Source organism: Protopterus annectens, chromosome 5.part1 (assembly GCF_019279795.1).
Source record: "Protopterus annectens isolate FY-2018-M chromosome 5.part1, PAN1.0, whole genome shotgun sequence".
NCBI classification, from domain to species: domain Eukaryota; kingdom Metazoa; phylum Chordata; order Ceratodontiformes; family Protopteridae; genus Protopterus; species Protopterus annectens.
This window is the reverse complement of record NC_056736.1, coordinates 167,544,317-167,616,405: the sequence shown is the minus strand read 5'-3', so window position 1 is coordinate 167,616,405 and position 72,089 is coordinate 167,544,317.

The following is a 72,089-nucleotide window of genomic DNA, read 5'->3' as shown; positions in this document are numbered from 1 at the left end:
TATCTGTGGGGTCACTGGAATAGGTATGCATAGGCCTACTGGCTGTATTTAATAGAACTACTGGGGATGGCTGAATGTCAACATCAGTTTCAGATTCAACCTCTGCATCTTGACTGTGCCTCTGTTTGTCCACCATCATCATCAGAGTCTGACGATACTCTGACACTGGATAGTAAGAGTCCTATACTTCCACTGTCAGGATCATGTGTGATAATAAGCAGCAAATACAGGAATTAAATTAATACCTACACTAATATTTATTTTTATGATGTTATGATAACAAACTAAGGCTGGTGCCACTATCACAGATGGTAGAGCAATACACACATTCATGACACACACCTCACACATATGGATAAATGCACATTTCTGACAAATGTTCAATAATCAAATAAAAATGTTTGCCGTACCAAGTACAGATGAATCCACACTTGCTAGGGAGGATGGTCCTGGAAGAACTGAATCAAGGTAAGGATGTAATAATCACAACTGCAGTAACAAAAGGGGACATTGTATACACAATTTTTGGCTATATGTCCAATAACACTACTTTTAACTGAAACTTGGCTGACATGTCCACCAAAAGCCCATGTGTAATGAACAAAAATGTATCATTAAGTTATATCAATTTGTCAATAGGTTCATCCCAAAAAAATAAAAAACACATGAACTATTACTTACAGTATTTTACTATACAAGCAAATCTTACAAATTGACATATGTATGCTTACCTGGAAACTCCTCCTGGGGTATACTTGTCCTCCCAAAAACATCAGCAACAACATCAATCAAATGTTGTTGTACAGCTTCCACTGAGCTCTCTTGATCTCTGACAGTGGACAGGAACTCTTCATTTAGTGTCAGTGGTGGCTCTGTAGCAGCCCCCCCCCCCGCCATAGCCAGCTGTTCACAGGCAACTGCAGATGCTCTCCTCCAGGCTGATGAAATACCAGTGGGCCTATGACTAACCTGATCTTAAGCCCTGCTGCACCCCCTATGGCATTTACATCACTGACTATCTGTTTCCAAATCTGCATCCTGCCAGCCATATCTCCACCTCCTTTCTCATGCAGAAGGGCACCATGGCACCTGAATGCTTGCACTATTACATCATTTTCTGAATCATTGAAAGGGGGTTTACATGTATTTGTATGCCTGGGTGCCATAATCCTATGTGACATAAAACAGAGAAGGATACAACATATAAATATCACATAATGAAATTCCTGCTTATATATATATATATATATATATATATATATATATATATATATATATATATATACACACACACACACACACACACACACACACACACACACACACACACACACACACACACACACACACACACACACACACACTGTATTTTCAATATTAACCACTGAAGACACACAGTTCAGTTATTAAAATTTAAGGTTATGTGGTTGTACCATATCATACTCACACACAAACCAATATTTGCTCCAAAACAAGGAATACCAATGGAGGAATGTATTGTTTACTGTAGAAAGAACACATTTACAAAAGAAAAGTCAATTTTATATGACTACCAGTCATCTCTCACTGTGCCCAGCACTCCCCTGGAGTCTCAATAGGCCATCTTAGAAGCATAATGCCTTTGTGTCATTGACAATATAGTACACTGCATTTCCCTGAAATAACATAAGAAGAGTGTAAGACAACCAGTTGTAACAATAACACTTGCGATGAAAATTAATAAGGGCTGTCTATCTGAGAAAGTAAAATGCCTGCCAGAACTGCCTATGCCAGTAGTGAACCATAAGAAGTGCCTACAGATAAAGTTCCATTTTCTAATGTATATATATATATATATATATATATATATATATATATATATATATATATATATATATATAATTTTTTTTATCTTTGTCACCTTAACACATTTAGCATGTACTTGAAAATACAATCATACCTTAGCAAGATCAGAAGCCTTCTGTGCAGATTAATAAAAATGAATAACAATGCTATATGTTCTCCACATACACAACTCTCCTCACCTCCAAGTTCCCTAGCTACATGGGTACATTTTTATTGTGTAGAATCATTCAGGCCTCTGAGCATGGTGAAGATACAAGTGAGGTGAGAACTCATTAGAATTGCTGAATTCCCAAATGTTTGACTTTGTGTAGCAAGAGTAAACATAAGGGGAAATTCAATAAAGCTTACACAAAGTTTTTTCCTGTGTGCACATCGCTGTGTGATGCACACATGAGCGCAAACAATTTTAGATTCAATAAACTCCATGCAGCAGTGTGCAGTCACATGCATGCACCCACAACTAGGGAATCTTTCATGCAATTCATTGGCTTATGTAGCTAAATTCTATGTAGATTAACCAGTTGGCATGATCCAGCAAGCTGTAATGCATCTGTGTAGTCTCTGTGTCCGTGTTAGTAGTGTAGGCAGAAATTTTCCATGTACAGGAAGCTACACTGAAAGAAGGGGATGTAAAAGTCCACAAATATGGGCATAATTCCCCTGAAAAGGTAAGATCACATACATAAATGTTCAAATCATACACTGTGGATGTCTGAAAACAGCAGGAATTAAGTGAAATTAATACTTTTTAAAAAATTTCTGCATGTTTGCACTATGCGCCACATTGCACAAATATGCTTCACACAAAAATAAAATCAGAATTTGTAAAAGAACACATAATATATTCTAGACAAATGTACTGTAAGACTTTGTGTTGGGTCTGTACAATCATGCTTTTGTGCTGTTACCCAGCTTACATGGCTATGAACCATGTAATTTCCAGGCTGTCAGCACAACTATTATGCAAATGAGGGGTAAATGCCGTGGATGTATTGAATCACTAAAGGGAGCAACCATATACACATATCCACTTTGTGTAGGCCTATATGGTTTTTATATTCCCACTGGATGTGGATAACATCAGGGGGGTGTGTCATGTCACCTTTAGGATATCTTGTGCTTAGTTGCATGTTTGTGCAGTGTTCCGCTTATGGCAAATGGTTTGGGCATAGCATAGCTTGTTCAAACAATCAGACCACCCACGTCTCAGTCATGAGGTAGCCAGCTATAAATGGAAACCAGATATATTTAATTAATAATATACAGATCTGAAGTAGTTACTTCATTTGTTCTGCAACCTGTGGGTCTCGGATCCGACCTCGGATCTGACCGGCAGCTTTCCAAGCTTCAAGATCCGAGCTCCTAGCTCCTCCCCTCTACCCACAATCCCCTGTCACCACCACACTACCTCAGATCGTTTTTGCCGCGGCTTGAATCACAAGCATCTTGAGAAGAGCTCCTGAGCTTAGTAGCAGGGAAGTGAATTTTTTTCAAGAAATTTTCTTAAAACTTTAACAAGTTAAAAAGAAGAGTGTTGAGAGTGTTTCTCTGCCCTTTTTTATTTTTGGGATTGCGTTTTATTCAGTTAACCCTCCCCTAGGTGTTTGGGCGTGTGAGTGTGTGTGTCAGGAAAATGGCCGAAGGCCATAAAGCTATTTTTTCAAAGTGCACTGGGTGTGGCCATAAGCTTTCCCCAGCTGATGGCCACACTCATTGCGTTATATGCCTGGGGGTTGCCCATTTACTGCCAGGTTTGCGCAGCCTTCAACCCCTGGGCTGTGAGGGACAGGAGGAACAGGCTTATTCTGGCGGGATGGCTTCCCCTGGTGGAGGCCTCTTCCTCCTCTCCCTCCAAGGTGCAGGCTGCCCAGGTAGCTTCAGCACCCCTGATTCCCCTCGACTCAGGCTGGGACTCAACCTCCCACTACTGCCTTGAGTACGAGGGAAGTTCAGTCTTCTCCTTCTAGGGAAAAGCACAGGGAGAAGCACAGACACAAGAGGCGAGCTGAGCCTCATCCCTCGGCTCCGCCTTCGAAGACTGTTAAATCGCCTCCGAGGGTGTCCGGACCTTCTCCTTTTCGGCTCCGATCTCCTTCCTTCTCGCCGGAGCCAGAGGTGGAGCTCCTATCACCCTCGAGGTCGTCGAGGCGGCCTTCCAGGCCTGCCTCTACTACCTCCTCTAGATCTACTAGGTCTCTCTCCGACGCCGATATGGACAGGATGATGCGGTGGTTTTTGCAGACCCAAATGCAGATGGGGGTGCTCCTGCCTCCCCCCCACGGGGGGGGGGGAGTGCAGCTTCAATATTTGCCCTGATTTCTCCTTCTTCAACCCGGATCCGTGTTTTGGAGTCTTCGGATCCAGGCCCTTTCGGAGCCGGGGTTTTGTCGGTGCCGGTGGCCCAAGCCTTCTCGATGCCGACCATACCCTCGAGTATCTCGGATCCGAGCTCTCGGGGCCGTGGGCTGGGCATCGGATCTGTGGGAGCGGGTGCATCTTCGGCACCGCCTATGTCAGAGAGCACCTCCCTTTCGGATCCGATGGCTTCGGCACCGATCCCGATCCCTATCTCAGAGCCGAGGAGACTGCTCTCGGGGCCAGAAGAGAGTAGTTCTCCCTCGGCGTTCGAGGTAGTGGAGAGGGTACTGTCGAGGTCTTCCAGGTGCCCGACTCGGGCTTTGGATCCTTCTGCTCCCTCACTGCATACGGGTCTATCTTCCATCATCCTTCCACCAGGACAGCCTGCTCAGACCCTCCAGTTGGTTCCCACGGAGGAACAAGAGACCGTTGACGAGCCTTCTTCTGATAGTCCCACAGAGGAGGTGCCTCGTAAACGGCCATGTAAAAGGAGGCACATGAACTCCCCCGAGTCCGTCACCACAGATACGGACTTAGAGGAAAGGGAAGGTTCCCCAAGGTCACCCCCGAGGATGTCTCCTTTGGAGACATCATGGAAATGTTGCGTATTGGGGGGGGGGTCTGCCCAAAAACCTTCCTCGGATGAGTCCGTATTTCTGGAGGTGTTTGAAGCGGGCCCATCTACCTCCTGGGTGTCCCCACCGGCAGATCCCCTGGTAGATCTCCTGACTACCAGGGCTTGGCAGGAACCCGACACCATGGAGCCTATCCCACGCTGGCCGGATAAAATCCTTAGCCCCCCTTCAGATAGGCAGGCTTGGGCCAAAGGGTCTCCATTTGATGCCATGTTGGTGGCTGCTGCCACTAAGAGACAACTCTCCCAGGAGAGCTCCACGGTCCACCCGCCGGACAAGGAGTCCCGGGCGCTGGACCGTATAGGGAAGCGGACCTTTGCTTCAGCAACCTTCTCTGTGAGGGTGCTGAATTATATGGCGCATGTCATCAGGCTGCAATGGGATTTGATCAAGGAATACACTGCAGCTCCACCAGAGTCCATGTCGGTCGAGGACAAAACCGTGTTCTCGACTCGTATGGCCATTCTCAAGTCCATTTCAAATACGTCCATGCAGCTACTGTCTTATGCTACGGAGGGAGCCGCAAGGACCAGCGGGGCAGGTGTTGTCTTGCGACGCCACGCCTGGCTCCACCTTTGTAATTTCGTGGAACCTTTCAAGGCGTCCTTCGCAAACGCACCCTTTGACGGCTCTTCGCTTTTTGGCAAGACCGTACGCGATACACTAGTCCAAAGCGAGAAGGATGGGAAGACGCTGTGTGCGGTCAGAGTCCGCTTCTCGAGCCCCCAATGTTCCTTCTCAAGGAATCAGAGGGGGCAAAAGAAGCTGTGGTTCCGCAAGTCTCAGCAATCCTATCCAACTTTGGACTCCGCGCCCTCCAGAGGCAGAGGAGGGCAGGGTGGATGCCAGCCCAGAGGCAGAGGGGGACCGCGTAACTTCGAGTCTAGGGAGCCTTTCTCCGAGAGACCCGCGCAGCAGCCCTGAGGGCTTACCCAACTGTCCAGCTCTGGAGGCAGTCGGGGGGCATTTAACGAAGCACCTGCCAATGTGGGAGTCCATCACGAACGATCGATGGGTGCTCCGAATTATATCCAGAGGCTACAAAATTCCCTTCCTATTTCGCCCTCCCTCAGGTGGTCGCCTCCCCGATGTCCCACCCAATCAAAGAGAGGCGGCGACTGTAGAGATTTCAAATTTGTTAGGAAAAAGAGCCATCCAGCGGGTCCCCCCAGACCAATCCGGATCGGGCTACTACTCAAGGTTCTTTTTAGTGCCAAAAAAGACGGGGGACCTCAGGCCCATTCTAGACTTGTCCGCCCTGAACATGTTTGTCCCCAAAGAAAAGTTCCGGATGGTCACTCTACAATCTATTCTCCCCTTAATGCAGGAGAATGACTGGATGTGCTCTATAGACCTCAAGGACGCGTACTACCACATTCTAATGGACAGACGGTCCAGGAAGTTCCTCCGCTTCCGGCTAGGGGCCAGTCATTACCAGTTCAGGGTCCTTCCGTTCGTACTCACCTCAGCCCCCAGGGTGTTCACCAAAGTCATGGCAGTGGTTGCGGCCCACCTGAGGTTTCAGGGCATAAGGGTCTTTCCGTACCTAGACGACTGGCTCCTCACAGCAACCAACAGGCATCAACTTTGTACTGTGAGGGACTATGTTCTGTCTCTTGCCGACAGCTTGGGCATTTCAGTCAACATACCGAAGTTTTTTCTTCATCCTGTGCAAGCATTAGATTTCATAGGAGCCAGGCTAGATTCCCGATCTTCTCGGGCCTTCTTGACCTCGGACAGGCTGTCCAGCCTCTCACTCCAAGTTTTGGCTCTTCTTCGCACCAAAGCTCCGCCGGCAGAGTTAGTTCTGAGAGCACTAGGCTCGATGGCAGCAGCTATCGGCCTCTCTCTCCATGCTCGCCTAAGGATGCGTATATTACAGTGGACACTCCAAGTTCAATGGTCACTGTTACTCCACCCATTGAACACTCTCATCCCCCTGAGCAGGGTTTGCAGGGAATCCCTCCTTTGGTGGCTTCACTCCCCAGAACTCAGGCAAGGGAGACCCTTTGTGATTCCCCCTCCCCAGGCCACGTTAACCATGGATGCTTCTCGCCTAGGGTGGGGGGGGGGCATTGTTTGGGCAGAAACGTCCAAGGTACGTGGACCTTGTCGGAGACCGCCTTGCACATAAATGTTCTGGAGATGAGAGCGGTGCTTCTAGCGTTGCAGGCTCTCCAAGACCTTCTACCTCTAGGAACGATTGCAATACAGACAGACAATATGTCAGTGGTCTGGTATGTAAACAAACAAGGGGGAACCAGATCCTACCCTCTTTGTCGAGAAGCCATGAGAGTTTGGGAATGGGCGATATCCACCAACCGCTTTCTGATAGCAATGCACATTCTGGGACGATCCAACATTCTGGCAGACAAATTGAGTCGAGTAATTCTCAGTCCTTACGAGTGGTCTCTCAATCCGAAAGTTGCGAAGGAAATTTTCCACAAGTGGGGTTGGCCTTGCTGCGATCTTTTTGCTACCCCCCCAAAACACAAAATGCAGCGAGTTCTTCGCATTTCTTCCCTCAGAAGGGGAGAGCCCCAGAGACGCTCTGATTCATGCTTGGCCTCCCGGTCTACTCTGTGCTTACCCCCTGCTTCCGCTCATGGTGAAGCTCATTCAGAAAGCCGCACGGTTGGGGAGCAAAATTATCCTCATAGCCCCATTCTGGCCTCGTCAAATCTGGTTTCCATACCTGTGGTCTCACAGTCTCTCCTCCCCTTTAATCCTGGATCCCATTCCACATCTGATATCGCACCCAACGGGGTGCCCAACACCGAACCTGGTAAACCTCAAGCTCGCAGCTTGGTTGATCCAGTTCCACTAATGGCAAGGACTCCTGGTATCTCGTCACCAGTGAAAACTATTCTGGTAGCGGCTCATAAACCGTCCACCAGGAAAATCTATAATAGCAAGTGGAAATGATTTTCTATCTGGGCTAACAGCCAGGGTCTCAACCCTTTTACTGTTCCGATTCCTACAGTCTTGGATTTTTTGTCCATGATATTTGAACAAGGGGCCAGTGCATCAACGGTAAAAGTACAGTTGGCAGCAATATCCCATTTTCATGTGGGAGATGGATTAGGATCTCTAGCGTCTACAAAATTGTGTAAGACATTCTTGCGTGGCGTTTTCCTTCTCAAGCCACCAGTGAAATCCGTGACTCCCCCTTGGGACTTAACCTTTGTTCTGCAAGCCTTAACGAATCCTCCTTTTGAACCTGCAGCTTCTGTACCCCTTAATTTTCTGTCCTGGAAAACAGCATTCTTGGTAGCCATAACTTCTGCTAAAAGGGTTTCAGAGCTCCAAGCTTTGTGCATGAAACCTCCCTATCTTATTTTTCACAATGACAGAGTGTCTCTCAGGACTAACCCGTCTTTTTTACCAAAAGTGGCATCTGTGGCAAATATCAATCAGACTATCAATCTGCCAGTGTTTTTCAAAAATTTTCAAAATAAGGGAGAATACATGTTGCATACACTAGATGTACATAGACAGTTGCGTTTTTACCTGCACAGGACCAAAGACGTTCGTAAGGCTGATCAACTGTTTGTGTCATTTGCTCCGTCATCCATGGGAAAACCTATATCCAAAGTGACACTGGCTAATTGGATTTGTCAATGTATTTCTCAGGCTTATAAGGCATCGGGCAAAACAACCCCATTTAAAATTCGTGCACATTCCACAAGGTCCATTGCAACTTCTGCAGCCTTCTGGTCCAGGATGCCGTTGGACGACATATGTTCAGCAGCCACTTGGTCTTCTGCTCATACGTTTATTTCTCATTATAAGCTGGACATGATATCTAGAAGGAGGGCGTCCTTTGGCTCCGCGGTGCTTCAGAATATCCTTCCATAGACCACCCAGGTTTCTTTGTTTAGGTAGCTGGGGACTCTGTCCCACAGGTTGCAGAACAAATGAAGTAACTACTTCAGATTTAGAAGTTATGTACTCACCATAACGTTCCATCTGAGTAGGTACTTCATTTGTCTGCAACCATCCCCCCCTGCCATCCCCCTAACCTGGATCGGGTTTCTAGGATCTTTTATGATTCTTGAGAATATCTGAACCTGTTTATTACAGGTTTTTCAGGTGATACAGCAAAACCGATCTGAGGTAGTGTGGTGGTGACAGGGGATTGTGGGTAGAGGGGAGGAGCTAGGAGCTCAGATCTTGAAGCTTGGAAAGCTGCCGGTCGGATCTGAGGTCGGATCCGAGACCCACAGGTTGCAGACAAATAAAGTACCTACTCAGATGGAACGTTATGGTGAGTACATAACTTCTAATTTTATATAGCTATGCTGTGTGGTGCTGCACACAGTGCCACGTCATGAACTAAAGTAGGGCCTTTAAATCATGTCAGTTAAGCAGGTAAACTGCATCATAATTAGATAATCCCACATGGTGGACCTACTTCAGAACTGTATAGAGTATGCATACTCCCTACATTCTGATTTTCCCGGTGGTGCAGCAGTAGTGTTGCCTCACAGCAAGAGGATCTCCTGTTCGATTCTCGGCTGGAGTGCCTTCTGTGTGGAGTCTGCATGTCCTCCCCATGGTTGGGTGGGCATTTGAAAGACATGCGTAAATGGACGTGCCTTAATTGAAGGTTGGACGTCGAACTGGCACCTCGGCGTTCATGAAAATCTACTGCCAATCATTAGCGGACCGGAGTTCACTGTGGCGCCCCCTAACTGGAAAAAGCCAAAAGACAAATAACAACAACTCTGAGACACTGGAGTAAGGACTTGGAAATTTTAACTAAGATAATAGGGGCTGCTGCAGCTATTCTACATCTGCATGTGCTAGATGCTGAAGTAAATGCTGTTGGTACTGCTGACAATAGGCCTAGGCTGAGAAGAGTGTTCAGGGCCAGGGTAACCTTCCAGGGGCTACAAGAGATGGAGATTGTAGAGCGCTACAGGGTGGACAGGGACATATTACAAGAACTCAGTGAGCTCTGCCACCCTCAACACAGAGCCAGAGCTAACAGAGGGGAACCCATGGAAACTAAGGTATGTGTAACTCTTAGGATACTAGCTACAGGTACTTTTCAAAGACCAGCTGGGGACATAATGGGGGTGTCACAGGCATCTGCATCCAGGATACTCCACCAATTCCTGGATGCTATGCTCCCACATGCCAGGGAGCACATATATTTTCCCATTTCCCCTAAGGTGAGGGCCAGCAATATGTAACACTTCTACTTTGTAGCACACTTCCCTGAAGTACTAGGTGCCATAGACTGCTGCCAAGTCATGTACAATGCCCAGGGGATTATCATGAATGTGTGTGCTGGCAATTATCATGACTCCTATATATGGCACACATCACAGCTGTACTAGATGTTTGCTAGGGGGGACATCCCACAGGGCCATTTACTCGGGGATGCTGGCTACACTCTGGAATGGTGGATGATGACATCCATCAGAAATGCACACACACCCATGGAAGAACGCCATAATGAGGCACATGCACAAACTGGGAACATCACAGAGTGTGTTTCAGCTTCTGAAGTCATGGTTCTGGAGCCTTGATGTATCTGGTGAAGCCCTGCAGTATTCTCCACCTACATGTGCACAAATATTCACAGTATGTGCTATATTGCACAATTTGATCATGTGAAAACAACTGCAGCAGGATCAGCAAAAAGAAGGGATACACAGCCCCCCACAAGTGTCTAGGTCACCACAGCCACACGAGGACTCAGAGGAGGAACTCCCTGTTGATGTCCCTGTAAGCAGATGTAGGTGTACTCTGTATGCCCTCGCTTTGGCAAAGAGACAATGCATAGCACATTCACTGACAACCTAGGGACTCACACCTTACTCCTACTCACACACATATATTAATATTGATGCCAGCCAACTCACACATCCTGTACATATCCATGTATTGGCTGTATACTTCTTGCATCAGACAAAGTTAGCCTTGAACTACAGTTGTGTCAACTGCTGCATTTGCAAGGTAAGTCCATAACCTACACAGTATTCTAATGGACTATTATGATACGTCACTGTAGCTATGGACCTGGTAGATTATACAAGTAACTATAGTGGGCTATTTGGACAGAAATTACATCCAAATGGGACTACAAACACCCATTCCACTATCATGTGTCCATTTGTAATCAGTAGGCCTCATGCATGGAATTTTCATGCAGTCCTACTGGAACAGATTACTAGTACCTCATTCAAGGGAGATGTTAGACAGTGATGTTACATGATAGTCAGACTAGTGTGTATCCTAGCAGAACATGGGGTTTGTTCTCCCACCCCTCAAAACAGCAGTGTCCCATAGTAGCTGCCATAACAGTAACTCATTTTTGCTATATGAGCATTTGACACAATTAGTATGCCACACAGTCTCAGGACAGTAATATTGAATCTGATCTTACATTGTATGTGTTAGATAACTGAGGAATAGCAATGTACATATTTATGCGGGTGATTATGTGATGAATGATCCACTTTCTGTCAAGCAGCTTATGTGGCTCAAAGGACTAAGGCAGTCAGCATGTGTGATGGTGTCTAGGGCTCTAATCCTGAGGTATGCAGATATTTTGGATGTGAACTAGTAATAAGTTGTGTTTACAAACTGTGACTCTGTGTGTGGTATACTGTTATTAACCTCTTTCATATCTTAATTACACATTTGTGCCCTGTGCCACATGTCTAAGACCTATTTAAAAAGTCTTAGCCAATTTGTGAGAAGTGTAGCAGTGCAGAAACAGGGACAGAGGTCACGCCATGTAGCAAACAAAATCCTGGCCTGGAGTACAGCTAGGCATGGGCTGGAGTTAGTTTATGGAACAGTATGTTTCTAATGTAGGTGATGCACCTCCCACTTGTGCACTGCATAGCAGCACACAAACAATCCAAAAATGCCACTGCACATGCTTGTATACTTAGTTAAGCAGAGCACAAATCTGTTGCTCCTCCCAGAAAAAAATGTGTGTGTGTGTGTGTGTGTGTGTGTGTGTGTGTGTGTGTGTGTGTGTATATATATATATATATATATATTATGTTGTACATATATACGTGTGTGTGTGTGTGTGTGTGTGTGTGTGTGTGTGTGTGTGTGTGTGTGTGTGTGTGTGTATCTGTGTGTGTGAGTGAGTGTGCGTGTATGTGTGTATTGTTCTACATACCCAAATCATGAAGAATAAAGCTGCAATGTGCCATATATTATGTTGGACAAAGGACCGAAAGGAAGGGCTCAACATTAGATAATGCACTTACAAAATGTGGAAGTCCATAGAATAACATGAGCTGCATTTGGTGTACTATTGGGATATCTGAAGTACTGATTTCTGGCAGTCTTCTTTCACATCATGTGCAAATGATGCCACATTTGACAGCAAACCACAATTTAGTGTGAAACACACATAAATATGAGTCAAACCTGTATACTTGGCTGCAAACATCTGGACAGTGGAGAGTCTTACCATGTCTCCCTAAGACAGCATGTGGAAACCTTGAAAATGTATAGCACAGTGTACAAATATGTACATATATTGTGAAATCACATGTTTGTATGTATGCCAGCAACAGCACCCATATACATCAACAACTGAACAAGTTGTGTAATATACAATGTTGTCTGCTCACTCATGGATAGGGCAAATTGATTTTGCCCATCCAAATGCAAACAGACACATATGCCCAAAACTGGTACTGTTGTCACATAGCTAGGCTACAAAACAGTTATCTGACTGTTAGCCTACTAGGCGCAGATGACAGTAAGAAACAATGTGACTCTGTAGGCCTCCCAAGCTGTTCAATGCAGGGCTTGGTTAGGTCCTCTAGGATTAATTCAGTACTGTGATCTGTAGTCTATAAAACTAGATAGGTAGGGGGTTGAATCTCACTCCAGTTCACTTGGTGTGTATGTGTGTGTAATATATCCCCAGTGAACAAGTGTAAATCCCACACTGACTTACCCAGTGGTATGTGTTTGCACTTTTTTGGCCCCTGCACTTGATGCAGGCCTCCAAACTCTTGTCCTCCAAAAGGCCTGCTGGTGTCATTGACCATAAGATTACCTAAAGCCATGCTAGTGTCAGACTTGAGCTGTGATGTGTGTGTGTTAAGTACAGTGTTCTGTAGTCTGTAAACTTAGATAAGTAGGTGCTCTAATCTCACTGCAGTCAACTGTGTTTGTTACTCTGTGAAGGAGAGTATACATATGAATCCCACACTGACTTACCCAATGGTATGTGTTTGCACTCTTTTGGGCCTTGCAGGTGATGCAGGCTTCCAAACTCTTGTCTTCCACAAGGCCTGCTGATGTTATCTACCATAAGATTACCTAAAGCCAGGTTAATGTCAGAATTGAGCTGTGGCATGTATGTTAAATACGGTACTATATAGTGTGTAAAACTAGAGAGGAAGAGGTTTCTAATCTCACTTTAACCACTTGTTGTGTATGTGTGTACATCTCCTGACAGGACAAGTGTGAATTCTAAGCTGGCATGATTTTGCACTGTTCTGGATCTTGCACTTGATGCAGGCCTCCAAACTGTTGTCTTCCACATGGCCTGCTGATGTCATCTACTATAAGATTAACTAATGTCATGTTAATGTCAAACTTGTGTCATGGTATGCGTAATATGTTCTGCGTTCTGTAGACTGTAAACTTGGGGAGGTAGGGGTTCTGCTATTAATGTAGCCAACTTGGTGTGTGCTGTGCAGTATTCTATAAACATAGATAGGTAGGGGTACTATTCTCACTATTGCTAACTTGGTGTGTGTGGATGTTAGTCAGAGCATTTTACATCAGCCTATAGGATGCTGTCTACTTCTCTTTAACAGACACTACTAATGCCAGTAGCAATAGATTATTGCTTATGTATACGTCAAAGCAGGCCATGGTTAGGTAGTGGCGTGACAGATGCTTACTTGTAAGATATTATTAACTTCATGGTGTCATTCTAAGGTACAACCATACCTGACAGTGTGGGGTAACAAGGTGGATTGAGTATGCTGCTTTGCCAGGCATATGGTACCTGCCTGAACCATAATCTTGTTATTAGGCAGGGTCGTAAGAGCATGCTTACAGATGTGACAATGTACAGCTCCAGCAAAGTAAAGGTCATGCTGCTACACCCTTGGGGTTCACAGCATAAAACACACTCTCTGTAGGCACTCTTTGCTGTGAAGCTATGGATGTATGTACATGCACAGAAAACTTTGAGGTAAGTACTTTGGCCATGCTGGAGGGAAAAGGAACATCTCCCAAAGATGGACACTCCTCTCCACTAGGCCTCAAATCCATGTCAAGCAGATCACCTCCATTGCCCTGTTGAAGGGCAGGCTGCATGAATTGCTGTGAAACTGTTATCTAACATGGATAACTGCCACTGTGGACCTCACTAGACCAACCTTGGGCATCCATGTCACCTGACATTGAACATTATATCATGATGCAGTAGCTATGCTCCTTATCACCATCAGGTCACTACCTTAGTCACATCCTATGAACTTTGGAACCCAAAGCATAATACATGCAAAACTGAACTGATTGGTCTGGCTGCTATTCAAGGCATCTACACGGAAAAGACTACAACAAGCTTACAGACCCTTGCATCATCTGGGACAACAGTGTGGATCAACAAACAGGCTGTGGCCTGCTTCTTATCTTGGGATTGTGCTAACATTTTGTTTCTGGTGAGAGGAAAAAGAAAAGGAGCATTGTATCTCAGTACAGTGAGGCCATGGAGAGACCAGCAGTTATAGTGGTCAGGCATTCATGCGACTCCCCTCTTTTCAGTATTCTTGACAAGGTGATTCTTTGTTTTCAGTAAGCACTGCTTGATTTGTTTCTAACTTCAGAATAACTGCCTAAATACTTCATCCTTTACTTTTCAGGGTCTATGTATTAGTTTTTCCTCAAGTGTTTGGCAGTGCTCTGTACAGACTCAAGACAACTTGAGTGACATTATTCCTGGGAAAGCATGATGGAATTTACTTCAATACTGAATTGCACACAGGACAACTAGCCTGCAGTGGCAAACACTGTCCCCATAGTTGCAAAATGGATTCTCTTGACATTGATTAATATTCTCAGTACACCTGTTTAATCAATAAAAAAGGCTATGTTGCCATGGATATGAACTTTTCCTCTGTGACTGTTACCACCTTGATGGACATGGGCATCCTGAGTCAATGTAGAAATTGCCTCATGTTTATGGACAACCAGTTCATTCTCAAACAAATGGATAATGTATGTGAGAGATGTAGTTACACAATGTCACTGGAAGCAAAGCACTCACATGAAAGTACTCCTAATGTCAATAATGTAGTCAGTAGTGCACACTCCGCACCCATCACACACAGTTAAAACCATACATATACTGATGCACTGAAATGTAACCTTCATAAATCACAAATACCTCATAGATGAAGTACAGATAATAAATACTCTCAGCAGCCCCAAATGCACTCTGTAAAAATAACACCCATATCAACACATAGAACATAGAGCTACATCTCATGGAGGCTCAACCTATAAGCCCATAAGGCAAGCCACCACACAATCCAACATTTTAATCATTGGAGACTCCATTATGAGACACACTAATGTCTCTCTCACCAAGCTGAGTAAGGAGAAAGGGACTGTCAGTTGCTTATAAGGGGTTAGGCTCCACCACATTATGCATGCGCTCATGTCACTGGACCAGAAGTAGCACAAACTCAACATGTCAGGAATGCAGCTATATTAACAGCCTTGAATACATGCTCTCTCACACACCAGTCAGTACATATGACAATAAGCAGGCTGTCAGCATGCACACCTCACCTCCCACTCCACCCAAACCCACAGCACACATTCCTATATATGTAGTGGTCCTCAACAGAAACATAAATAAACACCAGAGACTTCCCAAACACAAGCATGCTACATATAATACTTCCACTGCAGAACACAACACACATAATAGCTCTCGCACCAGTGTCTCACCCGTGACACCCTTAAGGCAAAACACAAAACAAAACATATTAGTCATAGGTGATTCTATTGTGAGCAACACAGATGCCCCTCTCACCAGGCTGGATAGGGAAAAGTCATGGTCAGCTGTCTGTCAGGTGCCAGGATCCACCATATCACACATGCCTCACATCTCAAAAATAGGCTCTGCTGTGACTCTGTCATAGTCCATGTTGGTGTGAATGACTTGAGACATACCTCTCTGGACTATATGAAGAAAGACATGACTGAGTTCTTGGACTATGTGTCTCAGGCAGGTTTGTCCCTAGCCTTAAGCAGCATTTTACCTTCACCTAGGATGATGCCTCAATACAAACAGAAAATGAATGATTGACTTCAATAATTAGCTCAATTCCTGTGTCATTCTAAGGGGATACAGTATCTGTCAGCCTGGGATGACATGACTGCCAGACCTCGATGTTTTGCCAGAGAGATGGTCTTCATCTGTCATTCTTGGGATTTCTGCTACTGGCCATGGCTCTTGCCACCCCATAGTGCCTTTTTTAGGATTGACTCAGTGAGAAAATTCTCAATGTGAAACTCCTTATAAAAACAGCCAAACCTCGATGTTTTGCCAGAGATGGTCTTCATCTGTCATTCCTGGGATTTCAGCTACTGGCCATGGCTTTTGCCACCCCATAGTGTGCCTTTTTTAGGCAGTGTCTCAATGAGAAAATTCCCAATGTGAAACTCCATACAAAAACAACCTCAATGGTATGCTGCTAAACACTAGGAGTCTTAACATGAAACTGAACTCATTGGAAGCAGTCCTCACCTTGGAAGATTTAGACATTTGTGCAGTCATGGAGATCTGGTTCAAGGCTGTGGATAGCACCCAAACCATACCAGGATACACCTGCTTCCACACATTCAGACACAAATTGAAGGCGTGAAAACTAAAGGAGGTGGTATATCGATATTCATTAAAGATAAATACACCTCCAGATTAGTTAAACAGTAGGATATCCTGGAGATACTTCAGGTGCAATTAACTGTTGGTAAGTCATCTATTCAAGTCATTGCCAGCTACAGGATCCCCTCCATGAATTACGACACTCACTCTGCCTATTTGGATCTACTTGAGTCTATCAAGATACATCCAAACACCCTGGTTTGGGCAACTTTAATTACCCATCCATTGACTGGGTGAATTACTAGTGCCCTAACTCCCTTGCCCATAGGTTCCTTGACTTCGTTAACTCCAATGCACTGTACCAAGTGGTTGACACCCCCACAAATGCCAACATCCTGGATCTGGTGTTTACCATATCGGGACCACTGTAGCACCCCCCACTGTGAGGTCTTCCCTAGTGAAATGTGAAAACAAATCAGTTTCATTCAAAGTAACTAACACACTGACCCCTCCCAGCAGCAAATAAACTAAAACTCTTCCCCAAAGCAAATTATTACCTCTTATGGGATGGTATAAATAACTGTACTGCCCCTCCCCCCTCAGGTAGAACTGGCAACTACACCAGTGCTTTATACAAACACCTGTGTAACTGGATTGTCTCAGCCGTACCTGATAGGTCTAAAACAAGCTCTTCAAGGAAGAGCAAACCTGCCTGGTGGACAACTGCCATTAACATGCTTTACAATAAGAGGAAGAAATTGCTGTCTAAGAGTAAAAGGGAGTGAGCCCTAAACTAGAAACACTCCTTCCTCAGCTTAAACAAGCAAATAAGACTTCTTGTGAAATCCTCCAAAGCAAACTATGGATTCAAAATAGCTTCCTCAATTAAGGATGACCATAAGGCATTCTTTAGTTACATCCGTAACCTAAAAGGAAGAGCCCAGACTTGTGCCAAACTGGTAGTTCATGATACCACATATACTGAGCCTGTGGACATAGCTAACCTGTTAGCTGATAGCTGACAGGTTCTGTGAAAATGTCACTTCCCTGTCCCCGCCACACATATCCATGACATCCCTAACACCTGTCCCTACCTTGTATCTCTAAACAGCAGGTCATAAACACCCTCTCTAAGGGCAAAAACATAGCATCTATGGGACCTGATATCCCAGGGTGCTTCCTACATGGGCTCCAACAAGAATTAGCAACATCATTGGGTACTCTTTTCAATCATAGTCTAAGCACTGGCTTCATCCCAACTGAAAGGAATACAACCACCATTATTCCCTTGCACAAAAGTGGTGCTTCCACAGACCCTGGGAACTATAGACCAATTAGCCTGACTAGCCTTATCTGCAAGGCCATGGAGCAAATCATCACGAACCTTATCAACAAATATATAAGTAAGATCCAAACACTTGCCCCTACTCAGTTTGGATTTGTCAAAGGGAGATTATGCCTGTTAAACCTTGTGGACTTCTTCAAGACAGTCACCAAGGCTCTTGATGAGGGGAAATATGTGCATACAGCCTACCTAGACATAGCCAAGGTGTTTGACACTATCCTCCACTCAGGCATCATTGATAAACTCACCCTGCTAGGTATCAATCCTTATATTGTTAGATTGTTCACTAAGTGGCTCACTGATATAACCTATACAGTCAAAATAGGTTAATCTACCTACAACAGCTGACCTGTAACCAGTGATGTTCGAGAGGGATCTGTCCTGAGACCTCTACTGTTTGGAATCTATTTCTCCAAAGTACAAGCTAAAACTAAAGGTCTGTGGCTGACAAAGTTTGCCGATGACTGCAAACTGGGAGTGGTCATAGAATCTCCAAACTATGTCAACATCATTCAAGAGGGTCTTACACAAACAAATGATTGCTGCCAAAGTTATGTCCTTAAACTCAATGCAAAAAAAATTATACTCCCTCTCAGTAAACGGTATGTTTCTGCTAACTACCACATCAGTAACAAAACCCTAAGTACACACTCACTGGTGACAGACCTGGGCACACAAGTTGACAGCGCCATTACCTTTGATCACCATGTCTCCACAGTGGTAAGAAGGGCATTCTATATTGCTCATCTCCTAAGTTAGGGAATTGCAGCCAGAAAAAAAGTTATAACCTCTTTGTACCCTCCCCTCATCAGGCCAGTAATGGAGTACAATTCCCCTTTGGTATGCACCTTTCCAATCACCTGCAGCAATTGGGGAGACCACAAAGGTCCCTCACAAGGATAATTCAAGGTCTTCATCATCTGTCTTATGTGGATCATCTAAAATCACTGCCACTTTATTCTGTTTCATACAGACTACTCAGAGGTGATCTATGCCTTGCATATAAGGCAATCTTTGACCCTGCTTTATTGGAAATGCTGCATATCTACAAATCAAATGGTACACGGGTTACTCACTCTAAAGACCTTAACCTGGTATGTGACATTAATAGAACATGCTGGAGGGACATAGTTGTCTTCTAGAGGTTACCACACTTTTGGAATGGACTCTCACTTCATGTCAAACAGTGCACCTCACTGGTTCCCTTTAAACGCAATGTGGACAATTGGATGTGTAACCTTAAATTCACCCCAGGAGTCCCACCTGTGTCCCTCTTGGACAGGGGCAATTAGTGCTGATCATGGAAATAAGGGTAGAACTTGACTAGGCTTGTAACGGCCATTAGCCTAGTAACTTCTTCTGATCCTATATGACTCAGTCATAGTCCATGTGGGAGTACATGACCTGAGACACTCCTCCCTAGACTATACCTACAGAAACATCTTTGAGCTCTCAGAATATGTGTCCCAGGTTGGTGTGAGCCTAGAATTGAGCAGCATTTCACCTTCTCCAAGGATGATGCCACAATACAAACAAAGATCATTGACATTAATAATTGGCTTGGTTTCTGGTGTCACTCTAAGTGGGTGCAATATTTGTCAGCATGGAAGGAGATATTCAACAGACCATGCTGCTTTGGTAGGGATGGTCTGCACCTCTCCCTTCTAGACTTTTGAATATTAGCTAAAACTGTCTTCCTCCATAGTGCCTTTTGTAGGCAATGCCAATCTGAAACTACTTCCAACACAGCAAGTCAAAAACAAGAAAATCTGAAGGTATTACTGCTAAATGCTAGAAGTCTAAACAAAAAAACTCACCCTTAGAAGATTTCTTCACCCTAGAGAATGCTAATATCTGTGCAGTCACTGGCACATTGCTTAAAGACGGGAAGAGCACACCAACAGTGCAAGGTTATTATGCCTTCCACACATTTAGACCAGCTACTTCACAAGCAGGGACTAACGGTGGAGGTGCCTCTACGTACATCAAAACTAAATATACCTCAAGGCTGGTCAAGCAGGACAATGCACTGAAGCTGCTCCATGTTCAAATCACCATAGGCAAAGTGCAAAACTACTTCCATACAAGCTATAGGCCCACAAATATGACCCAAGAAACCCATACCATATATTTAAACTTATTAGAAACACTAGCCATCCAACCCAGTACCATATTAATGGGTGACTTTATTTACCCCACTAGTAACTGGGAATCCTATATGACACCAAACATATAAGCACAGAGATTCCTGGATTTTGTAAACATAAACTCCCTGGATCAGATAGCCAATACACCAACCAGGGGTGCAATCATACTGATCTGGTCCTCAACAATATGGGAGAGTCACGCACACCCTCTAATGTAATGTCTTCCCTGGTAAGGTCCGAACACAAAATGGTCTCCTTTGAAGTAAAAATAAAACATGGACCCCCAGCTAAACATGGAATATTCAAGAACTACTGAAAGGCTAACCTCCAGCTATTATGTGACAACCTGGCAAAATGTCAAGCCCCCATAAACATTGATCACACTGCTGCCTATGCAGAAGTGTTCACAGAAACCTTGTACAAGCATGTTAATAGCTGTATAGAGGCAGCTGTACCCACCAGGGAGAAGTATAGTACTAACCCAAAATCAAGCCACCCTGGTGGAATCACAGAATCAATAGGCTGTATAACTTAGGAGGTGCAGCACATAGCAAGATAAAAGCACTCTCATCAAACTAAACAAAAAAATCAGAGGATAAATAAAGTCTACCAAAACCAAAATTTAGGTAAGTTTGGGCTCCCAGGCCAATGACAACCACAAAGCATACTTTAGGTATGTCCATAACCTCAAAGGCAATACACAATTGTGTGCTCATCTCATTGTAAATGGAACCACCCATAATGAGCTAGAAGATATAGCAAACCTCCTGTCTGATAAATTCAGCCCAAACATTACCCCTCGCTTCCCCTCAATCTTCCCTCAGGAAATGCCATCAAATATACATTCCCCTACTATCACTAGGGAACAGGCCCTTAATGCTCTCTCTAAGACCAAGTACACTGCATCAATGGGCCCAGACAATATCCCAGGATGCCTTCTAGCATGAAACATGACCTATCAGGGCCTCTGAAATTGCTGTTTAACTGTAGCCATCAAACAAGCTTTGTGCCTCATGAATGGAGAGCAGTAACAGTCATCCCTCTGCACAAAGGTGGGCCATCTACAAATCCTGTAAACTACAGACCCAGAAGTTTCCCTAGTCTTATATGTAAAACCTTGGAAAGAATCATCATGAAAATGATCAATAGAGATGTAGTACACCTCTAGACACTGGACCAAACCTAGTTTGGTTTTGTCAAGGGCAGATCATGCATACCCAATCTGGTGGACCTCTATGAGAAGGTTACTAAAACAATGGATGAGGGGGAAATGGTTCACACTGTCTACCTTGACCTGATAAGGCATTTGACACTATACCCCCATCAGGCATTGTTGACAAACTCAAGAAGTTAGGTACAAACTAATATGTCACCCGCTGGATAGCCAACTGGTTCACAGACAGGACCCAGGAAGTAAGCATTGGAAAGTCCACTTCTACAAAGAGGCCAGTCACAAGTGGAGTCCTTCACAAATCAGTCCTCATTCCAGTCATTTTTGGTGTTTGCTTCTCTGAAGTCAAGGCCACTGTCAGCGGTCTCTGGCTGACTAAATTTGCAGATGATTGCAAATTAGGAGCTATCATTGAAACCCACACTGACATAAGTGTTGTCCAGAAGGGGCTGAGACAGACATGGACTTACACTAAATGCCAAGAAATGCACAATACTATCCTTTGGGAATTCATCCACCTCTGGAAACTGTCATATTGACAGTATTACCTCTAACAGTTGACCCAGTAGTCAGGGATTTGGGGACACACATAGATAGTAATCTAGCCTTTGACTGCCATGTGTCTACAGTACTGAGGAAATCATTCTATGTTGTTCAACTTATAGACAAAGGTATGGCATGTAAGTCCATGGAAGTCATTGTTCCACTGTAATCGGCATTCATCAGACCTGTCATTGAGTTCAATGCCCCATTTGATATGTACCTAACCAGGCATATCCGACAACTGGAACATCCACAGAGATTCCTCACTAAACCAATACAGGGCATAAGTAAAATGTCCTATGCAGACAGCATAAGGCCCTATCCCTGTATTCTGTCTCCTACAGGCTTTTGAGGAGAGATGGATGCCTGGCATACAGGACATTGTCAGACCCTTCTCTGGACCTCCTGCATATCCACAAAGCAAACAGCACCAGAATTACCTGTTCTACAGACCTACACCTTGCCTTTGGTATAAACAGGACATGCTGGAGAGGCAGGTGTGTATCTCATAGACTACACCCTCTGTGGAACAGGCTCCCCATTCATGTGAAGCAGAGTTCTGCCCTAATGCAAGTCAACTGCAAGTTAGACAATTGGATGGGGAACAGGACATTCATCCCTGGTTTGGGACCTATGTCTCTAATGGACACAGACAAACTTTAAATGGTTCATCTCCCAGGCCACTGCTTGTAAATGTTTCATCTTCCAAACCCCTGCTTACACTTATCAAGGGTATCAGACCTTGTCAGATATTTAGGATGCATGGCTAGGCTTAAAGAAGCCCTTGTGTTCATTAGCCTAGTAAACACCTATTAACCTATGAACCCATGAACCTGTACTGTATTACCCTTCTGATGACATTTGTCTTCTGTGCTGATATTCAATCCTGTGCTCTGATGTTGACGGGTTGATTGTAGCTGTTTAGCCATAGGTGTGTACTACACAATCCTGAAAGTGAAACATAAACATTTCCATGAGACACATTCAATTGTGTGACTCTGCAGCCCTTACAACAGCATATATTGTAACGTACACAAATTATTATGCTATCCACAGTATAAATGGCAAAGTACAATATCTGTAAATGATTAGTACAAGCAGCATGTCAAGAGCACCAATGGATGAAAGGAATTCATACTAATGTAGATAGTCACCCTGTACATCAGACACATAGCTTTATTTCCCTGAATCCATGAGAAAGATGATAGGGATGTGGCACCGTTATCATCACTAGCACAGGGTGTTGTGTGGGGGTGCAGGAGGCCTAGGCTGACCCACTAGATTGGCAAGTGTGTGTGGGACTCAGGAAGGGAACCAGGCAAGATGTACCATGGAAATGTTGCGCGTGTCTATAGGCGCCCTCAGTGTGACAGTGGTTTGTGAGTGTCTGCATGTACACAGTCAAAGTCAGTGCTAGCCCTACATGTCTGTATGTTGGACACCTGTGAGCCATGCATGGTAGACCTGACAGTTCATTGTCTCCACCCCTGAACATGAGAACTGGCTCTGCCAGGAGTTGCACTGGCTCCTCCATACCCAAGATCAGATGCTGTGCTACTATCTGAGCGTGATTGATGTCTGCTGGGCATTCACAGGAATGCCCAGGACCAAGAGCCCATGGTCTGCTACAGCTTGGTGGGGCAGCACACTCCCCTGTGGAGTGCTGGATGTACTGCCACTATGGGAGTGTGATTGCACACAGCCACATTGACTTTCAGCAGATGTAGTTGCTGACCTACGCCCATGAGGACGACCCTCAACTCCACTCAGAAGTTCCATCGCAGACAATGTGTGTTCCAAGTCAGACAGCATGAGATCTGTCTCAGACCTACCTCTTTCCACTGTGACATTCAACCAGTCCTGGGTATCAGCAACATGGTGGTGGTAGTCATGGATGTCAGACTGTGCTGCATCCTTAACCCTGAACATTCATTGGGTGTTCCTTTCTGAACTTACCTGTGCCTCCATGATGGCCCTAAACATACACTGAGTGACATGTGATGAGATACTTGCAACAGGTGGTTGAGGGACAGCAGGCCTTCTAGAAGCACCCCTATAAACCCACCTGTGTGGAACCTTGCCAACAGTTTGGCTATGGCCAGTGTCGTCAGTCACACTGAAGCTTCAGTAGCCACACTTCCCTGTTCAATGTCCCCGCCCTCCAACTGTTTAATATCTGTGGCCTCAGGGGAGTGGTTATGCATAGGCATACTGGCTGTGTACAGTGATAATGAGGGTGGACAAGGGATGTCAACCTTTGCGTCTGATTCAGCCTCTGCAACCCCCAGTTGTACCTCAATTTGGCCACCATCATCATCAGAGCCTGAAGAGACACTGACATCAGGTTGTGAAGGGGACAAAGACCAATCTCCCTGGTTACTTGTGATAAAAAGGAAAAAGTAGTACATTAATACCTGCACTACTATGCTCTGCAGTACTATGGTGCAATATATGTTAATCTGTATACACTTCTGTCACTATTAAAGATTTGTATACCTCCCATCCTCACAGAGTAGGACATGTGGACGTTATTTTCTAACCCCAATCTGTAATTATTTGAAAATAGTTATTCAGCAAACAAGAATGTTATGTGCAAAAAATAAATTATGTACACTGTGGACATTCTGCAAAAGTCTGCACAGTTGACAGTTGTGAAAATCAGTAATGTCCTGTCAATAGTTTCATGTCAATCACTATGGTCATACCTACAAGGCAGAGGTATGAGTCTAAACTGTGGACATTCAGAAAATATCTGCACAGCTGACAGTCATGCAGACAGTACATCAATCCAATCAGCTGGCCTGGGATGACACTTTAGCTAATACACTGAATATATCTACATCTCTGACAAAACAGTTTTCTGCTTACAAGCAGCAAGAGCAAGGTCTCTTCCAATTCCTGATGTTCCTTAAAAAAATTGAGGGAGAAGTAATAGCAACAGCACCACATGTTACAGTATAACAGGAGTAATGCATCCAAAAATTTTACATCTACAGTAACTGCTTTGTTAAAAGGTATGTGGGTGACAATCTCTACATGAGCTTAAAACTGCAGCTAACTTACTCACCCCCCCAAAAAACACCTGACACCCATGTAAAACTATAGACACCTTGACAGAATGAATGCAACAGTATTCTACTGCTGATCTAATTAAGCATACCTGGACACTCCTCTTGAGAGGAATGGGTGCACCCATGTCCACAACATATTGGCTGATGGATGCCTGGGAGCTGTCCTGTGTAGCAAGGTTTTGCCAGGAATTATTCTGTGGCTGTGAGAGGAGGTTCTGATGCAGGCCCACCACCAGTGATCTGAAAATCCCTGGCCAAGTCAGCTGCACATCTCCTTGCTGCATTAATCATATCTGTGGCACGGTGTTGCACCTGCTTGGAGATGCGGTTTTGGTGACCCACGGCATTGATGTCATGCATCAGTTCATCCCACAGGGCTGCATGTCCTGACCTATTTGACCTCTTTTGGGATAGCATGACCTGGTAATGTTGCCACAGAGTCTCAATGATGAGGTGGTTTTCTGCTGCAGAAAATGGTGGCCTGTAATGTGCATGCATAATGTTTCCTGAAATACAAAGAAATTAAAGCACATGTAAGGATCACATATGTATGAGTAAAATGTGTAGAAATACAGCATTAAAGGAAGGCTATCAGTATTCACTGCTTGATTACACATCTCATATTCAACGCTAACCACTGTTACCCCTACAAATGATGTAGAGTACACCAAGGGTTAAATACTGTGTGATAACTAGGTACACAGGTCTCCAGGCTACTTCCTTTGATAGCAGTTGTAATAGTACACTGCTATTTTGTTGGCACTATTGTTTGTACATATTATAGGGGGGTATTTTTCCTGCTATGGGGCACACTTCAATGGACTCCTGTGTTGGCTGTGTGAGCATATGTGAGTATCTATCCTAGCACAAACAGGACTATGTCACTATTGCTACAATCCTAGGTGCATCCACTCGTTAGCATTGCCACCTCACAGCAAGAGGTTCTCCAGTTCGATCCCCGGCTGGGGTGCCTTCTGTGCGGAGTCTGCATGTCCTCCCTGTGGTCGCATGGGTTTCCTCCGGGTGATCCGGTTTCCTCCCACATCCCAAAGACATGCTGTATGTGGATTGGATACTCCAAATTTGCCCTAGGCGTGAGTGCGTGCCTTCTCTTGAAGGATGGTCGCTGGGCTGGCAACTCAACACCGTAAAACTTCACTGCCAATCATGAGTGGACGGGTGATCCGCTGTGACGACCCCTAACTGGGAAAAGCCGAAAGAAGAAGAACAGTGCTGAATATCAATGCCATGCCATCAGTACAGTTCAAACAAAGGCTTACAGATGTAATCCCCATTCTCCCTACGTATATTCAAACATATGCATCATGTTGGAAACAAAATGGATACATACCTGATGCAGTACAATACTCCTCTGTTGAAAGATACTGCTATATAAGTAATGTGTCAACAAATTAGACATAAGAAGTAACTCTCATACACACTGGTTGCCTAGCTAGAAGTTTGCCTTTTTTGATGGTTTTCATTAGAAGTTGATTGCATCTGGACCTATCTGTGGTTCCGAAATGTTAAATGTAGCCTATACTGTTGATTTGCAGTATAATCAGCCAATCCCATGCAACTACTCAACAAGATATAAGGCCTCAATGTGGATTCAATCCCCTTTCTCATATGTTAGGGTGAAAATTAGTGGGGTGAAAATACATCACCACAAAGAGAGTGTTTGTAGCAGCTACTTTTTACATACAGATGTGTGTGCTGCAGGCCGAAGCTGCTGCTGTTGATGCTGGCAATAGGCACAGACAGAGAGTCTGAAGAATCTGCAGAATGACAACACAGAACAGTAACTGTAGGACCTGTGGCAGCCTTGATGAACAGCCAGACTCATTCCACTAGAAATTAAGGTACGTATTTAAGGTAAATATGTTAGCCAAAGGTATGAAGGCAACATGCTTGGTGTGTCTTAGAACAAAGTAGGGGTACATTAATCATTATGTCAATTACTTGAACAACTGCCAAGTCATGTCTTATGTCATGGTAGTCATCTGGACTGTGTGTGCTGGCAACCCTTGCTTCTAGCCCAGCCTCCATATATGTATGTTATTTGTACAGCTGTGGTTGTCTGTAATATCACTGGCAAATCATTGTGGACTGCAGTCTGATATTGCTGGGCCACATTTGAATTACATACTTCAATTTCCTCTGGGAATTCATACTAATGCATAACCTGACATTCTAGGCACTTTCTAGGGTTGTAATAGCAATTGTTAAAATGTCTTCCTATCTGCAAGCCTTTGACTTTCATTATTTAGAAGGAGACATTCCATCTGTACTGCTTTGGGTGGATAAATAGGTGATGAGACAGTCATACATATGACAATTTATAATGGTGATGTACACATAGGGGCGGCCCATGCTATTGGACTGCCGGACTACAGCCCCCTCAACTTTAAAGTAAAAAAATAAAAAGAAATAAATAGGGAAAAAAAAATTTAAAAATCCACGGACTTCGCGCACTAGTCCAGACTGCTGCTGAGACAGTCTGGAGCATGCGCAGATTGTCTCAGCAGCAGTCCTGATTGGGAAACATGGACAACAGAGCTCCCAGAAGTCTATGCAGTTTTAAACTGCATAGACTGTCCTGGGGAAACGTGTCGGGGTCGGACTGCTGACCTCGCGACGGGCAGGGTCTGCATTGGAGTCTCATCAGGGGAAGATCTCGTGACGGGCAGGGTCGGATTTTGGACAGGATTTACGGTGATGTACTTTGGAGTTATGGACAGGATTTACTTCAGGTAAGTGTGTAGACAGGGATTTTGGTGTGTGTTTTTGTGTGTGTGAAAATGCCCCAGTTGCAATATACTGGTGTGAAAATGCCCCAGTTGCAATATACTGGTGGTTAGACTCATGGTGGTGTGGTAGGGAATACCTCAGGCTTGAACCCTGTACCTTGTATGCAGGTGTTAAAGACCTGAATTCCCTACCCAACACCATTTGTAAAAAAATTGCAGATTTTTGCCTCATATTTGATCTGATCTATTCCTCATAATATGTATGGTTTTTAAATATCGCAATGCTTGAAATTTGATGATGCAGTGGTAGCATTGTTGCCTCACAGCTGCAGGTTCTTGGGTTTGATTCTTGGTTGTGGTGCCTTCTTTGTGGGGGGGGGGTCTGTATCTTTCCCTGTGTTTGTGAGGGTTTGCTTTTGTGTCCTCCCATGTTACAAAGACATGTCTGCATTATTTCTTCCTGGGCCTCTGCTGAGAATTGTTTTTTTTGTGCCAAGTCAGACTGTCCTGATTAACAAATTGACAGGCATTTGAATTTCAGACTTCAGATTTCTGAATGTTTACTTCCTTACATATTTGATGGTGCAGTGGCAGTATTGGTGCCTCGCAGTTATAGGTTTTCTGGTTTGATTCTTGGCTGGGGTTCCTTCTGTGTGGAGTCTGCATCTTATCCCTGTGTTTGTGTGGATTTGCTCTGGTGTCCTGCCATTTTACAAAGACATGTGTCTACAGTATTTCTCCCTGGGCCTCTGCTGAAAATTGTTTTTGTTCCGTCAGAAGTAAAATTGACAGGCATTTGAATTTCAGACTTCATATTCTTCAGAAAATACATAGTAAAACAACTTTTTATTCTAGCAATGAATATATAGTAACACAACCTTTTATTATAGCATTTTTATAAGTTTATAAGATGACTATTTGAAATTTGTCATTATTTTTGGAACTGTAATACCCCGTTATTGGCTTTGTCCAGGTTTGTTGTGCTAAGGTTGACAGCCATGGCAAGAACTGAATTCATTGAATATGTTTGAGGGCTGTATTCCCTCATTACTGGGTTTGTCCAGGTGTTTTGTGCTAAGAGGTTGACAGCTATGGTGAGAACTGAATTCATTAAATGATAGCCATTTAAGTTTCAGTCTTCCTCTCTTTCACAAAGCAGCTGATTTGGCGTAGTGGTATGTTGCTCTTGACTGTTTTGCACAGGGACCTTGGCAGTAAAATGTACGGTGGTAACACAGCATTTTTCTTTCACAAAGCAGGTGATTTGGCATAGTGGTATGTTGTTCTGACTCTTTTGCACAGGGACCTTGGCAGTAAAATGTATGGTGGTAACACAGCATTGTATTCTAGCAGCTTTCCAAGAGTATACAAGCAATGTTTAATGTGTCCCTGGTTTTTGCCCTTTTGACCCACCCCAATAAATTTGGCTTTTTCCAGGCTTCTTGTGCTGCGAAGTTGAGATGCAGTTGAGTATTGCGTAGATTTTACAAGGAGCTGAGAGCTGCAGGGGAAAAGAAGTTTAGTGCTTATTATGCTAAGTTGGCTCACATTGCAAATAGCACAACAGGTTGTGTACTTGCTTTTGATGCAGAAGGTTGTTGGTTCTACTCCCATAAGGGATGAATGCTGCCGTACTGAAAGTTAAGATACTAACTATGAGCTTGTTATCAGTTTGCCATCCATTTCCTATTGCAATATTACTAGCTTATTTTTAATGTAATTTAGGCAATTTATTCCTCAGGGGCATCAGCCACTTTATTTTTCGATGAAGCCATGAAATATAAAGGTGATTGCTAGCAGCAACCTCTTCATTACAGATTTATTTAACGTGGAATTATTTAGATGACTTTTTTACTACTTCAGAGATTGTGCATATTTACTGATAATGGTGAACTGTAGAATTATGCATATTTACTGATAATAGTGGACTGTAGAAGTTTGAGTAGACTTTTATGATGGAAATGTTCTGAATTGGGCAGTTTTGTTTCATTGTTTACTGGAAAAATGTTCAAAGCAATAGGAAGGTGTATCAAAGAGCACATGTATGTTTCATATGCAAGGGGCCTATGATTTGAAAACAGCCCAGAATTAATTTTTATCTGCCATGGGTAAAATGTATTTTCTTTGAATGTAGGTTTTAATGTTGTTTCAATGAATGTGAGTTTCAAGGGCAGAGAAGTTTTTATGCCAAGTTTGTTTAGCAGATGTCTTAGTGTTTGTGCTGTAAAATGCAAAATAAAACTTTCAAATGAAGTTCAAATCATCATAGAAGTAAATCAGTATGCACATTAGTGTTTATGGTAAATGGAGTGAAATAGCAAAGTAATGGATCATTGGAATGGCTGCAGGGGGAGGCTCCATTCGACCATGGTTTTGTGAGGGGGAAGGGCGGCAAACTTAAACAGCCCCAGCTGAACTATACCTCCCAACTGTCCAGATTTTCAAAGAATGAGTAGATTTTTTGCTTCTGAACTATACCTCCCAACTGTCCAGATTTTCAAAGAATGAATAGATTTTTTGCTTCTTATTTTTGGTTTGTTCCTCATAAAATTTGTGGTTTTCTGGCAAATCATTTAGGAATTAAATCACTAAATAATGACACACTAGTTTCAGACTTTATAACCTTCAGAAAAATGCATGCTAAAGTAAGACCTGTTCTATCAACTGTCCCAGTTTATACAAGAGCAATTTTTAGTACTGTTTATATGTTCCCCCAATATATTTGGCCTTGTCCAGATTTATTGCATTAACAGGTTGAGAGGTACATGCAAATAAATTGCTTTATAGAATTAGGCATAGCCAAACCTCTCAACTGTCCCTGATTTTGGCTCAAAATGTTGCTCTTCCCCTAATGATCCCTCTGCAAAATAGCAATTTTGGAAGAAAACATGGAGGGTTTATAATTAAGAAATAACTGTAATAATCAGATTACTTTTATTTCAGAAATGCATGTAGATTATTTTATTTTGTCAGCTGATCAAGTTAGCAGTACTAATATTAAAGTGTCCCTTATTTGACAGGTTCCCAGCTGTATTGTCTATTTTATACTTTTTACATCACATTTTTGGTCCATTTTTCATAAAATTGTGTTTTTTTGGCAAATTAGTGACAAATAATTAAAGACTGAAGTTAGAAAATAATGACAGACATTTGAGTTTCAGATTTCATACCATTCAGAAAATTCATACTAATGCAAGACCTCTATTAGCTTTCTAAGTTTATAAGAGCAATATTTTAAAAAATGTCCTTATTTTTGGGCCTCTGTCCCATTTCTTTGTATGGCTTTGTCCAGATTTCTTGCTCTGAGGTTGAGAGGTATGACAAATGTGTCAGGGCCATCACAAGTCAGCCAGAGACATTTCAAACTGTGACATACTTGTTGCACCCCACTCCCCCATGTAGTGACTCTGGATGTATCGAAGCAAGGCAAGGAGTAGTTATGCAGTGTAAATGTGCAGAGAATCCCACCTATCCAAGGTAGACGCAAGTACTAGAGTGGCTTTTCATCTGTCCTTGATTTTTACAGAATGGTCTGGTTTCTGTCTTATTTTTTGTACTGTTGATTTATGCTTATTACTCAAAGTGCCTGTTGCTCTGTGTTTAAGTAGCAATACTTTAATGACCATCAGGTAAGCTTGGCTGAGATTGCAAGATGCAAGTAAGCTTTAATAAGCATACTGTTAAAGAACTGCCAACATTGAAAGCCTTTCTGTAGCCATGTAGAGAATATTTAACTAGATAATGTATAAGCCTTGGGTAATGAAATGCATATGCCAGTATTTGTAATAAAGGACAGAATTACATTAAGAGTCTCATTACACTTGGAGACTTCCAGTCATCTCTGCAGGCTTTACCCGTAAACCGAATGCCAATCGCGTGGTCCATAACCTGTACAGTAATCCTTTTAAGCAATGTATCTTGAGGTTATTTCTTGTTTGCTTTTCATTTTTTACTTTGATCATGTTTTCCCCATGAAACAAGTAGATGTCAGGCAGCAGGTCTTTTTTTGGATAAGGAACATTTTTACAAGTGGGGGCATCAGAGATTTCTACTTTCAGGATGTTACTTGTTACTTTAATAAAGCTGAATATATATTATAATTAGAACTGTAGTGAAAGAAGTGGTTTGAGTTGAGTGCTGCTTGTTTTTCTTATACTTGATTTTGACTGGCATTCCATTAATGTATTTAAAAAAAAAGTAATTTATTTTTTCATGCCTCACAACCTTTTTTGCTTTCATCTAGATATTAAGCTGTCATGCAGCCAATGCATTGAAATATTTTTATTCTTCTACACTTCATTTTGTCTTGATTGGACTCTCATAATGACGGTTTGGCACCCAGTGCAGTATATTTAGTTTTTGTGGTTTGCTACTACAGTTGTGTGTGTGTGTGGTAGGGAATACATCAGGCTTGAACCCTGTACCTTGTATGCAGGTGTTAAAGACCTGAGTTCCCTACCCACCACCATTTGTAAAAAAAAAATGCAGATTTTTGCCTCATATTTGATCTGATCTGTTCCTCATAATATCTGTGGTTTGTAAATGTTGCAATGCTTGATATTTGATGGTGCAGTGGTAGCATTGTTGCCTCACAGCTGTAGGTTCTCAGGTTTGATTCTTGGCTGGGGTGCTTTCTTTGTCGGGTCTGTATCTTCTCTCTGTGTTTGTGTGGGTTAGCTTTTGTGTCCTCCCATGTTACAAAGACATGTCTGCATTATTTCTTCCTGGGCCTCTGCTGAAATTTTTTTTTTGTTCCAAGTCAGACTGCCCTGACTAACAAATGTTAAATAAAATTGACAGGCATTTGAATTTCAGACTTCAGGTTTCTGAATGTTTAATTCATTGCATATTTGATGGTGCAGTGGTAGTATTGTTGCCTCACAGCTATAGGTTTTCTAGTTTGATTCTTGGCTGGTGTGCCTTCTGTGTGGAGTCTGCATCTCCTCCCTGTGTTTGTGTGGATTTGCTCTGGTGCCCTGTCATTTTACAAAGACGTGTCTGCAGTATTAATCCCTGGGTCTCTGCTGAAAATTGTTTTTGTTCTGTCAGCAGTAAAATTGACAGGCATTTGAATTTCAGACTTCATGTTCTTCAGAAAATACATAGTAACACAACCATAACACAACCTTTTATTCTAGCAATTTTCTAAATTTATAAGATGAATATTTGAAATTTGTCCCTATTTTTGGGACTGTATTCCCCTATTATTGGCTTTGTCCAGGTTTTTTGTGCTAAGATTGACAGCTATGGCAAGAACTGAATTCAATGAATATGTTTGAGGGCTGTATTCCCTCATTACTGGGGTTGTCCAGGTGTTTTGTACTAAGAGGTTGACAGCTATGGTGAGAACTGAATTCACTAAATGATAGCCATTTAAGTTTCAGACTTCCTCTCTTTTACAAAGCAGCTGATTTGGCGTAGTGGTATGTTGCTCTGACTGTTTTGCTCAGGGACCTTGGCAGTAAAATGTATGGTGGTAACACAGCATTTTATTCTAGCAACTTTCCAAGATTATACAAGCAATGTTTAATGTGTCCCTGGTTTTTGGGCTTTTGACTCCCAATACATTTTGGCTTTTTCCAGTTTTCTTGTGCTGCGAAGTTGAGATGCAGTTGAGTATTGAGTAGATTTTACAAGGAGCTGAGAGCTGCAGGGGAACAGAAGTTTAGTGTTGCTTAAGTGAAGTTGGTTTTCCTTGTTAATAGCACAACAGGTTGTGTACTTGCTTTTGATGCAGAAGGCTGTGGGTTCTACTCCCACAAGGTGTGGATGCTGCCATACTGAGAATGTTCTCCTTGGTGAAGATACTAACTATGAGTCTGTTATCAGTTTGCCATCCATTTCCTCTTGCAATATTACTAGCTTATCATTTTTTAATGTAATATAGGCAATTTATTCCTGAGGGGCAATAGACACTTTATTTTTCGATGAAACCATGAAATATAAAAGTGTTTGCTAGCAGCAACCTCTTCATTAGTTACAGATTTCTTTAATGTGGAATTATTTAGATGACTTTTACTTCTTCAGAGATTGTGCATATTTACTGATAATGGACTGTAGAATTGTGCATATTTACTGATAATGGACTGTAGAATTGTGCATATTTACTGATAATGGTGGACTGTAGAATTGTGCATATTTACTAATAGTGGTGGACTGTAGAATTGTGCATATTTACTAATAATGGTGGACTGTGGAAGTCTGAGTAGACTTTTATGATAAATGTTCTGAACTGGGCAGTTTTGCCATTATGGGTGCATGCGTTTTGTTTCATTGCTTACTGGAAAAATGTTCAAAACAAATTTAAAACGCCCTCTAACAACTGTACTGTATTGTACAAGGAATATAATTTAGTACAATGAGGAAGGTGTATCAAAGAGCACATGTATGTTTCATATGCAAGGGGCCTATGATTTGAAAACAGCCCAAAATTAATCTTTATCTGCCACTGGCAAAATGTATTTTCTTTGAATGTGGGTTTCAATGCTGTTTCAATGAATGTGAGTTTCAAGGGCAGAGAAGTTTTAATGCTAAGTTTTCATTGTGAGACTGCATCGCTTTGTTTAGCAGATGACTTAGTGTTTGTACTGTAAAATACAAAATAAAACTTTCAAATGAAGTCCAACTCATCATAGAAGTAAAGCAGTATGCACATTAGTGTTTATGGTAAATGGAGTGAAATAGCCAAGTAATGGTTCATTGGAATGGCTGCAGAGGCTCCATTCAACCATGATTTTGTCAGGGGGGAAGGGCAGCAAACTCAGACAGGCCCAGCTGAACTATACCTCCCAACTGTCCAGATTTTCAAAAAATGAATAGATTTTTGCTTCTTATTTTTGGTTTGTTCTTCATAAAATTTGTAGTTTTCTGGCAAATAATTTAGGAATTAAGTCACTAAATAATGATACACTGAGTTTCAGACTTCATAACCTTCAGAAAAATGCATGTTAAAGTAAGAGCTGTTCTATCAACTGTCTCAATTTATACAAGAGCAATTTTTAGTACTGTTTATATGTTCCCCAATATATTTGGCCTTGTTCAGATTTACTGCATTAACAGGTTGAGAGGTACATGCAAATAAATTGCTTTATAGAATTAGGCATAGCCAACCTCTCAACTGTCCCCGATTTTGGCTCAAAATGTTGCTCTTCCCCCTAATAATCCCTCCGCAAAATAGCAATTTTGGAAGAAAACATGGAGGGTTTACAATTAAGAAATAACTGTAATAATCAAAGTTATAGATTACTTGAAATGCATGTAGATTATTTTATTTTGTCAGCTGCTCAAGTTAGCAGTACTAATATTAAAGTGTCCCTTCTTTGACAGGTTCCCAGCTGTATTGTGTGGCTATTTTATATTTTTGCATCACATTTTGGTCCATTTTTCATAAAATTGTGTTTTTGGCAAATTAGTGACAAATCACTAAAGACTGAAGTTAGAAAATGACAGACATTTGAGTTTCAGATTTTATACCCTTCAGAAAATTCATACTAATGCAAGACCTATTCTATTATCTTTCTAAGTTTATTAGAGCAATATTTAAAAATTGTCCTTATTTTTGGGCCTTTGTCCCACTTCTGTGTATGGCTTTGCCCAGATTTCTTGCTCTGAGGTTGAGAGGTATGACAAATGTGTCAGGGCCATCACAGTCAGCCAGAGACATTTCAAATTGTGACATACTTGTTGCACCCCACTCCCCCATGTAGTGACTCTGGATGTGTCCAAGCAAGGCAAGGAGTAGTTATGCAGTGTAAATGTGCAGTGTGTCCCCCCCATCCAAGGTAGACACAAGTACTACAGTGGCTTTTCATCTGTCCTTGATTTTGCAGAACGGTCTGGTTTCTGTCATATTTTTGTACTGTCGATTTATGCTTAGTACTCAGATTTATGCTTATTACTCAAAGTGCCTGTTGCTCTGTGTTTAAGTAGCAATGCTTTAATGACCATAAGGTAAGCTTGTCTGAGATCGTAAGATGCAAGTAAGCTTTAATAAGCATACTGTTAAAGAATTGCCAACATTGAAAGCCTTTCTGTTGTTGCCATGCAGAGAATACTTGACTAGATAATGTATAAGCCTTGGGTATTAAAGGACAGGATTCCACTATTTTAAAAAGCTCATTACACTTGTTGGAGACTTCCAGTCATCTCTACAGACTTTACCCGTAAACTAAACAGAATGCCAATCATGTGTGGTCCATAACCTGTACAGTAATCCTTTAAGCAATGTATCTTGAGCTTGTTTCTTGTTTGCTTTTCATGTTTTACTTTGATCATGTTTTCCCCATGAAACAAGTAGATAGTTGTCAGGCAGCGGGCCTTTTTTGGATAAGAAACATTTTTACAAGTGGGGGCATCACAGAGATTTCTACTTTCAGCATGTTACTTGGTACTTTAATAAAGCTGAATATAAATTATAATTAGAAATGCAGTGCAAGGAGAAGTGGTTTGAGTTGAGTGCTTCTGGTTTTTCTTATACTTGATTTTGATTGGCATTCCAGTAATGTATTTAAAAAGTAATTTATTTTTTCATGCCTCACAACCTTTTGTTTCCATCTAGATAATAAGTAAGCTGTCATGCAACCAATGCATTGAAATATTTTTATTCTTCTACACTTATTTTTGTCTTGATTGGACTCTCATAATGATGGTTTGCCACCCAGGGCAGCGTATTTAATTAAAGTTAGTTTTTGTGGTTTTGAGCATAGCTCCTCCCCTTTCTAGTTGACCACACCCCCTTGACCCCACCCATTCAGCTGTCGCCTGCAGCCCCCCTTTGATTTGAAGTCACCAGCCACCACTACATATGTATTTTAAATGCTAGACACAGCTGTATTTGAACCCAGGGCCATGTGAGCCAAAAATACATGTTTTCAAACCATTTAACAGACTGAGGTACAGAGTCACTGATATAGCAGGTGTGTTTTTGCATGTTGTATATATAATTGCACACTTAACTGCTGTTACATACCTCACATCTGTTAGTATGTGTATGGCTTTATATTGATGTATTTCTCTACCAGATTCCCAGTTAAATTCCTATTTTACTATTAATAGGTTCATAGGTGTATACTAAGTTAATGGCCCTGAAGCCTTTACAGGCCTAGCCCATAGAAGTGCCCTGGCATTGTGCCGCCTGATGTTAGCTCCCAGTGCCTCTATCAAGTAGAGCCACTGGACTGATCCCCGGGTGAACTTTCTATTTCCCATCCTCTCATCAAGATTTCTCTTGAAGAGGGCCATTGAGGTGCTCTGCTTGACATGTATGGGTAGTCTGTTCCAGAGCATGGGCAGTCTCTGGGTTATGAATCTGTACCTTCAGCATGCTTTGTTGATTGTGGTAATGAGGTTGAGGTCTCTGGAGCTTGTGGTGTGGAGGGATTGGGATTTCTTTAGATGTAGCATCTCTAACAGAGCTGTGTCAGACATGGCTTTGTAAGTCAAGCAGAGATCGCCTCTTAGTAGACGATATGAGACAGAGAATAGCTTGAGTTTTTTTTAATCTGTCCATGTAGGACATTTGTTTAAGGCCTAGGATCCTCTTCATGAGGTACTTTTGTGGCTTTTCCAGCTGTTGCATGTGCCTAGTGAGGTACATACCAAATGGGGCATTATACTTGATGAGTGGCCTAATGAGGGAAGAGTAGAGAGAGATGATGACCTCTTTCTTCCTGGATGCAAAACCCTTGGTAATGAAATGTGCCACATAGAATGACTTTCTGACCACAGTGGCAATGTGGTGGTCGAAGGAGAGGTTGCTGTCAACCTGTGTCCCCAGATCTCTTATAATGCCTTCAGTGTTCAGTGGGCTCCCATATATGTGGTAATTAGTGGGGACTGAGTTTTTTCTCAAGGGAATGATGACGCATTTTTTTGGCATTAAGCTGAAGGCCATGGTTTCGACGCCAGTCATTGGTCTCAGTGAGGCCTTTCTGTAGGACATCTACATCACTTGAGGAGTTAATAATGGCTCCCAGTTTGCAGTTGTCTGCAAACTTGGTCAGCCAGAGTCCCTTCATGTTGGCCTGGACTTCTGAGAAGTAGATCACAAACAGGAGAGAACCCAGGACTGATCCCTGTGGGACTCCACTCATGACTGGTCAACAGTCTGATTTGGAGTCTGCTACTTTCACACTATAGGTTCTATCTGTGAGCCAATTTGCAACCCACCTGGTGATATAGGGGTTGATGCCTAGTTTGCTGAGTTTACAATAGTTCTTGAGTGGAGAATGGTATCAAAGAACTTGGCCAGATCAAGGTAGGCTGTATGAACTGCCTTGCCCTCATCCACAGCTCTGGTGACTGATGCAAAGAAGTCAACCAGGTTGAGCAGGCATGATCAACCTTTCACAAAACCAAACTGCGTGGAAGCTAGAGTTTGGAGATTCCCTATATCCTTGTTAATTAGATCCGTGATGATGTGTTCCATAGCCTTACATATCAGAGTCGTAAGGCTAATGGGGCGATAAATCCCCGGGTCTGTAGTCACTCCCTCTTTATGGAGAGGGGTGACTGTAGCAGTGCGGCATTTGGTAGGGACAAAGCCTGAGGTGAGGCTGTGATTGAACAGGGCACAAAGATGTGGTATCAGTTCACTTTGTAGTTCATGTAGAACACATCCAGGGATATTGTCGGGACCCATGAAAGCTGTATTCTTGGCCTTGGACAATACAGCTTTAACATGTGCTGCAGTAATGCTTGGTGCCTGGCATTCCTCCAGTATTGTGATTGGTCCTGGGGGGGGGAGGGGTAAAGTTGGCACTGATTCTGTCGGTCAGTATGTTGCCAATATCTGTTGACACAGTATAAGAAGTACCATTGGTACCATAATCTTTTAGCAGATTTGCTGCATGATGCGGAGTGATGTGCAGCATCATGTAAACATGCTTAATGATGAGAAAATGACAATTACTATGTTTTGTTTAAAACACCTGTGCTAGTTAACTGACTGTGTCACTTGATGGGTTGGTGCACTATTTTTCAAGTCAGATGGTACTGGATTCAAAATAGGGCATTGGTGATCTTTCTGAATGTGATTATTATGCTTTCACATACATGTAATAATGCAACGCCATTTAGCTTAGTTGAGTGATGCTGCGCTATTATTCTTTAAAGAAAAGAAAATTGGGGAGATAGCAAAGTGGTGAAATGGGGTGCAATCAGGGGTAAAAACATAGTGAAAGGCAGGTAGGAATGTGCAGGAAGGGTATAGGAAAGAACCATAACTATTCATTACTTCCACAGCAACAGCTGTACACTTGCAAAGATTTTTAGCTGAATTTGGACTGTCACCCCCAGAGAGAGGGGTGATGACAACATAAGTGCTTTGTCAATCTAATTGGACTAAACTGTGTCCAGTGGACATGTATGTGAAATGGAGAGGTATGTATGTGACAAAATTTATTTTTATTTTTGGGGATAGGTGCCCCTTTTTTGTAATAGGAGAGAGTGGGATGTTGGGGAAGGGACATAGGTATGTGTGGGAATGTAAATTGGGAAGGAGAGGAGGCACTTGCAGACAGACAAGATATACAAGACAAAAAAAAAAAACTGCTGAAACTGCTGGGTAAACAACACTTTATTCCAAAGTACAAAACCTCAAGTAAGTGCTTTTATCTCCCAAACAATCACAACAAGAGACTTCTTCAGACTGAGGTAACCATAACTAAGCACACTTTAAATACCAATTATAATCACATGATCTATCACATGCCAAACTTAAAAAAAAATATATAAAATATTACTAACTTAGCATACATAATTATTTAAAATTCATAAAATAAATTAACAACCGCTACCTTTAATGTTGTAACCCTATCATTTTTAAATACATAATAAATTCTTCTCTATTTAACCCTGGGTTAAAGCAAGCATTTAGTCTAACTTGCCAGCAATATTCAAGCCAGCCTAACTCTTCTTCTATATTCATAATATTAGTAATATTGACTAGGGATTCTAATACTAAAAATTTGTAATTTACTTTACACTTACTAAATTTATAATGTTTACTTATAGCATTTTTATTGTCTCCTATTTGAATAGCATATTTATATTCGTACATTCTTCTATTAAACTCTCGAGTAGTCCTTCTGACATAGAAACTTTTACAATCCATACACACTATAAGGTAAATCACATTTTTAGACTTACAATTAAATATCCCTGGTATTCTCACTTTGCTGTTTCCTACTTCTATCTCACTCCCTTCAGATTACACATGTTACAATTATAACATTTAATCATACCACTTCTGTGTTCTGTTTGATAGCTTTTACTCAATTTATCTTGAAAATAGTTTTTAAAACTTTTTGCTTTCTTTTGCACAAATTTTGGACTAGTTTCTATTTTACTAATTAATTCACTATTAGCTTTAAGTAATACCCAGTTCTTCATAACAACGTTCTTTACAGCCCGTGAGTCTAGACTGTTCTGTATAGCCATAGCCCTTTTATATTCATATTCTTTTTTATTAGTATCAATCGCATTTACTATACCATTTCTTTCATCCATCTGTTCTTGAAGTAATTTATTCACTTCTAGAGAAGGATAACCTCTTTTTTCCATTTTATTACAAAAAAACTTAGCTTCCTCATGAAAATCATCATCTTTCTTGGTTAAACTGCTAATCCTTTTTAACTGTCCCTTCACCACATTTATCTTAGTTTTTTTAGGGTGCATACTGGAATAATGTAAATAACTATTATTCTGAACTTCTTTTTTATATACCTTAGCTATTAACGTCTTTCTTTAAAAATGATTAAGTCCAGATAATTAATTTAACTATAATTATATTCATAAGTGAATTTCAAATAGGTACACACATTATTAATATAATGTATAAACTCTTCCAACTCAAGTGTTCCTTTCCACACAAGGAACACATTGTCAATAAAACATACCATTTTGATAATATAATTATTAAATTTACTTTCCAGTATGTTAGCTGTCTCCCACCTGTGCATGAAAACATTAGCATAGCTAGGAGTTAAAGAAGCACCCATTGCTACACCATTAACTTGCACATAAATACCTTCATAAAAAGGACAAAAAATTATAGCTTAAAACCAATTCTATTATTTCCATTAGCAACCCTGTAGTACTAGATGTAAACATTCTATTTCTTAACAATTCTAACCTTACCGTCTCCATTCCTTCTTTATTAGGAATCATGGTATAAAGAGACTTAGCATCTAGTGTCACTAATATAGCAGAGTCATTCACAGTCATTTCTTCAATTTTTTAATAAAATCAAAACTGTCCTTAATATATTACATTAAAGGTAGCAGTTGTTAATTTATTTTATGAATTTTAAATAATTATGTATGCTAAGTTAGTAATATTTTATATATATATATTTTTTTAAGTTTGGCATGTGATAGATCATGTGATTATAATTGGTATTTAAAGTGTGTTTAGTTGTGGTTACCTCAGTCTGAAGAAGTCTCTTGCTGTGATTGTTTGGGAGATGAAAGCGCTTTCTTGAGGTTCTGTACTTTGGAATAACGTGTCAGTTATCCGGCAGTTTCAGCATTTTTTTTTTTTTGTATCCAGTTGTTTGCAGTTTCTGCTACTTTGAATAGAAGATATACAAGACAGCAGACGGGGTGGTGAGGAAAACAAGAGGGGGGTGAACACCTCGGTTGGGAAGGGGGTGAGGGATCCAGGTCCCATGGACATCAGACACTGTAACAATGTGACTCAAGTTCTCACCCATGGGACTGTCAGCACTGCACCTTCACTGCTCCTGTGGAGGCAGTGGCCGATGCCAGTGCCTAGGGACAGACTGCTCCACCAGGATGGACAACATGCTCGCCATCTGGCATAGGCATACGCCAACAGTTTGCTGCACAAGCCTATGCACCATGCCTGGCATTTCTTCATGGGTGACATAGGCATCCCCTCTGCCTCCACTCCCAGAGGAGGCACACTCTCAGCCTGTGGGGCAGAACTACCTAAAGGAGCATGTAGTACAGGAATAGTGGGGGGGGGGGTTGCCACCAGGCTGTGGCCCAGATATGTTGGGTCCTGGTGCCTTAGCTGGGGGAAGCCAAGGTTGATGGATTGCCAGGAACCAGCCTACCTAAACATAAAGGAAAAACAAGCGTAACCCAAACAAATGCGAACAGCAAAGCAATATTACATTATACATAAGGAGAACATAAGAGGTAATAAATAATATGATAATAGCAAATAATAATAGCAAATATATTGATTAAATTAATAAAAGAAGCGATGGGGTGGGGTGAGAGAAGAGAGGAAAACATTACTAACTTCACAGATAGTATAACTAAACATACTACAACAAAGTACTTTTAGATACACTAGATTTTACTTCTAACACCACTGACTGCTATGATGTTTATTATTTGAAATACTACCCTGTTCCTTACACATACACACTATAGTTCAGATCATTGGAGTGTGTTTTCTAGCAACACCTCTTTGTTCACAGTTCAGATCATACTGCATCCAGTAATCATTCGATGTTGCTTATACTGGATATATGATGTTCCACATACGTACCTCTCAACCTTTTAGCACAGGACATTATGGGCCAAGCTATACATAATGGTGGTACAAAGGCACAACAGCAGGGATCATTCTTGCATAGTGTGCTCTTACAATAGTAGCAAGGTGTTTGGATAACAGATTTGCCATTAAAATGCATTTCAGGACATGTCTAATATCTACAGTTCAAAGGACTGACATTTTTTTCTGACATTGATCCTCACCAATGTGGCAGAGAATGGCTAGTAAAACAAGATCATATACCAAACAGACCAGACATATAGGGCAATATTCAATACATTCTGCAAACATTGTGACATTTGAGAGGTATGTCCATGTACACTGATTACTCTTGACAGCTGGACAGTCATGACACAGGTCTATGGGTGTGCACTTCAAATGCAAGCATGGTTATGTTTTATCGATAACATGCTAAAACAATATTATAAACAGCACAATTTCTCAGTTGGCTGGTGTGGGATCAGAACCCACAAGCAGTGACTACAGTAATACTGAACATTTTATTTTAAATAAATTATCAGAGCACTGTCTCCTTTTACACTTTATTGATGCATGTTGTTTTAAATCTTGCATTTCCATACATAGATAGCTGTCTAGGACTTCTGTTAACTTACATGTTTACCTTACTCAGTTATTGACTGAAGTCTACAGCATATTTCTGACAATGAGCAAACCACAACATTGACTCTTAATCTTGGTATTCCACAACATTAACTAATGGTTGGAAGTTATGCTACACAATACGGCATGCTTACTTGTTTTAACTTGCTTTAACAGTTCATATATGCACTGACAGATTAATAAAAGTCCATGATGTCCCAGATATTTCATATGTGACTCTTAAGACTGCAATATCTATATTTATTTTATTTTATTAAGTTATGCATTCATTTATTACATTATTGATTTTCTTACATGTCACGCGCTTGCTTCATCCTGGCCAAATGCCTTGCATGGGACTGCATATTGCAAGCCCCCTCTTCCGCACCTGTAGTAAGAGAGGGAAACCATTATGCATACCAGTTTTGCACAGATTCAGCTTGTATATATATATATATATATATATATATATATATATATATATATATATATATAAACTGCTAAAAAACATACTTACATATCTGTGGGGTGTTCCACACCTGTGCCTCTTGGATCCAGTGATCTAAAGCACCCCTCTTCCTTGGACTACATGAAAAGAGACATAGAGGAGCTCTCTGATTATGTAGCCCAGGCCGGTATGACCCTGACCCTGAGCAGCATCTTGCCCTCACCAAGAATGATGCCACAATACAAAGACAAGATGATCAGCTTTAATAATTAGCTCAATTACTGGTGTCATTCTAGGGGGATCCAATGTCTGTCTGCTTGGGACGACATGCTGGACAAGCCACGCTGCTTCGCAAGGGATGGCTTGCACCTGTCACCACTGGGCTTCTGGATATTGGCTAAGGCTCTTGCCACCCCCATAGTGCCTTTTTTAGGCAAGGCTCAAAAGACAAACCCACCACCTTAGAAAACAAAAAAGGAAAAAAAACTAAGGGTAATGCTGCTCAACGCCAGAAGTCTAAATCTCAAGATGCAGGCTCTCGAAGCACTCCTCAGTATGGAGAGCATCGATGTCTGTGCAGTAACTGAAACCTGGTTCAAGGCTCCTGAGAGCACCCCAGCCCTGCCAGGTTATACCTCGTATCTTGCATTTTGGCCCCAAAACTTGGGCCGAACCACAAAAGGAGGGTAGTGTCCATATTCATTAAAGACACCCACAACTCCAGGTTAGTGGCAACGCACGAAGCATCGGAGACCATCCATGTGCAACTAACCATAGGCAAAACTGCTATACAACTTGTAGCATGCTACAGACCACCCTCTCAATCTCAGGAACTCCATTCAGCCTTCCTGAAGACATTGGAGGATATGAATGTCTCACCAAATACCATCATATTGGGAGACTTCAACTACCCAAACATAGACTGGGTGCATTATTCAAGCCCTAACACCCTAGACCAAAGGTTCCTGGAATTCATCAACTCAAATGCGATGGAACAACTAGTCACCTCCCCCACAAGGGGAAATAATATACTTGACCTGATCATCACAAACATGGGGACAAAATGCTCAACACCAGAAGTATACCCTTCACTAGTGAGATCTGACCACAAACTAATAACTCTAGATATTCATATCCCACCTCCACCCCCAGCACAAAAGACCACAGTGAGAAACTTCTCAAAAGCTGACTTTACACTCCTTAGGACTGAAATGGTATCCTTCAAGCCCCCTGGGCCAGTGGAAACCACATCCCACACTGCTGAATCCTTCACAAATGCTTTCTACGGACATCTCCAAGAATGCATGGATCATGCAATCCCAGATAAAACCAAGACCCTTTCCACCAAAGGCAGGCATCCTATCTGGTGGACCCCAGCCATAAACAAACTTTATAACAAGAGAAGGAAGCTACTGCAAGACAGAGCAAAATTCCATAAAGGGAAGGCATCTCTGATCAGCACTAGCAAAAAACTACGTTCGCTCATAAAATCATCAAAGGCCAACTTTGAGAGAAAAATCGCTAAGGACACTAAAGATAACCAGAAGGCCTTCTTCAGTTATGTTAGAAACCTGGGTGGAAACCCTCAGATATGCTCAGAGTTAGTTCATAACGGCAAGAAATACTCTGAACCCACAGATATTGCCAACATACTGGCAGACAGGTTCAGTGCAAATTTCTCCCCTCCCTCACCCCCAAAAGATGAAATATTTATCCCAGCTGAATGCAACCTCCCTGACATCTCAGATGTCCAGGTGAGAGCTGCTCTCAGCAAAGCTAAAAATACAGCATCTATGGGACCAGACGGTGTCCTGGGTTGCGTGCTACGTGAACTCCTAGAAGAGCTAAACCCGCACATAAGAATGCTGTTTAATCTTAGCCTTACTACAGGATATGTCCCTGAACACTGGCGTACAGCAACAGTGGTCCCACTCCACAAAGAAGGCACCTCTACAGACTCTGGAAACTACCTCCCCATAAGCTTGACCAGTTTGGTCTGCAAAGCTATGGAAAGGATCATTATGGAACTCATAAACAAAGACATCGGGGACCTACAGACAATTGACCCTACCCAGTTCGGCTTTGTAAAAGGCAGATCCTGCCTTTTGAACCTGGTGGACTTTTTTGAAACAGTCACTAGAGCCATCATTGAGGGCAAAGCAGTTCATACAGCCTACCTGGACCTGGCAAAAGCCTTCGACACAATACCCCACTCAGGCATCATAGACAAGCTCAACAGCTTAAATGTAAACCCATATGTCACAAGATGGGTTGCAAACTGGCTAAAGGACAGAACCCACAAAGTCAGAATAGCTGGAGCTATGTCAGATTCTAAGCCAGTCACAAGTAGAGTCCCACAGGTCTCTGTCTTGGGGCCCCTCTTGTTCGGCATTTATTTCTCAGATGTGCAGGCAAACATAGGGGGTTGTGGCTGACAAAGTTCGCAGATGACTGCAAACTAGGCGCCATAGTCGATACACCAGCTGACACATGCATCCTTCAGAAGGGCCTTACAGAAACAGATGACTGGTGCCAGAGTCATGGCCTTAAACTAAATGCCAAAAAGTGTATAGTCATCCCCTTTGGGAAAAACAAAATACCCACAAATTACCACATAGGTGGTAATCCATTAAGTACGGAAAAAGTAATCAGAAACCTGGGGACCCAAGTTGACAGTGACCTCTCATTTGACACCCACGTAGCCAAAGTGATTAGAAAGACCTTCTACCTTGCCCACCTTATCATGAAGGGATTCACATCCAGATCAAAGGATGTCATTGTACCCCTATATTCCTCCCTTATCAGGCCTATGATTGAGTACAATGCCCCATTTGGTATGTACCTCACCCGGCACCTGCAGCAGCTGGAGAGACCCCAAAAGTACCTCACCAAGAGGATCAAGGGTCTCCAACATATGTCATATGCTGCCAGACTAAAGAAGCTCCAGCTCTATTCAGTAGCATACCGCCTGCTCAGAGGTGATCTGTGCCTGACGTACAAGGCCATGTCCAATCCGGAATTAATGGACATGCTCCACCTCAAAAAATCCAAATCCATCAGAGCCACGAGAGCTAAAGATCTAAACCTCAGCACAAATATGAATAGGACATGCTGGAGGGACAGATTCATAACCCAGAGGCTTCCTGCACTCTGGAACAGGATCCCAGTCCATGTTAGGCAGAGCCCCTCACCGACTCTCTTCAAGAGATATCTTGACGAATGGATGGGTGATCGTAGGTTTACCCCGGGGGTCATCTCTGTGTTATTACTAGACAGAGGCACAGTAAACTAAATTTATTTTGTACACTTTTGTATCATTACATGGGGTGGCGAAAGCCACGTACACTATGGCTAGGCTTATAAATGCCCTAGGGCAGATAGCCTAGTACTATACTATAAAACTATGAAACTAGAGGTCATCATAATGGCGATGACACTGCTCACCAGTGCAGGGGATACCAATTGCACTGGTCAGGTCCCTGGTCAAACTATCCCAGGCCTCAGACTTGCATTCTGATCCCTGATAGTTGTCCTGCAGCAACCGGGGTCCATGGTGCTGTACTAGGAGTCCAATAAAAATCCTAGACTCCTGAATATCCCAATGTTGTGCTCAAAAGCACACTCCTTCCCCCACAACAGCCATATCCCCACTCAAGATCAAGCTCCAAGGAACACTGTACAATTCCTGCCTATTTCCCTTGAAATAGGATGCATTCCTGCCATTGTGCGTCATACTGAAACTTTCAAAAATGCACCACGTCGCATAGCATTGCGCAAACTCGCACAACCCATGTTTAAGCAAAGCTTAGCAACATGCAAACATGGAAAGACCATTACTCATGTTTAAGTGATGCTTAGCATTATGCACCTTTTCTAAATAAAACAATAACTGAATTTAAAGCGAACCAATGTTTCAGTGACCTGACAAAGTTTCACAGCAGGATATGTAAAAGGTATCACTACCCATGATTCGAATCCAGGACATACCACACTGGAGGTCATCAATCAACCTATCTCACCAATGGAGTAGCAAAGGAAGCTCATGTACCTTCAGATATACTATAAACATGCCAGTGTAAGCATAGCACGGCACAACTACAACAATTAAAAGCATCCGGTTTCTGTTTTAGATGTCTGGCATATGTCTAATGCATGGGTGCACAGAGCTAAACATAGCTAAATAACGCTGCATATCACTTAAACAAGCATATAAAAATAAAAAAATAACTGAATGCATCCGGTTTCTATTTTTACATGTCTGGCACATGTCTGATGTATGGTTATGCAGAGCTAAACATAGCTAAATAACAAAGTGCATCATGCAAAAAAGCACATAAAAGTAAACAATTTAAAACAAACCAAAATTAGTGAAATAAATTGTCTTGTACCCCTTTTGGTCAGGTTAACAGGCTGACAGGTATGTGGGTGTGTTGTCAGTGTTACACAGATTCAATATTCGTGTTATTCTGACCTCCCTTGGGTACTCTGCACCATTAATATGCATGGTGTGCTGCCGAGGGAAGATCATAGCCATGTACATGGATACATTCTGTGTAAGCTCTACACAGAGCCTACATGGACTTTATTGAATCCCACAGCACTATCTCAATAATATTTCTACTGGATTGCAACTGTGAATGATTATTTTTTGCATGGATTGTAATGATATGAAGAGAAACAGGCAGTGCACTATGGAAAGAATTGATTGCAATTCAGACTACCTTACCTGCAGTGGGTGTGTCACCTAGGATAAACTTGCAAAGCACAGAAGTAACTTTATCAAGCTTTTAAATTAAAGTAAACAGCACACATTTCTCATTTTAGTTCACTAATAGCCACATTTTACACCCTTTGCGGAAAAGTGTATTTTACTGTCATGTAATTTTATCATACATTTTAATGACAATGATGCAAAATGCCATATAGCCTGCATGTCTGAGAGTATAACACAGATAAGAGAAGAATGAACACAATACAAAGTGAAAATAGAGCTCCATTGTTGAAAACAAAATTTACAAATGGTTGTGTGATCATTTCACTAAATATGCAACATACACCTCTTCAAACAACTGAGAATGTAGAAGTGTATATATTTTGTTAATACTGTGGAGGAAGTGGGACTTGCTTGTATGCACAATGATTTGTATTACTGCTGCAAAGTTGTTTCTGTGCAAAGAGTGATAAGACCCCCTTTGTGTGTTTTGTAGTTTAATTAGTCTGACAGTTCAAATCTAGACTTGTGTAGAAATCTGTAAGGTGTGTTAAAAAGTATTCTGTAATGTTGATTATGTTTCCTTTTTTTCCCTTTTTTTTAAATATTAATATTTGCTCAACACATGGCTTAGCATAAATATGAGGAAATGGTGAAATAAATTAAAATTAACAGAATTTCACAACTTATTACTAGGCTAATGACTGGAGGGGGCCCTTTTAAGCCTAGCCATGCTTCCCAAGAATCAAATCTTGTACCTTTTGTCTCTGAGGTAGACCCCTTAACTATTATGCCATATCCCAACAGCTTATATGATAAAGACACACCTGGTAAACACAATGAATTACACAGCCCATGGTATATGTAGATCAAGGTTCAAGTCTCACATTTATGTTTTAGTGGTGAAATGTTATAAACAATTTTTTTACAATATTAATACATGTTGAGCTTTGCTAATCTCATTTGTGTGTTGCTCACCTCTGTGCAAACATGGTGTAATGGCCCAGACAACAAGCAGGCATTGTGAATTTCATAAAAGATACCCTGGTGCATCTTTTGCCTTCCATCAAGCAAACACTCTAAGTGGAGTAGTGCGGTGGTCAGCAAGCTTCCACAACACCTGGAGGTCTAAAGCATGTGCAGAAAATAGTCAGACATTGTCAATTTCAAAAAGGATACATTGTTGTGTCTTTTTGCAGACCATCATGCAAACATGTGGCCGTTTGCGGCAGTCAGCAGGCTTCCACAACACCTGTAGGTTCAGACACTTGCAGACAACAAGCAGATATCAGTTTCAAAAAGGATACAGGATTACAAAAACATACATCTAGAGCATTTCTCCCCAGGCCTCCACTGAAAATTGGCTTTGTTCCAAGTCAGACTTTCCCGGTCAAAAAAAATGTTAAATAAAATAAATAAAAATACATTGTAACATGTGTGATTTTCCACCACACAAACATGCTAAGCTGCTTAAACTCACTGCGCCAAAGAAACACACAGTTAAAGAAGATTATGACACTAATATAGAAATAACCCATGCCTGGGTGTGGGTAATGCTGGATTTACCCACGGATGGTGTGGTTTGGTCAGGAGGGCGAAGCCCGAGTGGCCAAACAAAAGCCAACCGTGGGTAAATCCAGCATTACCCACACCCAGAAGTGGGTTATTGCTATTATACAATGACATTATTTAAGAAAAAAAATAATTACTTTTCTTAAATAATGGCATTGTATAATGCCTCCTTGCTGCCCTTCTGCAGCTGTCTGGTATTCTGCGGCAGTTCTGATGTACTGCGTATACCTAAGCAGTACATCAGAGCTGTGGGCAAAAGCAACGGAGAAAGCAAGATCACCGTTGCTTTTTAAAAACTGTTTCGCTATGTTAAATGAGTTTAACATAGTGCGACAGCTTTAAAAAAAGCAACGGAGAATATCCGTTGCTTTTTTAAAGCTGTCTGGCTATGTTAAACCCATTTAACATAGCGAGACAGTTTTGAAAAAAGCAATGGAGAAAGCAAGATCTCCGATGCTTTTTAAAAACTGTTTCGCTATGTTAAACTCATTTAACATAGCGAGACAGCTTTAAAAAAAGCAACGGAGAATCTCCGCTTTTAAAGCTGTCTCGCTATGTTAAACTCGTTTAACATAGCGAGACAGTGTGAAGCAATGGAGATCTTGCATTCTCCATTGCTGTAAAAAAAGAGTTATAGTAATGGAAAAAGTCCGGGTGACCAGACCTTTTTCCATTACTATAACTCTGATTTATAACATGCACGCTGACCAATCAGCATGCACATTTTTGAATATTAATGGGGGTCATTGTATAATATTGGTGTTATCATTGAACATGTAATAATCACAGGTCTCATAACTATCTTTAATCCGTATCATAACACCTCCACCTAATTTTTTTGTTAGAATGTCTGTTACAGTAAAAACATTTATACCCTGCCAGAACTGGTTTCCAGTCATTGTTCTTTAACCATGTTTCACAAACAAAAATAACATCAATCTTGTGGGAATGTAGCAAATTTTCTAATAACAAAACTTTATTATTAATGCTCCTAGCATTAATAACCATCAGAGATGCATCAGATGTTGCTGTCTGTGAACTGTTAAATTTTTGACCTGGCAAAAATCCTGCCTACTGTTTGTTAAGTATTGCAAAATATCTACTGCAAAAATTCTCTTCCCTGATCTTGACAAATGCACGCCATACTGTCTGAACACGTGTGCCCCAAACTAGGCTTGGATGCTCTACACATTTCCATTTTTTAAAACAGAACATTTTTTCCATGTAGGTATTTACCCCAAAAATCTTTTCATTCAGAGTAATCTGACTACCCTTTATAGAGGTGATTTGTGAAAAATATGTCCTAACACCAGTATAAGCTATACTATCTAAGAGGACTGTTAGTTCCCTACTAACAGTCAGAGAATCTGTGTGGATGAGATCATTTGTACCGACATGAATAAAAACAGATGAGCACTTCTTGGCATTAAGGCATTCCAAGGCTTGTCTCACATCTTCTATTTTTGCTTCTGGGAAGCATAACACTTTTCGATGTTCATTATCTTCTCTGCAAATAAAAGTATCAGTTCCCTAATAATTTAATCTCCAATTACAAGAATATATTTGCTTGCAGCTCTGAAGAATCTTCAGCTTCTACTACAGTAATATCTTCTCTGTCAATTAGGTTCATAGGTTCATAGGTTCATACTGGGCTATCTGCCCTAGGGCATTTATAAGCCTAGCCAGAATGTGTTTGGCTTTCGCCACCCATTTTAAATTAATTTTGCTACCCTTTTTTGAGGTTAGTATACTGTGCCTCTGTATAACAGTGACACAGAAGTGATACCCGGGTTAAACCTACGATCTCCCATCCACTCTTCAAGATTCCTCTTGAAGAGAGTCAATGAGGGACTCTGCCTAACCTGGACTGGGATTTTTATTCCAGAGTGAAGGGAGCCTCTGGGTTATGAATCTGTCCCTCCAGCATGTCCTATTTATTTCAGTGCTGAGGTTCAAGTCTCTCGAGCGCGTAGCTCGATGGGATTTGGATTTTCTGAGGTGCAGCATATCCATTAATTCCGGGTTGGACATGGCTTTATACGTCAGGCACAGATCGCCCCTGAACAGGCGGTATGCCACTGAGCAGAGCTGGAGTTTCTTTAACCGGGCAGCATATGGCATCTGTTTGAGCCCTTTGATCCTCTTGGTGAGGTACTTTTGGGGTCTTTCCAGTTGCTGCAGGTGTCTGGTAAGGTACATCCCAAAAGGGGCATTGTTAGGAAGGATAGATCTTCATCACCATTAGTCTTATTAATTCCACTGTTTTCATTGTGTATTAAATTCTCATCTAGCTTGTATTGTAAATCTACAGTTTGAGCCATGTAGTCAACATCTGTCTTTCTCTTCTTTTTTCTTACAGTAATGTTCTTCAATCCTTCCACATTCAATTTTGATTTCTTCCTTTTCGCCTGCCCCTTGCCTCTTTTTTCTACCTACTCTTTTGAAAAAATTATCCCTTTTTCTGCAGACTGAAGGTTTTCATATAGAAAAATATTATCATTGCCTGTAACCTGTGTGTTACATAACAAAGCAGTATCCTTTTAGTATGTATACTCTTTCCTTTACAGTCATTAATCAGTTTCTCTTTTTCCTTGTTATTTGTATTTGTTGCGAACTTCTTCCTTGCTTTCTTTTTATGTTTCCTTCTAAACAAACTGGCTCCTCAGATTGCTGAATATTTGCATCCAGAATTTCAAAGTTGTCAGGGGCATCATCTTGTTTCATAGGGGTTGAATGATCTTTGCAGACAATAGATGCATCATTTCTTAAATGTGTTCTTTTTGTTCTTTGCATAACATTATTTATTTCACCAGTCCATCCAGTTATTAATATATGAAACAACAGTCTCCAAGCCTTGCTAATTGCACAAGTGCAATCATCATCATTAAGCCTAGATTTACTTCTAACAATGGTAAGCAAATCATCCAGTCTTTGACACGAGGAACACAGATCACCAGTGTTATCAGCTGTTACCTTTAAATATGAATAGCATTTATTACACTGTACACGATAATTGTGCATTAGCATATTGTTAATTGCATACTCATTTAAGTAATCCATATTCAGCTTCAAATGAAAAAAAGATTGTAAAAAAAAGCATAATTAAAATCAGTAACCACAGAATTCAAAGAGAACTTAAATCAACTTCTATGACAAAAAAATCACACGAGCAATATACAATTAAATACTAAAGTAAGTACAGTAAAGCTGTTCTGACCATACAAGTTCTGCAAACAAGGCTAAAGTTGTAATTCCTTTATGTTGTGTGTGAAGGCACACAGTAGTTTCTGGTCACTATCGCTCACAGTTGCACTTCTTTTTAACAGTAAAGATGAATAAATCACAAACCAAGGGAGGATTGTTTAGATATGCTCAGGATTTTCCTCTCTGTAGTCTGTGTGAATTTATAGCTGCCTAGGCCCCTTGGAATGGCTAGAACTTGCCTGTCTAAAACCTATCCCTTTCTAACAGCCAACAGTGAAATTAAAGGTAAAACAATAAAATATGAATCAAAGTAAATCTAGTTAACAAGCTAGCCCTTCCTACCTACAAATAGTGAAAACCAGTGTGTCCCCCAATCTTTTTTTGTCCACCACTGTCCCTGTCTCTTGTCTTTTTTGTCTTGTCTATCTGCAGTTGCTTCCACATCTACCCAACTTACCGGACCCAGACATACTTATAACCCTTCCCCAACATTCTTCTCTCTCTCAAATAAAAAATAAATTGGCACCTGTCCCACAAAAAAAAAAAAAAAAATCATCTCATACATAGCTGTCCATTTTGCACACATGTCTTCTTGACACAATTGATTTAGTCCAATTAGCTATACAGCATGATTATGTTGTGGTCACCCTTCTCTCTGGAGGTGACAGTCCAAATTCAGTTAATATTCTGCACATATTTTCAGTTTACACTGTTAAAGAAATGAATAGTCATGGTTCTTTCTTACCAACCTCCTGCACATTCCTGTCCTGCTTTCCCTTTGTTCTTCCCCCTGCTTGCTCCCCATTTCACCACTTTCCTATCTACCCCAATTTAATACCTTTAATCTGGTAAAAAAATAGAATCACACACAACACACATAAGTAGCAGAAAAAGTAATGAAGCCCTTCACTTTTTGGGCTCCACGTTTGCATGGCGGTGTGCATTACGCACCACCACACAGAATGGCGAGTGGTGGAAAAATGCTGTGGTTACCTCTGTACAATGCCACTTAACCATGCTGCACTAAGCCAACACACAGCAACACATGTACTATAAAGAATTCATGTAATTGCCTTAATAACATTTATGTAAAATACACCTGGATTTGAACCCAGTACAATCTGGGGCCAAAAAAAATGTATCACTGCATTAACACATGCTGCCACAGAGTCAGTTAATAGCAGTGTGTTTCATAGACATAATACTAACTGTCAGACTTTAGCAATGCAGTTCGCATTTGCTCACTGCTTAGCTACCTACAAACATGTGCATCAAGCATGTGTATACACTTTGTCAACCATCATGGAAACCTGCTGCTCGCCACACTATGGAAAAGTAAATATCGTTATGTATTACTGCTACTTAATGTTCATTTCCTGTCTATGGCATGAAAGTACACATGGAAGCATAATAAACTGAAGGCCCTATCTAATAATATGTTACATATTTACAATACGGCCGTGTGTTGCCCCCCCCCCCCCCCAAGCACTGCAACCCTGATGTCTCAGTACTTTTTATGCACATATGTCACCTGCACTACAAAAAGTTGCAGTGCTGAAATTGGTACACCTTGTTTGCTGTAGCATAGATTAGATCCAGGCCTGCTGAATCTAGCTTTATTTGTATGCTTGTTGTTTGTTTATTTCCCTGAAACGCTAATTCCACCTAAAACGCGGCCTTTTAGCACTTCTGTGGATCCCTAGTGATATCTGCATTGCTTACTGTACTTATTTCCTTGTTTCACTTGAAAGAAAGTTACTGTTTGTCGTTTTTGCATTTAAGTTACCTGTAACACATTGCATTTAAGTTACCTGGCACTTGCTCACTAAAACAATTATATGTCAGCTCTAAAAAATTAAAAGCACTACACCCTCACAAACTCCCCTTGAGTACCTTGTTCCCCATTGGCCCTTTTTTCAATTATAAAGGAATTCCCAATACTATTCTAGCATGTCCAAAGGTCAGTTGTCAATCTCCTCTCCGGTCCAGCTGGTGAATCTGGGAATCTTGAGGCAATGTTACAACTGCCTCATGTACACAGACAACCCTCTCCTCCTCCCAACAAATTCCAACACATGTGAGAGATGCAACCATATAGCCAAACTGGAGGCTAAGCTCTCTCAACTCAGTACTGGCGTAACCAGTCAGGAGGAGAAGGAAACCACACTCACTACAATTCCAGTCTCACATAGGCCTACCGCGACAACAAACCAAACACATAAACACACAAAAACATACTCGGAGGCTCTAAATAAAAATCTGCCTAAGCAGCAGAGACCTCCAAAGCAGACACCCAAGCAACTGCTACCCCAAAACAAAACACGTGCAACACATAGCTCACAAAGCCAGTGTGCCGAACAGTCACAGCCCTTAAGGCTAAACAACACACCTGATACACTTGTAATAGGTGACTCTATCGTCAGGCACACTGACGCCCCGCTCACCAGGCTGAACAAGGAGAAGGTCACGGTGAGCTGCCTGTCGGGCGCTAGGATCCGCCACATAACACAAGCACTCAGGTCACTCCAAGGCAAGTACAAATATGACTCAGTCATTGTCCATGCTGGTGTGAATGACCTGAGACGTACCTCCCTGGACTACATGAAAAGAGACATAGAGGAGCTCTCTGAGCATGTAGCCCAGGCCGGTATGACCCTGACCTTGAGTAGCATCTTACCCTCACCAAGAATGATGCCACAATATGAAGACAAGATGATCAATTTCAACAATTGGCTTAAGTGTTGGTGTCATTCAAAGGGGATCCAATGCCTGTCAGCCTGGGATGACATGCTCGACAAGCCACGATGCTTCGCTTGGGATGGCTTGCATCTGTCACCCCTGGGCTTTGGGATATTGGCAAAGGCTCTTGCTACCCCCATAGTGCCTTTTTTAGGCAAGGCTCAAAAGACAAACCCACCTCCATAGGTATCACAAGGGATAAGAAACTAAGAGTAATGCTACTCAATGCCAGAAGTCTAAACCTCAAGATGCACGCACTCGAAACTCTCCTTAGCATGGAGAACATCGATATCTGTGCAGTAACAGAAACCTGGTTCAAGGCTCCCGAGAGCACCCCAGCACTACCAGGTTATACCTCATACCATGCTTTTCGGCCCCAAAACTTGGACCGAACCACAAAAGGAGGGGGAGTATCAATATTCGTCAAAGATACCCACACCTCCAGGTTGGTGGCACAGCACGAAGCATCAGAGACTATCCATGTGCAACTAACTGTGGGTAAAACTGCCTTCCAATTTATAGCCTGCTACAGACTACCCTCCCAAACACAGGAACCCCACTTGGCCTTCCTGAGAATACTGGAAAATATGAAGGTCTCTCCAAACACCATTATATTGGGCGACTTCAACTACCCAAACAGACTGGGAGCATTACTCTAGCTCCAACACCCTAGCCCAAAGGTTCCTAGAATTTATAAACTCAAATGCTATGGAACAACTTGTTACCACTCCCACAAGAGGGGAAAACATACTGGACCTGATCATCACCAACATGGGGACTCTATGCTCCAGACCAGAAGTGTATCCCTCATTGGTAAGATCAGACCATAAACTAATCTCACTGGATATTCACATCCCGACCCCACCCCCTGCCCAGAAAACCACAGTGAAAAACTTCTCTAAAGCAAATTTCACAGGCCTCAAAACTGAGGCGAAATCCTTCAAAGCCCCCGGGCCTGTGGAAAATACGGCCCAGACCGCAGAATCCTTTATAAACGCATTCTATGAACACCTTCAGGAATGCATGGATCATGCAATCCCAAATAAAACCAAGACCCAATCCTCCAAAGGCAGACGTCCTGTCTGGTGGACCCCAGCCATAAACAAACTATACAATAGAAGGAGGAAGCTACTACATGATAGAGCAAAATCCCAAAAGGGAAGGCATCTCTGATCAGTATTAGCAAAAACTACGGGCACTCATAAAATCGTCTAAGGCCAGCTTAGAGAAAAATTGCACAGGACACTAAGGATAATCACAAGGCTTTCTTTAGTTATGTTAGGAACCTGGGTGGGAATTCCCAGATATGCTCAGAATTAGTCCAAAATGAAAAAATACACCGAGCCCACAGACATTGCCAACATCCTAGCTGACAGGTTCAGTGCAAACTTCTCCCCCTCTCCCACCAAAAGGGCAAATATCTATCCCAACAGAGTGCTGCCCCTAACATCTCAGATGCTCAGGTAAGAGCCGCCTCTCCAAAGCAAAAACACAGCATCAATGGGACCAGATGGTGTCCCGGGCTGCATCCTACATGAACTCCAAGAAGAGCTAAACCCAAACATAAAACTACTGTTCAATCTTAGCCTTACTACAGGATATGTACCCAAAGAGTGGCGTACAGCAACAGTGGTCCCTCTCCACAAAGGTGGTGCCTCAACGGATCCTGGAAACTATCGCCCCATAAGCCTGACTAGCTTGGTCTGCAAAGCTATGGAAAGGATCATCATGAACCTCATAAATAAAGATATTGGGGACCTACAGACACTGGATCCTACCCAGTTTGGCTTTGTTAAGGGCAGATCCTGCCTCTTAAACCTGGTCAATTTCTTTGAAACAGTCACCAAGGCCATTGACGAGGGGAAGGTGGTCCACACAGCCTACCTGGACCTCACAAAAGCCTTCGATACAATACCCCACTCGGGCATTATAGATAAGCTCACCAGCTTAAATATAAACCCCTATGTCACTAGATGGGTTACAAAATGGCTCAAGGACAGAACCCACATGGTTAGAATTGCTGGAGCCATGTCAGACTCCAAACCAGTTACAAGTGGCGTCCCACAAGGCTCAGTCCTGGGACCTCTCTTGTTCGGTATATATTTCTCGGCTGTACAGGCCAACACGGAAGGACTGTGGCTGACCAAGTTCGCAGATGACTGCAAACTGGGCGCCATAATCGACTCTCCAGCCGACACAAGCATCCTCCAAAAGGGCCTCATAGAAACAGACAACTGGTGCCAGAGCCATGGCCTCAAGCTAAACGCCAAAAAGTGTAGAGTCATCCCCTTTGGCAAAAACAAAGTGCCCACAAATTACCACATAGGTGGTAATCCATTAAGTACAGAAGAAGTAATTAGGGACCTGGGGACCCAAGTTGATAGCAATCTCTCATTTGACAACCACGTGGCCAAAGTGGTTAGAAAAACATTTTATATAGCCCACCTAATCATGAAGGGATTCACATCTAGATCAGGGAGGTCATCGTGCCTCTTTACTCATCCCTCATCAGGCCCATAATTGAGTACAATGCCCCTTTTGGGATGTACCTTACCAGACACCTGCAGCAACTGGAAAGACCCCAAAAGTACCTCACCAAGAGGATCAAAGGGCTCAAACAGATGCCATATGCTGCCCGGTTAAAGAAACTCCAGCTCTACTCAGTGGCATACCACCTGCTCAGAGGCGATCTGTGCCTGACGTATAAAGCCATGTCCAACCCGAATTAATGGACATGCTGCACCTCAGAAAATCCAAATCCCATCGAGCTACATGCTCGAGAGACTTGAACCTCAGCACTGAAATAAATAGGACATGCTGGAGGGACAGATTCATAACCCAGAGGCTCCCTTCACTCTGGAATAAAATCCCAGTCCAGGTTAGGCAGAGTCCCACATTGACTCTCTTCAAGAGGAATCTTGATGAGTGGATGGGAGATCGTAGGTTTACCCCGGCTATCACTTCTGTGTCACTGTTAGACAGAGGCACAGTATACTAACCTCAAAAAAATGCATATCAAAATTAATTTAAAATGGGTGGCGAAAGCCAAACACACTCTGGCTAGGCTTATAAATGCCCTAGGGCAGATAGCCTAGTATGACCCTATGAACCTATGAACCTATGAAATGTTGTGTGATATGCAATGCAAATCAATCTGGTAACATGCATAACTACAACTATTGACCCATACGTCTAAAAAGCCTTATCTGCAAGGCTAGGGAAGGAATCAGCATGGACCTTTTCCACAGGGACAGGTGACCTTCAAAACACTTGACCTGACCCATTTTGTTTTTCTCAGGGATAGATCTTGCTTATTGAACCTTGTGGACTTCTTTGATACTGACCCCAAAGACCTGGATGAGGGATAACAGAACATGCCACCTATGTTGAGTTATCCAAGGCCTTTGACACAATCCCCCATTCATGTCTCATAGTGAAGATCTCCCATCTGGGAATTAAGCTATGCATTACTAGATGGATAGCCAACTGGCTTATTGACAGAACACACACTCTCAAAGTTGGGAACTACACCTCCACCACTAGCTTACTTATCAGTGGAATACCAGAAGGATCTGTGCTGGACCTTCAAATGTTTGGAAACTACTTCTCAGAAGCCCAGACAATGGTAGTTGACCTGTGGTTTATCAAGTTTGCAGATGACTGCCAACTGCACACACTCATATAGAGTCCCCCAATGATGGTAATGTATTACAGAAGGGGCTGACACAGAAAATGATTGGTGGCAAACTCATGGACTGATCCTTACAGCAAACAATGCCTTGTTGTCTCTTCTGGCAATGAAGTACCCTGCTAATTATGATATACATAGCACCCATCTAAGCTCAAATACAGTGTTGTGACATTTGTGAACACATGTTAATAGCAATCTGCACTTTCATCACTATGTGTCCATAGTGATGAGACACACATTATGCATTGCACACCTCATACATATGGACATCACATCTAAGACCAGGGAGGTCATAGCTCTGCTGTACTGTACCCTTGTCAGACCACAAATGGAGTACAATGCTCCCTTCTATCTGTACCTCACCAGACACCTGCAGCAATTGGAGAAAACACAGGGGTTTGTGACTCTGAGAATCCAGAGCCTACAGACATGACATACATGGAAAGATTGAAAGACCTGTCACTGTACTGAGTATCATGCAGGCTGTTGAGAGGTGACCTATGCCTGGCCTACAGAGCAGTCTCATACCCTGCCCTACTGGAAATGTTGTACATCTGCACATCAAATGGGACAAGAAGAGTGTATTCTACAGTTACTGCTCCAATGCCATGGGTTGACAGCATTTTGATACTTGCACATGTCTACACAATCCATTTCATGCAGATCTCCCACCATCTTGTCTCCCACATGGCCTGCTGATGTCATCTACTATAAGTTGACCTGCACTGCTGTAAAAGTCAGACTTGTGCCATGGCGCCTGCATAAAATACTGTGTTCTGTAGTCTGTGTATCTTAGATATGTAGGGGTTCTATTCTTACTGCAGTCACGTGTGTGTTTGTGCTCTTGCTTGACCTTACAGAGAGTATTTTACACCAGCATGTGGGACACTGTTATTCCCCTATTCCCCTCAACATACACTGCTGATGTCATCAGCTATAAAATGTTGTTTTAGACACTCTAAGGCAGACTTCTACCATGGAGCTTGTGTAAACTTCTGAGTTCTGTAGTCTATGTACTTAGATACATAGGGGTTCCATTCCCACTGCAGTCAACTTGGTGAGCATGTATATGCACTCTTGCTTGACATTAGAGAGAGAGCATTTTACACCAGCACATAAGACACTGTTGTTAGCATATTCTCCTCAACAGACACTGGGCAGGGTTAGAGACTGTCCTGGAGACCAGGGGGATGTCACCTCATCCTATGCAATCAGATTATAGTGACATGACTTTTAATCTATCCACATACATCATGGGATAGTTTGTAGGCCCTGTGTTTTCTTGATGGGAAAGTCTTGTGGTCTCTCCAGCTGCTGCATGTGTCTGTGAGGTACCTGCAAAAGAGAGCATTATACTCTACCAGTGTTCTGATGAGGTTTGATTACAGTGCTGTCATACAATCTTAAGATCTGAATATGATGGTGTGACTTATGATGTGTACAACATAGGTTTTCATTACCAGTATGGACACTTGGTGGTCGAAGTTCAGATTGCTGTCTACATGTGTTCCCAGTGCTTGCATCACTGGGTTTCAGCATAGCAGGACTGTTATCAGTTCTGTGATTAACATGGAATTCCACTTTTCAGATGCAGAACATAAAAAAAGACACATTTCTGCATTTATTTGTAGACCGTGTGCCTTTGTCGCCAATCGTTTGTCTGTGGTACCTCCTCTTGTACTATGTTATTATCATTGTTGTTCTCAATGATTGCACCCAATATGAAAGAATCAGCAAACCTGGTAAGCCAAAAGACATATACTTTAGCATGAACTATTGAGAAAGTCCAAACAGTGAATGGCCAAGCACAGATCCCTGGGGTTTGCCAGTGCTAACAGCTCACTGGTACAGGTGGATTCACCAACTTTCAAAGTATGTGTTCTGTCATTGAGCCAATTGGTTACCCATCTAGTGATGTAAGGATTAATCCCAAACTGGAAGGGTTTGTCAATGACACCTGTGTAGGGGATTGTGTGGAAACTCTAGGCCAGATAGTATGTCCTATCTTACCTTCATCCAGGCCTATCATATGGAATTACTGGGGTTTGACAACATCACAGATTGCCTATGGCATGACTCATGGCATACACCTTTCTGTTACAGCTGAATCTGCATTTTAACACACCCTCCCCACTGACTATGTTCCCATAGAAGGGTGTACATCAACTTGCACCCATCTGAGTTGGGGGGAGAGCACCTGATGTATGCATGTATAGAGATATCCTGACTCTCCTCAACTGTCAGGTAGACCAACATGTCATCATGGACCTCTGCTAAATGGAGACTAGTAATATTCCAGCTGTGTGCAGCAGACCTTTGTGAGTTGTTAATGCTAAATCATGTCTGTTACATTTGATAGATGTCCTCAAAGAGGGCATGCATGATGACAACAGTATCATCTTGTGGAACTTGACCAGGTCAAGGCATATAACACAAATCCACACTGAGGTATTCAATTAACACTTTTATATGTGGCGGTAAACAGCTATATCACCTCGTGGGTAGACCAGTGTGTACCACATACATGGCATCTCACTATGTTGAATTGTGTGAAGTGACCTATATCACAGGTCCAATGATCAGGTTCATACATCATGACTGTCTACTAGGCCCTTTCCTGTCCATTATTTAAGTAATGGACATCACAGATGACATACACATCCTCTGTCCAAGCAGCTGCCTGAAGGCCTACAGATTGTGGACAGTCATTGACTCCAACTGTGATATTAGTATAATACAGACAGTATCAACACATACCAAAACTTGCTACCACAGTCATGACAAGACCTACAATGACAAGAAACATGGGGGGATTTGTTAAGTTGGGAAAAAAAACACACAACCCAGGTCTAATGTGGACATCACACCCTATAATCAGACTAATAGGTATATGACCCATGTTCTGGGACACATGGTAAGTGAAATGGCTACCAGCATGTGGTCACAGTGCTGACTACCTCCTTGAATGTAGCACAAGTACTGGGTATGTGCAGGACATCCACATCAGAGGCCATAATACCTTCATAGTCCCCAGCCTTCATCACATCAATAATTGAGTACAATGCACCCTTCTTCATCTACCTCTCTACACATCTTCCAGTGATGTGTAACTGAAGTGTACCACCTTTCTCACAATGAGCTTTCATACAGCTTATTAGCCATACCTAGGTATTCTTTTTGTGGAATATACATAACTGTCTGATGGTGCGGAACATCAACTAAGTTGTTACACCAGATGCATTTGTGCTACCTGTTCTGCTGATGCACACACTATATACATAGGTGTTTGACAACATTAATGGCATGTATATCATTCATGACAGTGTGGATTGTGCCATATATATATATATATATATATATATATATATATATATATATATATATATATGCCATGCAAACCTGCACACCAGTCAACTATCCTGTAGTGCTCATAATGTCACATACAGGTATAGCAGTAAACTCCTAACATCTCTTTTAATGTTTTCCATGAGCCTTTACCCGTGCCTCACTTTTTGGAGACTTCTGCTGAGATTCCACTCAAATTCATGCATATCAGTTTGTACAGCTTCACAGTAAGCACCCCACCCCAATTGTATGTCAGATCCCTAATAGTTGTCCTCTGCATTATTCATGTAAGGATGCTTATCTCACACAGTCATCCTCCACATTGTTATGTCACCTTGTGTGACAGTCATATAAAACAGATTTTCACTGTACAGTCTCTACTGTATCATATGTTGCTGCTACAACCATATTCTATTGACATGCCCTCATCTGCTGTACATTAGGTTGTTTTACCTGTCCTCTTTCCCTGTGTTTATTCCTACAATTCATTTATGTGTCCCTATTCAATGCACACACTTCCCTGAGTGTTCATTTTACATGTCAGTCCATGTACCATTACAGATCATTTACACAGCTTCAGCAGAGAATGCCAGGAATGGGATATCACAATACTCTGCACTGCAGATAGACTGTCCTGTACTGTGTTCGGACCATATACTTCACATTCATACCTGTCAACTATGCAGATATTCCCAGGATGTCCAGATGTGTTCCTTATCAAATTTGTGGCTCTCTGCTATATCACTGCGATGATCTCAGGACTGATGTGACTCAATAGTACATACATTTCAGTCCATACCTCTCAACTGTCCTGATTTTTGCAGAATGTCCAGTTTTGTCTCATATTTTTGATCTTTTCCTCATAAAATGTTGCTTTTCTGGCAAATCAGTGGCATGTCATTGTGGATTGAAGTTAGAAAATAATGACAGACATATACGTTTCAAACTTCATGCTCTTCAGAAAATTCATGCTACTGTAAAACCTATTAGTCTATCAACTTTCTAAGTTTGTAAGAGCAGTATTAAAATTTGTCTTTATTTTTTGGCTTTGTCCATAGTTCTTGCTTTAAAAGGTTGAGAGGTATGTTTGAGTTTCATTATATCACATTTCTATGAGACATCTATATCAAATATGTCCCTATTTCTTGTTAATTGTTCCCACATTATGTTGGCCTTTGTACAGATGTATTGAACTAAGAGATTGAGAGCTATCTGTGAAGCCCAGGTGATCAATGTGGTGTTCAGTGCAAAACTGCTGACTGTAAGTGCTCTGCTTTAAACAGGATTGCTATCAGTGTTCACCTTACATGGTTTCCTGGAACCTTGCTTAGACATGGTGCACACATATAAACTCCATGTACACTTGAGTGGAGCCTACATGGAGTTTATTGAATCTTGGGGATAGTCTGTCCTTGCCATACTTACATCCTTCCCCTTTTTACAGTTCTCCATATGACTTTATTTAACAACAAATGATCCTTTGTCCCATATGACTTTCTTTTATTACCCTTTTGTTCTATTGCCATCATTGAATTTTCTTCTAAATGAATATAAACTCTTTCAGCATCAGTTCCAGTGTATAGTGTATAGGTCATTGGAAGGCAAGCTATTGGACTATTGTTTTTAGGACAGCTTGCAGGTTCACTTTTAAGTAGGAGTATTGTTTTTTCCAGTTGTTAACTAGGCTGATGTCTGGTCAAGTTGAGCATATAAATATTACTTACTTATGGCTAAATCTTCATGTAAAGACATTAATACTTTTAGTCAGAAATTAATTACTGCATCTGGGCCTGGTGTTTTCCAATTTGGAGATTTTCTTAGCTTTGTTTCAATCTTTCTGGCCATTACTTCATCCCATTTCATATCCTGTACATTTGAACTTCTTATTCTTTCTTTTACTTCTTCTATCCATTTAGCTTCTTTGTTATATTCCACAGGATCTTTATAGATATTTCTCCAAAATGTATCTATTTCTTCTTTTTTGGTGGCATTTCAATTCATTTTGCCTTGTTTCCCAATTCTCTATAAAACTTTTTTGAGTCATCAGCCAATTGCTTATTGTGCACTTTTCATTTATATTTATTTGCATATCTCCTAAGTTTTGTTGCCCGTTCTGATATTTTTAGTTTATTATCTTCAATGGTATGTAAAAATCTACTGCCAATCACTAGCAGACCGGAGTTCTGCTGTGGCGACCCCTAACCGGGAAAAGCCGAAAGACACAAAAAAATCTGCAATGGTGTGTGATAGATTCTGATCTGTTCTGATACTGTGCATTGCTTTTAGAATTAGCACATTTATGTTTCTGAGTATTTTTGTTGATCTGTTCCCTAATCTATACTGTTCTAACAGTGACACTTCTAGTCTTGTTTTATAGTTTTCTCTGTTCGATACTTCCATGATGGCATTTGATTTCTCTCCTTCCTTTCCCTTACTACCCTGTGTGTTCATGGTAAGACTTGATCTGTTATTAATTTAGCTCCACAGTAATATATCCTGCTTACTTTTGTTACATTACTTGAATCTCTATGGACAGTTCTAATTACTGTGGTCATTGGTTTTATCAAATGTCTAACGTTTTGGGTTTTATTGACTTTCTGTAGTCTGTTTCTTTCATTGATCTTAATATGTCTGTCCATTTCTATTAAATCAATCAAATCTTCTCTTAGATCATTTTTTTCTATACTGATGGGACATTCTTTGTTCTCCATTTCCTGCGGGTATTCTATAGAAAGTTTCAGAGCATCTTCCTGTGCCATATTCTCAATTTCATCCTGTGTTATACGTTGCTGTTTCATATGGGAGCTCACTGGCCTATCACTCCACAACATTACCTTCATCAGAGTTGCCATAGTTTCCTGTTCCTTCTCTTGCTGTCCATCTCCAACTGAACATTTGTACTGGTTTCCTATGAAAGGCTTCAAAGTATCTTCATATGGCAACTGATCATATGTTTCCTGCTCCACTGGTTTCTCCTTAATTTGGGGATTCATTGCTATATCCTGCTGTGATGTTAGTTGCAGGTGATCCATAACCTCAGTTTCTGTTTCTTTAACTTCTCCATTACTAATCCTCTTTTCTACTTTTCCTCTTTGTTTTGTTATTTTTTGTATTGTAAAATTTTCCATGTCTTGATGCCTTTGCCTGTATTTCTCTTCAAATATCTTTGGTGCTGCTCTTTTTGTATTGATTAGTTTTACTTTCTCCTTTGCATAAATATTGCACCATATTAAATGTCTTTTTCTTTCCCATGTCCATATTTCTTTGTCAGATGTCTCTTGGTCCTCCTATTTCTGCATACTTTGGGGATTCATTGTTTCATCATGCTGTGATGTAACCTATGTTAGACTTTCTGCACTAAATCCTTCACTTTGGAAGTATTCCATAACTTCATCTTCTATTTTTTAACTTCTGTTTTACTAGTCTTCTGTTCTATTTTCTGACTTTGTGATCTTATTTTTTTATGTGAAATTTTCCATATCTGCATGCCTTTGCCTGTATTTCTCTTTGAATATATTTGGGGCTTCCTTTTTTGTGTTGATTAATTTGGATTTCTCCTTTGCATAAATATTGTACCATATCAGATCTTTCCCATGTCCATATTTCTTTTTTATACCTTTAAAAAGTCTCTAGATTTTGTTCGTTATATTTTCACATTTCCTCAGTTGCTTCTTTTTCCAAATGGCCCAAGGTTTCTTGGTCTATATAATATTTTTCATAAATCTGTTGTATTAATGAACACATTTATTTATTTATTTATTTGCATTTGTTTACTGGGGTAGTCCACTGAGCCATTATGAGCCCATTTTAAGTGTAGGCCGGGGAGAAAAATTCCACAATAACATGAATGCAGGGGTGTAATCATACAAAATCAGTAAAATTTGAAGAATATCTACAAGAAAGGTAACACATTTGACAATTGGATGAATTACTGGTAAAACAACAACTTGACAAAAACACAGAACAAAAAGGTAACGAGATTGACATTACACAGATGTTTCTGGCATACAGCGAGGCTTTTGCCTGGCTTTAATACAAAGTATGAATTAAACATTAAGATCAGCAAAAAGCAAATGCAATTAGGATTTGAGAGGAGGAGACAAGGAGCAGGTACAATTCCAGATTGAAGATAGGTACTGTTTTAGAGATGTTTTGAAAGAGGCAAGATTCTGAGTAGTCCTAATAGTTAATGGTAGGGTATTCCAATTTTTGGCTACAGAATAAGAGTTTAGAAGCTGGTTTGCTGGCAGGTTTGTTTTTTGTACCAGCAAGAGGTACTGATTTTTAGATCTGAGAGGCCTCCTAGGATGGTAGTAACTAAATGGGTCTGTATTACAATGTCGAGCTCACAGGAGTTCGAACATTGCAATATCGAACTCAAACTTTCGAAATACGAAAATAGCAAAGCCATGGCACACCAATTTTTTTCTCAGGGAAAAAAAAATTGGTGGGCCATTTTAAGGGCTTTGCTATTTCCTACACTGTGGAGTTGGTATATTTAAGTAGAGGGTGTGTGGGGGTCAAAGCCCCCCACTCCAGTTTAAGTTTAAAGTGTATTTTTTTTTTGGTCATGGAACAACGATTTCTTCCCTGGGGAAAAATATCACTGTTCTGTGTTTTCGTCATAACTGGATTTCGAACTTTACAGTTCGATATTGCAACGTTCGGACTCCTGTAAATATCAGGCTAAGAGCAGGACAGTCTGATGGCTTATAGATTATTTTGTGTGCAGTGGTTAGTTGCATGTAGGACAGGTAGTGTGGTAGTTCTAGCCAGTTTAGAGAGTGGAGAGCAGTACTGTGATGGGTAGAGTGTTTGGCGTTAGTGGCAAATTTGGTGATTTTGTTATAACAATCAAGTTTAGCTTTTAGGGAGGATTGGCGATTAGTAAGTAGAGGAGCATCATATATGAGACAGGGCAGTAGGTATGTGGAAACAAGGACTTATTTTGTGGAGGGGCTGAGGAAGTGTTTATGCCTGTTGAGGATTCCTAGCTTTTGGTGAGTTTTGCTGATGCTATGATGTATGTGAAAGTCAAATTTCATGTCTATATGTTTGTCTATAATTACTCCTAATAGTTTTGCATGGGTAACAACCTCAATTGCTGTGTTGCTTTGAGAAAGTATAGTGAAATGGGTTTTGATTACAGGGGTTGTCTTCCTAGGGGTGAATAACATTAGTTTGGTTTTGTTTGGGTTAAGGGATAGGTGATTATTAGACATCCTGGTCTCAGTAGCTGGAAAGGCCAATTGAGTTATTTGCTGCAAATCAGATATGAAATAGGTGGAGCATATAATAGTCAAGTCGTCTGCATATTGAATAACAACTTTATTTAGTGAAGAATGAAAGCTATTAATGAAAATGCTGAATAGGAGGGAGTCCTGGTATGGAGCCTTGGAAAACTCCAGTATAGGTGCTAAGCTATGGAGAGAGGGGATGTTGCCATTTAACAACCTGTTGTCTCTCTGCTGCCATTTAATAACCTGTTGTCTATCTGCTAAGTAGCTTGAGAACCAGTTGAGAGAGGAGGGGAAAAGGACGGTCTTAGAGAGCTGGGTTAGAAGTAAGGGGTGAGAGACAGTCTCAAATGCTTTTGAGAGGTCTAGATATAGGGAGGACATGAGTTTTCCAGTATGTCAGGCACTATTAATTGTATCCATAAAAGATATGAGGGCAGTAGTGGTGCTGTGGCCTGGCCTGAATCCATGTTGTGTTGGAGATAATATTTGGTTATGAAGTAGATAGCTTAGAATCTAAATATGTGTACATTTTTTTCCAAGATCTTTAAGCTAGAAGAAAGAATGAATATTGGTCTGCAATTTGAGATGTCAGTATTGTTACCACCTTTATGGAGAGGAAAAATAAATACTTTTTTTTTTAGATTTTAGGGACATATGATTCTTGTATAGATCTATTTAGAAGTATGCTTATAGGGTAGGCAATAGTTTTGGCTGCTAGTTTTAGGAATTGTGTGGGTAGGTTATCAGGAGCATTAGAGCAAGGTTTAAGTTTAAGAAGTAGTCTTTTTATTGTGGCAGTAGGGATGTGTCTAAAAGAGAACATAGGTGTAGTTTTGGTAGTGGATTTGTGAGAAGAATAGGAGGATGGAGTGGTAGGGGAAAAAGAGGATGGTGTTGGTAGAGTTGTAGGGATTGTGCTGCTATGCATTTGGGGAAAAGAAGCCGTGATATGTGCTATAGTGTTGATAAAATAAGAATGAAAGGGCGTGGCTATTTCTTGAGATGTTTTGTCAGGATGTGGACATGGGTTACTCTCTGTGCCTGGATTTGATAGTGATGTAATGGAATTCCAGATTTTTTGGGGGTTTGACTTATGGTTGGCCTGAAGTTTTAGATAATGGTCGTTTTTGTCTTTGTTAACTAGCCTTTTTACCTGGTTTCAAAGTTGTTTAAATTTCAACAGGTCTGGAGGGGTTTTCTTTGTTGGCCATTGTTTCCAAATTTTGTCTCTGGCTTTCATAAGTTCCTTAGTGCTCTTAGGTCTATATCATATTGTCGTATGTTCAAAATATCAAACGGCTACAATGTCGAAAATGCCGTTCAGCGAAAAGTTTATTGTGAGATCGCCGTACAGTGAGGATCAGAAAATTTGCCCATTCGTCACTGTAGTGCAATCTTGGAGTTGGTATATATAATTAGCGGGGGGTCTGAGGGGGCGCAGCCCCCCACAAGAACAGTTTCAATGAACGGCGTTTTCGATATTGTAGCCGTTCGATATTTTGAACATACGATAATATGATATAGACTCCTCTTACTCAGCCATGGGCCATGGTTTGTTTTGATTCACTTTAGATGAGGAGGAGCAAGGATATTTAGTATCTGTAGAAACATTAAGTTGAAATAATCAACTGCGTCATCTAGAGGGAGGGTTTTTAGTGTGCACCAGTTAATCTTTTTAGAGTATCTCTGAAAATCAATGAGTTGAATTTTGTCAGATTGCTTATTTGTTTATACTGATGTGGCTTTTGAAAGGAGGAGGCAGTTTGGTGAACAAAGGCAAGGAGGTGGTCACTGAGGGTGTTTGGGAGGGTACTGGCAGAAAATATTTTGTTGGGGTCAGTGACTAGAATCCAATCTAAAATGGATCCACTGATGTTGTTCCTATTAGGGCTGGTTGGAGAAGTGATAAGCTAAGTGAAATAGAATATATTGACATTTGAAGATGAAAGGTTACAGCAGAGGTCTAGCCAGTTGATATTTACGTCTCCTATGATAGTGGTTTCATTTTTAATACTGTTGGAAATTCAGACAAGGATTTCCTCCAGTAAAGGTATGTTGTTACCAGGCGGTATATAGAGAACTATAATACATAGTTTTTTTTTTACAGTCATTCATTTTAGGAAGGAAATAAGGATTTCAGCATTAGCAAATTGTGGAGTAGAATCTGAATAGGGTACTGTAGGTGTTAGGAAAAATAGTGCAGCACCACCTCCTTTTTACGGGGTCTATCTGATCTTATAGGTGTGAAGTCTGGAGGGAAGAATTCTGAGTCTTTAATGTAAGGTTTTAGCCAGGTTTTGGTAGCAGCAATTATGTCAGGTTGATTGTGGGCAATCCATGCCTGAAAGTCAGGAATTTTATTGTGAATGCTTTGCATGTTTAGGGTGACCATGTATAAGGATTTACAGGAATTGCTGGTGTGAGCTTGTGTGGGGGGATTGGTTGATGTGGGTGCAGGATTGGGATGGATGTCTCCACATAAAGGAAGGGTAGTGCAGTAGCTGTTGGTTTCTGATGGGTTTGGTAAAGTGTGTTTGTGGGTTGGTGGACAAGATGTGTGGTACAAAGAGGTGGGTATTATTTTTTGTGGTAATATTTTTATTTTGCAGAGGAGAATAGGTTTTATCTGATAGATACAAGGGGGTATAGCTGTGTATGTATCTAAAGGTTTAGATAGGGGAGATGTGGTTGTTGTGTGTTTAGGAGCCAAGAAATTAGGGTTGAGAGCAGTAAGGTATATTACGGAAAGGAAAAGTGTGAAGAAAAGTGAGAAAGATAGTATGGGAATACTAGCTGGATACATGGTGAGAAGATTTTCAGGAGGAGAAGGCTTATAGCTGAGTAGTAGTAGAATGGTTACAGGACCACTACGGGCAAATGATGAAGAAAACATATATTTTTTATCTTGCCATGATTTACTACACCTCCCAAAGCTGCCTTCAGCAAAATAAGTACTCATTCCTAATTTTATTTTGTTTTTACTCTTGTCTGCCCTCATGGGGGCAGACATGGTGATTCCTTTGGAAAGCTAAATCTGTCCTATAATGCAGACTGTGAGGACAAATAGCCCTACCATTTGTTGTCAGACTGGACTTCCATTCACTTACAATGGAACTCCTGAAAACAAACTGACAAGTTTGAGAGTCTGCAGTTCATGTGTCATTGACTGGAATGTGCTGAGTTTTACAAATGTTGTTCCTACTGATGTACTGCACATTCACTGAAAGAAACTTGCAAAAGTGTCAACAAATTACTGAGATAAAAAAGACTTTTCACAAGGAGCAGTTTTGCAAGTTTCAGTTCCTGGCCAGGTTACTCCTCCCATCTCCCCTCCTTCAGTGGGCTACAATCTTACATTTCCAGCATTGCTAGATTCAGCTATTTAGTCAGCTTTGCATGACAATAGAAATAAAAAAATAGCCTGGTGTGCCACTAAAACCGTTCCCTTGTATGTCTCTTCACTTCTGAATGGCAATTCCCAAGAATAATAAAAAAAAAGCACACTCATCAGTCCAGAGTTTTGGCTAGTCTATCCATTTTTTAAAATGTGCACAGTAAAATATTCAACTTGTAATGCATTTTGGCTGCTGACATGGTTATCTTTACATAGTTATTCTCTTATAGTATAACCTGAACTTATGGTATTTAATGATAAATTTTACAACAATTCTCAGTTTCTTAACAATGACCTCCCAAGCTTCTGATGTGACCTAGTACTTTCTTACTATTGCTTTATGTAGTTTGTCTTAGTTGTATACTTGTAGTGTGTTTCTCATCCTCTCAGCAACAGACTCCTGGAGAGGCATATACTTTTACTGAAAGAGTACCAGCAGCTGTAACAGTGATACCACACTCCAAAACAATGCACTCATAGTACTGACAAACACAAGGGAATGTATATGTCTGAATCAAGCAGTGATGAAATTGCTAGGGACTTCACTGAGCAAAATTTTACTCTTAATTTCTCCATTTCGTAATGCATAACATTCGCACCACACTTACAAAGGCACACCTCCACCTTCCACAAACACAGCAACCCACACCCACACAACTGCTACGGTTTCTCCCTTCAGTTATTGCAAGCCAAGAATAACACTTTTTAATAAGGATACCTACCAGCAGGGCCGGCCTTAGCCGAAATGGTGCCCTAGGCGAAGTAGTACTCTGGCACCCCTTAAGCCCCACCCACACCATAGTCGTGAAACACCCCTATTTGAGCCACACCCACAGGGTCACTCTCCAAGAAAGCCACACCAGTCATTTCCTTAAATTATTTAAATGCATAGGAAGAATAACTACATTACAA